Raw genomic sequence first — 72,089 nt, 5'->3', positions numbered from 1 at the left:
CTACTACCAAACATGGCTCAAAAGTCTCATTCTCATCTATGGCGACAGACTGGGCATCTGGCAGAGACTTGTCCACACCCCTAGGCCTAGGAGTGGGCATGGCACCTGGGCATAACTCAGATCGGTGAACTCTTTTGGATGTCGCACCTTCTAGGGGTTCCACAGTGTAAGTCGTGCCAATTATATCAATTACCCGATAAGCGACAGGGCTCCAGGCATCTTGAATCTTATTTCTGCCTGGAGGCCGGTGACACAGATACACCAACTCACCCACACTAACCTGGGGACAGAATGCCCTTTCATTGAGACGAATTCAAATTCAAATTTTATTGGTCACATATGAAACCATACACAGTACGACATGTAGTGAAATGCTTTTTATGACTGTCTTACACAAAAAGAAAGAGTAAAAAAAAGAGAAAAATTTAAAATTTAAAGTGTGGACATTGTGGAAAGTCAGTGTCAGATCAGATATGCATATGCAAATATACTGTATGTCTAGGTATATATATATATATATATATAGATATAGATATATAGATATATATGTATAATATATATATATATATATATATATATGTAGTATCAATAGCAGTGAATATAAATATGAAAAATAAAATAAAAATAATATAATAAAAATATTAACAAAAAAATAGTAGTATAATATATATGTATACAAATATAAAATTGCTTTATAAAAACGAAATATAAAAAACAAATATAAAACAAAAATATAATACACTAATATAATACAGTACAATGGTTAACTTTGAAATGGTGTCGCAAAAGAATACAGTATGTACAGTGTGCATATGTAGATAATATAAAAATATATATGTAGATGTCTATAGGCAAGTATAAATGTCCAATTTAACAGAGAGTAAAGTGACAGTGCAGTGTGCACACAAAGATGTACAGGAAAGATGTACAGTGAAAGTGTATTGTGTGTACAGAATAGTGCAGAGTACAAAGTAGTGCAATTATTGCATGTGCAACAATCAGCTGAGGTAGAATGTCATGTCTTGTGGGAGTATGTCCAGAAAGTCCAGACTCTAGGTGTTCTGGTTGAGGGCCCGAATGGCCTGCGGGAAGATGCTTCTCCTCATTCTCTCTGTGTTTGCCTTCAAGGAACGAAAAACGTTTCCCTGACCGCAACAGAGAGAAGAGTCCATTGTTGGGATGGCTGAGGTCCTTCATTATCTTCCTGGCCCTGGTCCAGCACCGCTTGCTGTATATGGTGTCCAGGTCAGGAAGCTCGGTGCGTATGGTACGCTCGGCTGATCGCACCACCCTCTGGAGAGCTTGCCTGTCCTGTTTGGTGCTGTTCCCAAACCAGGCTGTGATACTTCCCATCAGGAAGCTCTCAATGGTGCAGGTGTAGAATGTCTTTAGCACCTTTGAGGGCAGTTTAAAGTCGTTCAGGCATCTGAGATGATAAAGACGCTGCCGGGCCGTCTTCACCGGGGTGTTAACGTGGCAGGACCATGTCAGGTCCTGTGTGATGTAAACACCTAGGTACCGGAAACTGTCCACTCTCTCCACCAGCGTCCCGTTGATAGTGAGGGGCTGGTAATTCCTCTCCTGCTTTGTGCTGAAGTCCACTATCAGCTCCTTAGTCTTGCTGATGTTCAGGAGGAGATTGTTGACCTGGCACCATGTCTCCAGGTTTTTAATCTCCTCTAGGTAGGCCGTCTCATCGTTATTGGAGATCAGGCCCACTACCACAGTATCGTCCGCAAACTTCACAATGTTGGTGGAGCTGGAAGTGGCCACACAGCCAAAAGTGTACAGTGAGTACAGCAGGGGGCTCAGAACACCACCCTGGAGGGCTCCAGTGCTGAGGGTGAGTGAGGGTGAGACATGGTTGCCCACCCGTACTGCCTGAGGTCTGTCTCGCAGGAAGTTGGAGATCCATCGACACAGGGACGGGCTGAGTCCCAGGATCTCCAACTTAGTGGTGAGTATGGAGGGAATTATGGTGTTAAACGCTGAACTGTAGTCAACAAACAGCATTTTGACATAATTCCCCCTTCTGCTGTCCAGATGGCTCAGGGTTGCATGATGGAGGTGTGCGATGGCGTCCTTAGTAGACCGGTTGGGACGGTACACAAACTGTAGCGGGTCCAAGGTGTCAGGTAGGGAAGAAGTGATGAAGTCTCTAATGAGTCTTTCGAAGCACTTCATCACCACTGAGGTCAGGGCCACTGGACGGTAGTCGTTCAGGCAGGCTGGCTGGGGTTTCTTGGGGACAGGAACAATGGTGGACCGTTTGAAGCACATCGGGATTGTAGACTGTTCCAGGGAGAGGTTGAAGATCTCAGTGAACACAGGAGCAAGCTGGTCAGCACAGGCCTTCAGGACCCGACCCATGGTGCCGTCTGGTCCTGCTGCCTTCCTGGTATTCACTCTCCTGAATGCCTTTCTCACGTCGTGCTCCGAGATGATGAATGCGCTGTCCTCTCCAGCCTGCTCCTCATGTGTGCTGCCTATAGCGCTGTTAGCACCGCTAATGCCGTTAGCGCTCTGAGCTGCAGCATCGAAGCGAGCATAAAAGGTGTTTAGCTCGTCTGCCAGAGAAGCGTCCGCATTCACCAATCTGGAAGATGGTGTTTTGTAGTCCATCATAGTTCTTAGTCCCTGCCACAGACTCCTAGAGCCACTCTGTTGAAATTGTGACTCTAGTTTCTGTCCATAGCGCCGCTTCGCCTCTTTCACCACTCTGCGCACGCTGTAGGATGCAGCTTTATATTCCTCCATGTTACCGCTGGCAAGTCCCGTGTTGTACGCAGCGGAGCAGGATCTCAGAGCATCGTGGACGGATTTATCCACCCACGGCTTCTGATTAGGAAACGTTCTGATGATAGTCTTGTGAACTGTGTCATCCGCTAGTTTCCCGATGAATCCCACAACCGCTTCCGTAAACATGTTGACATCATCAGAGCTGCGCCGGAACATATCCCAGTCTGTGTCCTCCAGAGCGTCCTGTAGAGTGGCCACCGATTGGTCCGTCCAGCGTAAGACCTCCCTCTGAGCCAGAACTTCCTGCTTGAGCTTTTGTTTATATTTTGGCATGAGGAAGATGGCGGCGTGGTCGGATTTCCCAAACGGTGGGCGAGATTGTGCCTTGTAGCTGTCTCTGACTGTAGTGTAGCAGTGGTCCAGTGTCCTTTCACCCCTGGTGGGGCAGCTGATGTGCTGGTAAAAGTTCGGCGCTGTGCGTTTGAGGTTGGCGCTGTCAAAGTCCCCCGCCACAATAAGCACAGCATCCCGGTGTTGAGTCTGTTGTTGTATGAGTGCTTCATGCAGCTCGCATAAAGCAGTGTCCGTGTCCGCCTGAGGCGGAATATAAACGGCGCTGACTATGACCAATGTAAACTCCCAAGGAAGATAAAAAGGACGACATTTGATGGTCAGTAGTTCCAGGTTGGGTGTGCAGGAGCGTGTGAGAGGAACAATGCTCGCGCTGTCGCACCAGCTGCTGTTCACCATTAAACACACGCCGCCTCCTCTCGACTTCCCCGAGTCCAGTGTTCTGTCCATGCGGTGAACCGAGAAGAACTCGGCCAGCTGGATGGCGTGGTCTGGCACCGCTGGGTTCAGCCATGTCTTGGTGAAGCAGAGGAGATTGCAGTCCCGAATGTCTCTCTGGAACTTTACCCTGGCCCTGAGGTCGTCTAGCTTGTTCTCCAGTGACTGGACGTTGGCGAGCAGGATGATAGGCAGAGGTGTGTGGTGTGCATGGGCTCTCAGCCTGTTCCTGAAGCCGGCTCGCGTCCTTTGTTCTCCCTCAGGATCTCACTCGGCCAGCTTGGATCCGGGGTCAAAAACGTCGAATTGTGAATACATTGTACACCAATAGAAATAAGAGTATCTCTATTGTAACAAATGTACTCCATGTTGAAGAATTAGCCAGTATGTCTGTACTGAAACTTAATTTAAAAGACAAAAACAAAGAAAAAGTGGTAGGAGCAGTCGTGACGGCAGCTGACCTCACCAGCACCATCTTGTTAACGAGTTACCCTGTCCAGTGCTTTCTCCTCTGAGAACTCCCTAGCTTTCTCATGAGCGTACCACAGCCTCTCTTGATGTACAGATAACCAATCCTTCCCCTCAGAGATTTCCCTACCCCCCAACAAAGCATCAATGGACAGATGTGGCTGCAATCCAAAAAGGAGGTAATAAGGGGAAAACCCTGTAGTAGCGTGTGGAGTCACATTGTACGCATGAACTAACTCAGGCCAACGCCGTTTCCGTTCTGGCGGTAATGTGCGCAGCAGGGTGTGAAGCATTCGGTTATACCATTCACATTGGGCATTACCTTGCGGCCTATAAGGTGTTGTATGCGTCTTTTTTACCCCATAGAGTCTGCACAACTCGGCTATCACCTCACTCTCGAAATTTCACCCGTGATCGGAGTGCAACCTCTCAGGGACGCCGTACTTCATAAACCACTCCCTCAGCAAGATCTTGGCTGTAGTGTCGGCCTTCTGGTCTTTTGTAGGAAATGCCTGTGTAAACTTTGTAAAAACGTCAGTAACAACAAGAACGTTTTCATGCCCATCAGAAGCAGGCTCTAAGACAGTAAAGTCCACCACGATCACTTCTAAAGGCCTGGAAGCCAAAAATGCTCTCACAGGGGCCCGGATTCTGGGCTGAGGCATCTTCATAAGAATGCACCATTGACACTTTCTCACCCACTCTTCCACATCCTCATGCATGCCAGACCAGAAACATCACTGCTTTAACAACCCCATAGTCCTCTCAGCACCCTGGTGCCCCATATCATTATGCACACTCTGCAGCACTTGTTCCCTCAGACACACAGGTAACAACAACTGCCAGCGGTTCTCACCAGAAGGGAGGGAAGATCTACTACTCGGTACAGCAGTCCATTATGTTCTTTGATAAAGCTCCACTGCTTCAGAAGACACTTTTCCGGCTTGGACACAGACTTCCTTTCTGAGTGGTTCGGTCTCCTTTTCTCATCCCAGAACCTTCTAAATACCTTCACCAGGTCATGTAAAGGTCCAGCTATCTTTCAGAAGCCCATGATAAACTTTCTATAATAGCTACAGAAACCCAAAAACAACCTCAGATCCTTCACTGTTTCTTCCAATCGCTAACCACAGCAACCTTATCCGGGTCAGGAGAAATCCCCTGCGCTGACACCTGATGGCCCAGGAAACACACAGTCTTGGAGGAAATGACAGTTCTCTAGCTTCACCTTCAAGCCAATATCTGCCAACCATTTCAGCACCATTTATAATCTTTCCAGGTGTTCTTCAAATGTTTGTGAAAACAGTAAGATGTCACCCAAATATACTATCAACACCTGGAAGATCAGATCACTCATGACAGCCTGCATGAGTTGCTGAAACGTCGATGGTCCATTGCAGACCCCAAACGGCATCCTCCGGTACTCAAATAAACCAAAAGGTGTTGTGAAGGCTGTCTTGGCTCTGTCCCTGTCACTCACCGCTATCTGATGATACCCAGAGGCCAAGTCCACCGTCGAGAAAAACTTTGCTCCCCTGAGGGCATCGAAGCTCTCATCAATCCTGGGTAGCGGAAATGCATCACGCCTCATCTTAGTATTAAGCTTCCTATAATCTACGCACAGATGTAAAGACCCATCAGTTTTGTGCACCAATACCACAGACAAGGCGTAAGCACTTACACTTGGATGACTCCCTTCTTTAGCAACTTTGTGATGTGCTTTCTTATCTCCTGGTACTGATTTGGTGGAATGCATCTGTAAGGCTGATTCACCGGTACATCGTCGGTCAAATGAATCTCGTGCTGAACTCTTTCCATATAGACCAGATCATCATCACCTGAGGCAAACACAGCTGAATACTTGCCCAACACTGCTTTTAACTGAACTTGCTCTTCCGGCGTGCCTCCCATGACGATGTGATCCAAGACCGATTGGGTGTGAGATTCAGAGCCCTGACCTACACCCACAGTATCGGCAGAGATTTGCTGGAACTTCACTTCACAGGATGAACCCGCACCATTATCATCTACCAGGGAGCACATGCCCACACGGGCCCTGGGCTGCAGCCAAAGGTCTTCCTGAGACAGGTTAAGCACTCTTAAAAACACAGTTAAACACAGGCAACTCAGATGTGACCAAGGTAGGCACAACAACTAAATCGCCTGGTAAGGGGGTGCTTACTGGCTCTACCAACCATGCAGAGTCATCTTTTTTACCATGGTCTATCCCCTTGACCAGAACAGTAGCTGACAACCATGCCAGCACATGAGTAGGAGTCTTACCGGCGACACAGGCGAATGAAACTCGTTCTATCAACTCGACCGACTGGGCAAGCCTCGTGTCAAATTCAGCATGCACGATCTGTTGGCACTTACTGATAATGTTCATTCCAATGAGCGCAGCCAAAGATGATGAACTAGGGGTTTCTTTAACAATCAACAACCCATACTCAGGCAAAGTCATCCCCATAACCTCCACATCCAGCTCAATGTAACCCAAATAGGGAATATCTAAACCATTGGCTGCTGTGATCTTTAACCAACCAGAAGTGGACATCACATCACCGCCATTCCTAAATAAATGCTCTCGGAAGAACCCTTCGGTGATAGTAACCTGACTACCAGTGTCGAGCAAACATGACACAAACACACCTCTAATTTTCAAATCCACCATTGAGCAAGTTCCAACCGGCCATTCCAGAAACCTGTCGCGACTGGTTCCTTCAGGTGGTGGACCAGGAACTACTCCTTGTGCTGCCTGACTCAAGGACAGAAGGACCTTGCCTTTCTCGCCCCTCAGCTGTCCTGGTATCACTCTTTGGCCTACCACCTGTGGGAGATAATTTTGTACTTGAAGTATATATGTATGGAGCGTGTATTTGATGTTGTGTGAAATAACCAGGGGACAGCATGATTGAGTTCTCAGGTAAAATTTATTCATTAGATCGTTTGAGTTTAAGAACAATATAGGGTTTAACGCGACATGTAGCTCAGTCATGGGCCTTGCATGTAGTCTGCAAGGGCTTTAGAGAATGAGCAGCTGTATCGATGATGTCAGTCTGGCAGGCTTTCTCAGCGGTACCAGGCTTCCCAAATTTGGACCAATCAATGTCAGAGATGCACCCTAGATCATCATGGCCCATCTTTGCCCCACTGGTACCTTGAGAGGCAATGATCTCATCATGAAGTAAGCGCAGCGCGTGCTGAACTGCGATGGTGGTACCAGGTGAAATATCTAGATCACATATGTAGAAGAAAACAGATAAACCAGAAAGCGGTGAAGTGTAAAGTATAATGAAAAAAGAGTAGAAGATGGGTGTAGGCCCCTGAAGAACCGAGAACTTACCCATGCTATCTGCTGAGGATGAATGAGGCACCTGAGAGAGTGAGGCTGAAGAAAATCCCACTGGTGGGGGCGGAGACACCCACATTTTTAATATAATAATTCAAGAAAGTTTAATTATAATGGTATTCGAGAAGTTGTAAATTCAAAGATAATGGTGTCAAAAAGAACCTAAAGTTCCAAAAAGAAAAATAGGTGGGATTGTCTCAGCAAAGAACCAGTCACGTGTTACATTTGGAGAGATAAGGAAAATGTATATAAAGGCTGTGATTGGAGTTCCCCATTTAGAGGCTGTTGGGACATTCATGCGTGAGCATCTCAATTCTTGTATCAGCGCTGACTGCAAATAAAATCTCTTATCTGCATTCATCTAGTCTGCTTGATTTGGCTTATTTAGTTAAGAGTCTTAATTAGATAGAGTCTCACTCAGACTGAGCTGTCAGGTCAGTGTGGAACTGGAGTCAGAATTTTGTAGTGAGTAGAACAGAATTTTTATTCCACATACCCCATCTAAAAGTGCAGCACCTGGCGACATGCCCAGCCTCATTGCATCTGAAACAGATAGGTTCTCCCTCTTCTGTAAACCTAGGAGGAGACTTTGATGAGGACTGCTGTGGAACTGATGCTAACCGTTGTGCAGTCAACTCTTTGACAGCCTTAGTAAGCTCTGAAATAGTTTGCTCTTGCTCACTTATTCGCTTGTCCTGCCGGGAAATTACCTGCAAAATATCATTCAACACCGTAGATGTGTGAGTTCCAGAACCAGAATTATCTTTGGTTTCACCCAGTACTTCTGAATGGACAGGTCGACTATTTACTACGCTAGTCGGTCTGCTCTCTTCCACAGACCAAAGAAGGGCTTCATTACGAATCTCAAGAAGGGTCAAATGGGGCTTTTCTCTGATCATCTTACACACCCTCCACAAATTGATCACGCAAAAGCCCCTGCTCGTTTGCCAAGCTGCCTGGGGACTGTTTTGTGATAAAGCTTAATAGACGAGAAAGAGCATGAGAGTAATTTCGAAGATCTTCCCCCTCCAATTGTTTGCGATTATAAAACATCTGCAACAACTGAGTCCCACTACGCCGTTCACTAAATGCTTCACACAAAAAAGTAAACAAATCACTGGCCTGTCTGGACTGGTTTCCCACACATAAACGTACCTCTTCTAGTGCAGATCCCCTCAAAAGTGAAATAATAAAGTTCACTTCCTCTTCTTGTGTCTGGTCTCTGGCCCGTAGAACCCTTTCTATCTCCTCAATAAACTCCTCTATAGACCTCCCATCTTTGTTAAACTCCCCCGGTGAACGTCAGGCTGAACCTGATGTTCATGAGGGACATAAATGTAAGAGCGAGTTGAACTACCTCCACCTATGGCCCTATTTGCCAGTGTCATTCCTCCAATCCCTTAACTCTTCAATTTGATTCCTCATTTGCTCTAAGCCATCATTACCCACAGCTTCAGCAACAGGGGTGTGTGCCCCCACTGCAGGCAGTTCATCAGAGTTTGACATTTCTCACACAAGTAGATCAAAATAAAAATAACTCAGAATAAACAACTCATTCCACGACAATTGTCCTTGGTGCAAACTCGTCCAACCTTTCCAGTCTTTTCAGTACCCGATCAGTCCCACGCTGGCCACGTCCTCCGTACCCGCAATCCTTCACACCAGCTCTGCTTGGGACATCCTCCGCCTCTGCAAAACATTCACCACTGCCGTATTGCCTAACCAAACCAAACTGCTCGTCCCAACCGTATCAGCCTGAATAAACTACCCCACTCCCGGTACCAAAATGTGTGACCGGGCGGAAGGAGCGGTTTCACTTATTTTGTAGTTTATTCAATTATTATGTTCAAAAGAATTTGTCCTGGCACCATTCTCTCAAAAAGGTACAAGAAACAGTGCAGGCTCACAGATTTCACTTAGGTACAGGTAAAAGAGCAGAAAAATAACTAAATACAGCAAACTTTGGATTTCAGATATAGAAAGTAACTGTGTGCAGAGCTGCTACAGCTAAACTTTTCCCAGCTCTATATTGTATGATTTACAACAAAATTACTATGCAAAACAATGTGGTATTACACTATACAATATGGCAGTGGGAACAATAACCATGAACTCCTAGCAGTACATGCTGGATGGTCTCAAATATAACACGATTCCACAGAGAGCGCACAACTCCTCTCCATTGCTCACTGCATGTCACGCAACATGTCTGAAAACTAGAGCGCATGCGTGTCTCTCCCAGGTATTCCAAAATACAGGTATACACCGTTTATTATTTCATAAATTTTAAACAACAAATAACTGAAGTAGGGAATTTCACCATGCAGAAGAAGCAATAAACTCCTCCTATGTACCACCTGGTTACATATACTTTCGCCATTTATTTTATTTTCATTTCTTTTTCAGTTTTGGTTTGGTTTTTATTGATTCATCTTTTTACCTTTGATTGGTCTTGTTTGAAGTGTACAACTTGCTGATTTTTAATCATTGAACTTTCTCCACCAAGGCTAATTTTACCTAATTACCTAATTTTGCACCAAATGTATGCATGTTGCATATTATAGCAGCGGCTCAATGTAACACTGTCCTTAGGTGTGCATGTTTCTTCTGCAGGTTTAGTGGCCGCAAAAAGATGCACAATTCTTTTGTGAATTTACTCTTCACTGTAGATCTGATTTGGTTTAGTACTGTATTTAGTTTGACTTAGTAGTTCAAATTCAACTTCTTTTAAACATTTGAAACAACCTTTTGTTGTCAGATTGCAATCAGATTGTCCTCATTATCAAGTTAGGCTTGTATTTGTGTGTATATGAGGGATGTCCAGTGAAACCCAGATTGTCCTCATAATCAAGGGTTAGTTGGCTATGTGTGTGTGTGTGTGTGTATGTGTGTGTGTATGAGTGATGTCCAGTGAAACCCAGATTGTCCTCATAATCAAGGGTTAGTTGGCTATGTGTGTGTGTGTGTGTGTATGTGTGTGTATGAGTGATGTCCAGTGAAACCCAGATTGTCCTCATAATCAAGGGTTAGTTGGCTGTGTGTGTGTGTGTGTGTGTGTGTGTGTGTGTGTGTGTGTATGAGTGATGTCCATTGAAACCCAGATTGTCCTCATAATCAAGGGTTAGTTGGCTATGTGTGTGTGTGTGTGTGTATGTGTGTGTATGAGTGATGTCCAGTGAAACCCAGATTGTCCTCATAATCAAGGGTTAGTTGGCTGTGTGTGTGTGTGTGTATGAGTGATGTCCAGTGAAACCCAGATTGTCCTCATAATCAAGGGTTAGTTGGCTGTGTGTGTGTGTGTGTATGAGTTATGTCCAGTGAAACCCAGATTGTCCTCATAATCAAGAGTTAGTTGGCTGTGTGTGTATGTGTGTGTATATGAGGGATGTCCAGTGAAACCCAGATTGTCCTCATAATCAAGAGTTAGTTGGCTATGTGTGTGTATGTATGAGTTATGTCCAGTGAAACCCAGATTGTCCTCATAATCAAGGGTTAGTTGGCTGTGTGTGTATGTGTGTGTATATGAGGGATGTCCAGTGAAACCCAGATTGTCCTCATAATCAAGGGTTAGTTTGCTGTGTGTGTGTGTGTGTGTGTGTGTATGAGTGATGTCCATGTAAACCCAGATTGTCCTCATAATTAAGGGTTAGTTGGCTGTGTGTGTATAAGATTAAATGTCCAAATTAGAACCCGCCTGCTCCCGCCTACTCCCGCCCACTCCCGCCCTGTCCTTACAGTCCTGTAGAATGTCAGGTCGTCATATTTCTAGACTGTTTCACTAGAATTGAATTCTGAACAGTCAGACTTTTACCCCATGCCATAAGGAGCAGTTTAATATTACCTACTAATCTCTATGACAAAGGATAATGTGTGTCCCCATAACTCAGTGTGGTACTTGTTACGGAAAAAAGTTTGTGTGTGTGTGTGTGTGTACACATGCATTTAGTAAGAATCTATGTATTTAGTGAGAATGTCATTTCAGGGGATATGGTAGCTTAGTGGTTATGTTGTTGGGCCCCTGTGCAAGGACCTTAATCCTCAATTACTCAGTTGTTAAAAATGAGATTAGATGTAGGTTGCTTTGTGTAAGGGTGTCTGCCAAATGACAGAAATGTAAATGTAGAATCAAAAAAGGACAGAATGTGTCTTTGCATTTGCCTGGTCTTTAGGAAAATCAATAAAAACATGCACATGATTTGGAAATAAAAGTGCCAAAATATGTGCTTGTGGATAGTGTTAGCTGTGGGCAACTCACACACACAAACACAAACATTTTTCTGACTGAATTATCACTGTGTGTTATATATACGGGAGATTCAGTAGAAATGTCAGAAAAACGAGTGTGTGTATGCTTTTCCTACGGAGTCATCATCATGATACAACCAAATACAGCAGAATTCAATTTGCATATCTGCACAGATCACTATACTAATATGTTGGTAATGTCATGCAAACAATATTGAAATAATCATTACATTACATGTCCAAGAAAAATGTTATTTATTTAGTTTAGCTTTTAATTTCAGCCCTTTTCGTGTCAGAAGGTTTTACCTTTTTATTTATTTATTTTATTTATTTTTGTATATATATATATATATATATATATATAAATATATATTTATTTATATATATAAATAAATATATATTTATTTATATATATAAATAAATATATATTTATTTATGTATTTATTTATTTACTTTATCTTACATAAAATGTATCTTATTATTGTTAATGTTGTGTTGAAAAAAACCCGTAGATCCCTCAGTTAGATGTGGTTTTGATAAATGGAGGTTATGAATGCAACCAGTGCACTGGTTATCTCACAGCTTCATCCTGAGCTTGCGTTAGTGCTTGTATTGAACATTTTTGACAGTATGTGTTACTGGCAGGTTTAATGGTTTCCTCCCATCTCTCACCTTTTCATCACCAAAATCATCATGTACTTCAGGTCAATAAAAAGTAATGGCATTCATTGTGTACTTATCAAGACAATAGATCTCTTCCATCATGTTCCAGTTTTATTATATCAAGGCAAAACATCATGAACCTAAACACACAGAAACTTAGTACAAAAGCAATAATACATAAATCTTAGTGACATTGTCAGCAGACACAGCAGTGATTCAATATAATGTTTAAGTTCAAATATGAAATACAAACCATCAGATGAAGATTAAAAGGAAGAACCTTTAACCAGGAATCTGCAAATCAGCGCGAGGTAGCCAGCTGTAAATGAACACAGCTTCTTCATGATCTGTTTCCATCAACAGATCAAAACTTTACAAAACATTTGGCCATATTTTATGTCATTTACAATAACTCAGTATTCATTTCCTGTTTATAGAACTGAAGATATCTGGAGAAATCTAAGAATGTTTTACAATCAAGACTAAATGAAAACCATTAAAAAAACCTTGCAGGAATGCTTTGCTGAACATCACACAGTAACATGCTGTTGCCAGATTTGATAGAGGAAGCCCAACAAGATAAAAGGTGAGTGATATGAAGAAAAACAAAGCTCTTATGTTTAAGAGGTCTTACGTCCTGCTTATCTACGTCGTGCTTTAAGGGTTGGGTCGAATCTCAGCGTAGTTCTTCTCCACCTGTGAGAAACGCACCACTTTCATGAAGCTGGGTTTCCCTTTTCTATCATCCCACAGGTATTCAGGTGAGAGCACCTTGGTGGGTTTGTTGTACAGGAAGTACTTGTTCAGGTGAGACTCTTCCTGCCAAACTGCTTCGATCTTATTGGCTCGGTCCACATCCAGATTCATGCGGCACGTCTTCACCAGCTTGAGCACTTTGTCGGGGCGTCCTCCGATCACGGCCCCTCCGTAGTAGTAGTCTCCTTCGTTAAAAGGTATATAGGCTTGAGATTCGGGGCGACGCTCGTACGTGAACTGGTCCCGAGATGTTCCAAAAAACCAGGCATGTAGAGTGCCGACAAGGTCACCAAGAGACTCCGCCCCCCAATGAGCATAGAATTTGGAGTCGACGTCGAGGCAGAAAATATAGTCTGCCTTGTTGATGACTTCGTCTTCGATGAGTTTCTCGATCATCTCCATCCTGCGTAGAGAGATTTCCTGCCAGCGGTTCGAGCTTGAGGTTTTTATCACGGTCAGCTGACGCCCCTCCCCCAGCGTTACCGTGGGAACCTCATCTGGGAGATCTGTAAACACATAATAGTGCACTCGGTAGCCCACCATGAAGTGCTGCTCCGCGGATTCTAGGACGTCCTTCAGGAAACGTACATACCTGCAGGAGATGATTCAGATTGTTCATCAAAAAACATGAGAACTGAGCCATGAAGGAAATCAGGCAATGAACTGAGGGCCTCGGACCATCGGATTATGATTTATAATAGAAACATAGATTTAACTTATTTTATTTTCGTCTCAGGGTGATAATTACAGCTATTTTAGCACAAAGGTGTGCTGGTGAATGTGGCAGGAAATCTAATAAGCCTGGTTTTGCATTTAATTGAATTTCGAGCGTTATCATTAACATTATTAACACAGCTACAGATTTACCCTCGGTCAACACTCACAGTGTGTGACCCACAATGCCTTGTACTTCACAGACATGACGTAATACTGTGGAATGACTTACTTGCCCAGAGCGAAGACAGTGGTTGCCACGGTGATGTTCTGTTGTTTGTAGATGGCATCAATCACTGTCAGGTCAAATGTACCCTCCCATACAATTGGAGCTAACCACCGGCTCATGGTGGCAATGTCTGGTCGACTGACCACACGTGCACACACAAACACACAAGCTTTTACATAGTCTACTATTATCTAGATAGGTGACATATTAAAGGAAAAACCTGTTATCTAGTAGGTATGTATAGATGACATATTAAAGGAAAAATCTCTCTCTCTCTCTCTCTCTCTCTCTCTCTCTCTCTTTTCCTGTAGTTTTGTGCACACATTTACTCACCTACTACTCACACTGGGCTGGTTGCATGTCATTCTAATGAAAAGGAAAAAAGAACAAAAAATGTTTATGAACTATTCAATATGTAAAATGTAATCATTTATTTTATTTCAAAGAGACAAATATTTAATGTATTTATTAAGGATAAGATGTATTAAGTATTAATAGTGAAGAGGTCAGGAGTTAGTTGTGTTGATATTTAGTTATATAATTAGTTTAAGCAGTAGTTTATTTATTTATTTATTTATTTATTTAATGATATATTATTATTATGATTATTATTATTATGCATTGTGATGCAGAATCAGGAGGTGAGTTTATTGACATTTTCATGGTGTTTTTTTTGTTTTGTCATAGTGCCAAGACTCAGTCAGTTCTGCAGAACATTCCCTTCCATGTCGACACTCATTTCCATGTTATTTGAGCTATAGAGTGGCTTTAGGGTCATCTGTTCCTTTAACACAATGTCAGGATAGAACATCAACATAAATACATAGTGGTCCATCAAGTCAAGAACAGATCTCTAGTGTGTTTATCAGTCCTGGGGTCACTAATGAGCCATGAGCCTAGGGTTAGCCTAACCCTAACCCTAACCCGAGCCATGAGCCATAATGAGCCACTAATGATCCATGTGCAGAACAAAACCACTTAAATAATCCAAACAGAAGTATCCAAATCATCAGACAAAGGTAGAGTGGATAAACAGGCAGGAAAATCAGGTAACCAGAAAAGACAGTCAGCGGTGCAAACAAATCAAAAGGACAAATTCAGACCAGCAAAAATCCAATAAGCAAAAACAGGTCATACACATAGGCAAAATAGAATCAGAAATACAATGCTGGGTATGTAGACAAACTAATGATACTTTGCCAAGCTGTGATGGAGTGAGTGTGTTCAAATGTCTATAAAACCGGTAATGAACTCTATAACCCAGAAGTCTAGAATCTTATCTCCTCTTCTGTGAGTTGATAATGTAACTGATAAAATATGTGGGGGACCTATCAACCTCAAAGGGTGGTGTTGGTGGTGTGGAATTTTCAGCCGTGGAGTTGTGGGTGTGGGCTGGTTTGAGATGATGAGATGTGGTAGCTGTGGGGTAGTTCTAAGTAGTAGGTTACTGGATTGATTTGCTGAAGGATTTTGAATGAACTGATGTACCTGGGGCAATCCTCCGTCCTTTTTTCGACAAAGAAGAACCCGGAAGCAGCAGGAGAGGTGGCGGGACGAATAAAATCGGCCGTATATACTCCTCCATTGCTTGGGCTTTTGGAGCAGATAATGGGCTCTTCAGGAAAGTGATGTTAGGAAGTAAGTCAATGGCACAATCCCATGGCAGATGAGGAGGGAGAGTGGAAGCACGTTCCTTACTTCAAACCTCCCAGAGGTCTTGATATTCCTTAGGAATGTACGTAGCTGATGAAATGTGGGGACTTTCTATAGAAGTAGTGTGGCAGGGTAGAATGAGATGTTGTTTCAAATAGTGGAGTTGACAGTGAGGGTCACTATTGGATGAGTTCTTTCTTAGTCCATGATATTTGTGGATCATGATCCTGAAGCCATGGGAAACCCAGGATGATTTGGTTCGCAGGTGATGATGTGATCTGAAGTACTATTTCTTCCGTGTGAACCAGGCCGGTTTGGAGGTTTGCTGAGTAATGAGGCCGTCTGCAATAGGCTGGTTTTCCACTGCTGTGATTTTCAGTGGGCTGGCATGCTGAGTTAGGGGAAGTTGGAGTTCTTCTGTGAGTTGGCAGTGGATGATGTTAAGAGCTATGCCAGAGTCAACTAGGGCTGAAACACAATGAGAGGTATCACCATAATGCACCAGGATGGGGAGGTGAAAACTTAGAGAGCAAGTATGAGGGCTCAGGTTAGTCATGCGAGATACAGGTTTCTCTGGACAAGACATGCAGCACTGTCCAGCTTGTCCACAGTAGAATCATATCTGAAGACATTGTCTTCGTAGCCACTCCTCAGGTGACAGATTAAATTATCCAAGCGGATGGCTTTGGTGATGTACTGGTCTAGAGAAGAATCCTCATCTCTGCACGCCAGTTCAGCCTGCGCTCAGCCCTTCTTTGAAAATGGCCCTGAGTACTGGTTCATTCCATCTTCTTTGCATCGTGAAAGTGCAGAATTTGACTGCATAATCTGCAGTGGAATCAGTGCCATGGTGCAGGTGCATGAGTTGTACAGAAACATTGCAGCTCGTACCGCGTCGCTCCTAGCTCCAGTGGGGTTCGCCAAAGCTCAGAGAAGCTGCGTGTTGGTGTTTTGGAGAATGGTGAGTTGTTCTTAATAAGCCGCAATAGCCTGGCTTTGTTGCGCTACTATAGCTTGCAGCTGAGTTGGGCCTGCTGGATCCATTATTGGCAAAGTATCCTGTAACAGGATTTGAGACGGATCCATATGCGGAACAAAACCACTTTAATAATCCAAACAGAGGTATCCAAGTCGTCAGACAAAGGCAATGTGGATAAACAGGCAGGAAAATCAGGTAACAAGAAAAAACATCCAGCGAGGCAAAGAAATCAAAAGGGCAAATACAAAACAGTGAAAATCCAGTAAGCAAAAACAGATCATATACAGTGAAATAGAATCAGAAATACAAGGCTTGGTACGTAGATAAACTAACAACACTTTGCAAGTGAGAAGGTGCTAAAGGGGCAGCAAGCAGTCATGCTGGGATTTTATATACGATCATAAACCAGAAAGAGACTTTAGAGCTAAGTTCTTAATGTGTCTGTACGTGTACACAAAGGTGTTTAATATTTTCTGACATGGGGAAAGTCTTCAGGACAGAAGAGTGTCTCTGTTACTAAAAGCTGCATTGTTTGTATTACTAACTTCAACAGAGAGACAAAATCAAAGCTGGTGATCCACCAATCAGGGACAGGAGCTGACTTGCATTTACAATTACATTTCTGGCATCGGGCAGACGATCTTATCCAGAGTGACGTACAACAGTGCTTTGAAGTCTCCATCAATGAATACATTAACACTGGTTCAATAGGTCACAGACTTAGAATACCATCAGCCTAAAAACTGTATTTTTAAATCAACATACAACAAAGAGGTAGGAAATGTCAGTGACCATTGTCATCTAGGGAAAGTTCATCTACGGTGTTTGGTCATCTAGGGGAAGTTCATTCTACCACCTCGGTGTCAGAGCAGAGAAGAGTCTAGATGTATACCTACCTCTTACCCTGAGAGATGGTGGGAGCAGTTGAGCAGTGCTAGTAGATCAGAGGGAGCGAGGTGCAGTGTGAGGAGTAATAGATCTTTGAGGTCAGAGGGAGCTGCTCCATTCCTGGCTTTGCAGGCCAGCGTCAGTGTTTTGAATCTGATACAGCTACCGGAAGCCAGTGGTGGAGTGTAGCAGTGGGGTGGTGTGGGAGAACTTAGGCAGGTTGAAAACAAGTCTGCAGCTGCATTTTGGATTGCATTCAGAGGTAGACCTGCCAGTTGCAGTAGTCCAGTCTCGAAATGACCAGACTGAACAAGTTATTTGGTAGATGTTGCAAATACTTGTATAATAAGTAATTATTGTGTTTGAATGAAAGGAAAGATGCACATGTTCTACATGTTCTGTGTGTGTGTGTGTGTGTGTGTGAGACCTCACCCTGCAGGAAAGATTAAGTCCATATCATGTTTTTCTTCCCTGCAAGAAAAACAGGTACAGACTTTGTGCATATACAGTACAGATAAATGAGTAACAATAACACACTGGTGCATGTACTCACACAGTCGGTCTGCACTCCAACACATCACTGAAAACACAAAACACACAACATCTGGGTTCAGCACACACTTACTAGAACATAGGTTTGTTCATCCTGAGCAAGCGCTTTCATCCATGTGCTATAACCAGGAACATTGGGTGAGGTGGGAATACCTGCCCCTCGCAGGGTAAAGTACACACACTCATTCACACCTGAGAGGTCGGGGTAGGGGGCAGTTTAGAGCAGCCAGGCCACCAATTCATGTTTTTAGGTGAAGTGAGTAGAAATAAGTAACTGATGTAAATTGATATGGAAAGAACTCTCTCTCTCTTCCTCTCTCTCTCTCTCACACACACACATTCTCTCTCTCTCTCTCTCTCTCTCTCTCTCTCTCTTTCTCTCTCTCTCTCTCTCTGTCACATACACACACACACACTCGCTCTCTTTCTCACTCTCTCTCTGTCACATACACACACACACACACACACACACACTCGCTCTCTTTCTCACTCTCTCTCTGTCACACACACACTCGCTCTCTCTCTCTTTCTCACTCTCTCTCTGTCACACACACACACACACACTCACACACACACATGATGAGTGTGTACTGCTTACCTGAACCAGGAAGAGGTATATTTGAAGTAACTATACCTGAGGAATAACACACACACACACACACACATTTTGAACCTAAATATTTGTTTAGTTGTGCAGTTGATCTTTATTTATACAACAAAATCTTTATTTATTTGGCAACAATCCAGAAATATCGAAAAATGAAACTAAAATAAAATCACAAACGAATGAACTAGAGTTTAGTGTTAAATTACAACAAAAAACATGTTCATTATTAATCTGTCTTTTAAAACACCGCCGTCGCTCTAGACATTTCCACTCAGGAAATTTCTGGAGATTAGACACAAAAGCTACCTGACCAACTGAGAGCCAGCTCACTGTTATCTTTTTCTGTATTTGCAGCGTGTTGACCCTGTCGGTCAGTGAGGACAACATCAGGCAAATGCAGAAGGAAGTCAGGGGAGCTTGTAGAGAAGTAAATATATTAAAAAAGGAGTTCGAATCATCATCTCTCAGGGTACGCATCAAGACTGTTATCTGTTCTGGCACCTAGGTGGTGGAATGAACTTTGTCTAGATGTCAGAACAGCTGATTCTCTGACTGACCTCGAACTTCAGGTATTAAGATATACATTTTTCTGAAATACTAGCTCTTTGTTTTATTTAAAAAAAGAAAACTGTTTGTCTGTTTTTCTCTTCATTTAGATATACATCTGTTCAGAAGTAACTGTCTGAGTGTGATAATATTACCACCTCTACCACAACAAATAATAATAATAATAATAATAATAATGATGATAATAATAATAATAATAATAATAATAATAATAATAATAATAATAATAATAATAATAATAATAATAATAATAATAATAATGATAATAATGATAATGATAATAATGATAATGATAATGATAATAATGATAATGAGATACCCTAGGAATGAAGCGATGAAAAGAGTAAACAACAGAAATAACTTTAGTCCTATGCGCATTGTGATGTTCTTCCTGTAAGTCCTGTAAAATTTAGTTCAGTCTGTATTTTGATCTGTCTGTGTGTGTGTGTGTCTGTGTGCACATATGGAGGCAGGGGATTGGGGCTTGAATTTAACTGTAGTAATACAGGTGTGTGTGTAAGAGAGAGAGGGACAGAAAAAGAGAGAAGAAAATTAACCAGAAATAAAAAACCCTCTTGTGATTGGCTGCAGTTCAGTTTTTAGCCCCGCCCATTCTCAGGTGGCGTTCTATTCCTTTCGTCACAGATAGGCACACACAAGCAGGCGTTCGAGGTTCGCCTGCCAGCGCCCTCTCCGGGCCTAGCAGGGAACGGTCCAGCTGTTCCTGACACTACTAGATGAAACAACAGTAGTATCGATCACCATGCCACATTCATCCGTGGCTGAGAGTCTGAGAAAGAGTCTGAGAATCTAGAACCGCTAACAGATCAGACGAGAAAAAAAAGTGGCAAATAAACAAATTCCATACAGTGAAATCAGAGAACGCTGATCCTCTAAAATCCAAACATAGAGGTCTGGTAAGCTGAGTCACATGCGGGAAGGACAATATTTTTTTGACTCCTGGTTGAAAGTGAAACTAAAAACTACTAAAAACAGCTATTACTGCAGCCTTCTATCCATCAGCGACCCATACGACTCGGGTCCAGGTGAGTCCTGTGAGATTCCCAGAGATCCGAGTGTTCAGGGAATACCACTGCACGACTGTCGTATCCTGGCTGTAACTTATTTGAGCAGTTACTCTCTGGTAAACACTTAAAACTTATCTCACATTCATTCAGAACATTTCTCACATTTCACACAGGCCGTTAATAACTCAGCATTTGTCCACTCTGTTACTCTACAAACTTTCAGGAAATTCTTGTCTGGGAAACAGAATTATGGAAAATTTTCTGCACCTCCTGAATCTTCAATAACATTCAGTTATTCATCCATTCTTCACGAAGAAGAAACAGATTCTCTGATTAATACATATATAGATACAACTTTGTCATTGCAAAATACAGGTACATAGCAACGAAATGCCGTTTATCATCTACCTAAATGCAAATAGTAGAAATTATTCAAATGAACAAGTGCAGATAAATATGTAAATATGTACATCAATAAATAAGGCTATGTCAGTATGTGTATAGAGAAGTATGTTCAAGTTGTATTTACAGCATATAAAGTGTTAAAAGAAAGAGTAACTATATATTGTGCAAAATGTGTGCAATAAGAATTAACAATATGTACATTATAAGATTATATAATGTAGCAGAATGAACAGGGTGAAGCAGAACTGCAAGGTGGTGAAGTGTAGTGAGACATGAGTGTAGAGTACTTCTCTTATCTGGAAGGCATCATGTGGCAGAAAAAAGAAAAAGCTGACTGGTGCCGATGTTTGTGAAACAACTGGATTTTAAAATGAATTAATTAAGAATTAGATTTTGAGAAATCTAAAGGCTATTAGTCTATACTATTAGTCTGGGACACTTTTATCTAAAATAAATTAGCCTATTTTAGGAATATAATCCATCTAGATTTAAGTCTCATTATTTAAACATGTTCTATAATACTTTTATTTACTGAAATGTTTTATTTGTATTTCAGTTGAAATGATTTATAAACTGATAGAAATATCCAGTCATGTTCAATGATATCTCTAAACAATAATAAATACAATAGTTTTGTTCATGTTCTGCTCCCAGATCTCCGGCTACGGACCCTGGAATTTTCTGGACTCTGCTTTGAGATATTATCATGAGTGAGTACAAACAAAAATAATAACTCTGGAAGAAGAATTAACCGCAAGAGTCAGGGTTATGGTCTGAATTTCTGTGGAAATGGGTGGGATTGGTCAGAATTGCTCCAGGAGCAGGGAATTAGTGAGAAGTCCTGTGGAAGTGCCTGGGATTGGTCAGAATTCTTCAGAGAGTGGGTGGGATTGGTCAGAATTCTTCTGTGTCTGGGTGGGATTGGTCAGAATTCTTCTGCAAAAAGTTGTGATTGGTCAGAATTCCTGTGCTAGGGGATGTGATTGGTCAGAATTCCTGTGTGTGCAGGTGAGATTGGTCAGAATTCCTCTTGGAGCGAGTGGGATTAGTCAGGATTCCTGTGCGAGCGGGTGGGATTTGTCACAATTCTTCTTGGAGTGGGTGGGATTGGTCAGAATTCCTCTTGGTGCAGGTGTGATTAGTCAGAATTCTTCTAAAAGTTGGTGGGATTGGTCTGAATTCCTGTGCAAGCGGGTGGGATTGGTCAGAATTTCCTCTTTGAGTGTATGGGATTTGTCACAATTCTTCTTGGAGTGGGTGGGATTGGTCAGAATTCCTCTTGGAGTGGGTGGGATTGGTCAGAATTCCTCTTGGAGTGGGTGGGATTGGTCAGAATTCCTGTGCAAGCAGGTGGGATTGGTCAGAATTCCTCTTGGCGCAGGTGTGATTAGTTAGAATTCTTTTTGGAGCTGGTGTGATTGGTCAGAATTCCTCTGTGAGCGGGTGGGATTGGTCAAAATTCCTGTGCGAGTGGGTGGGATTGGTCAGAATTCTTTTTGGACCAGGTGTGATTGGTCAGAATTCTTCTGCAAGTGGCTGGGATTGGTCAGAATTCCTATGCGACTGGGTGGGATTTGTCAGAATTCCTGGTGGAGTGGAGGACTCGTTGGAATCCCTTCGAAAGCCAGTGAAAATGACTCAAGACACTTTATTGTCATTTCAACCACATATAGCTGACACAGTACATAGTGAAATGAAACAACATTTCTCAAGGACCTGGTGCTACATAAACATACAACATATAGTTCAAACACAAAAAAACAACACAGAGCTAGGACAGAAATGGTCATAATTCCTGCAGGAGCAGGTGGGAGTGGGATAATGAAAAAACAATCCCCACCCACCTCTCTATACCACATCATTTTCTATTAATTTCATGGATTCACCCAATCCATGCCTGATTTGCTTTTTCCTGACAAATCTGCTGATGCCACTTTTTTCAGGATCCTGAACTGAGCTACAGCATAAATATTAAAAACAGTTGACTATCACGACTGACGAATACTGAAATCTGCCTGAGACGATTCAGAAGAGGTTGCAGGCAGTTATCAAGTTAGTGCAATATTTTTATTTCCCTTCAGAAATATCAGCCCACTTCATGAAAATGAGCAAAATAAGACCATCAACCCAAATCTAAATCTTTCAATATGTATTTATGTATTTATACAAATATTTTACATTTTCATGGCATAAATTTGTGAGACTGAAAGAACATCTATGAACGCATATACACACTAAATTTTCCTTTATGTATTTTGCTCCCGTCAGCAAACTTCTGCTCGTTGGCTTCTCCGTGCAGCCTTCACAAGTTTAAATATAGTAATGTCCAGTTAAAGTATATAGCATGTCTCATTCTGAGTGACCAAACACTAATATTAAATGTAATTGTACGAGACATGACATCATAAAAACTTTACATCATTTAATATACCAAAATATCAAGGATTATGAACATGTCTTGGTAGAATTGTGCCTATGAGAAGGTTAAATGTCCTCAAGGGGGTGACACACGACAAGTTACATTCTCTCTCTCTCCCTCCCTCCCTCTCTCTCTCTCTCTCTCTCTCTCTCATTCTCTTAGCCTGCTCGCTTATTATCACTGTTTTTAATCCTCAAACATAGTGAAAGACTGTACACAGAGGCAGGCTATGAAATTTCCAGTTAATTTGTGAAGTTATCATAACATCGCTAACACTGAACATTTCTGAATTAGAAGTCCTTTTTGCTTAGCTTAGTTTAGCAGCATTACGATTATTTGTAATACAACATTGTTAGCAGACACAGCAGTTATTCAATATAACTTTTAAAATATGAAAATATGAAATACAAACCATCAGATGAAGAATAAAAGGAAGAATCTTTAACCAGGTACATGCAAATCAGTGCGAAGTAGCCAGCTATAAATTAATGCAGCTTCTTCAGGATCTGTTTTCATCAACAGATCAAAACTTTACAAATCATTTGGCCATATTTTATGTCATTTCCTAGATGTTAGACAAAAGTGAGCAAGACTGAGGCGACTGTGGCAAGGAAAAACTCCCTTAGATGGTATGAGGAAGAAACCTTGAGAGGAACCAGACTCGAAAGGGAACCGATCCTCATGTGGGTGACACCAGAGAGTGTGATTATAAATTATTCTGAACACCAGAGAGTGTGATTATAAATTATTCTGAACACCAGAGAGTGTGATATAAACCAGTGGTTCCCAAAGTGGGTGCCGCGGCACCCTGGGATGCCTTGACAACTGGCTAAGGGTGCCACAGAATCTCAGCTTTTTCCAATTTAAACAGCCTAAAATATTTATAATATTATTTTGAGTTGTTTATAATTATTAAAAGAGTTAAGTATCAATCTTTAAATGTGTTTTGTTCCAATGATTCCCACATACAGTAAATGGTCCAAATCAGTCTGTTGACATGCATCATCCAGTTGTAAAAGACAGACGGTTCATTTGAATGGGTCGTTTCACCTCATATTATGTCTGTTGTTATGCTTTTATAATACATTCATGTTGCTGTTTATACTTCATTTGTTGTTTGGATTTTGTCTGGATTTAATTTTATGTTTGTATGTACCCATGTACATTGAGTTTAATTCGGTTGGGGTGCCGAGCAAAAAAAAACACTACAAAGGGGTGCCATTCTTTCAAAAAGTTTGGGAACCACTGACATAAACAATGTCCTTTCTGCAGTTATGTACAGTCAGATGTGTGATGCAGATACATCATATGTAGAATGTTAGTGTGTGTATTAATTAGGAGGTTGTTGTCGTCCTCAAAGTCCACATAGGGCTGGCAGCGTTGCTTTGATATTCCCAAATCCTCATGAACCAGAATCCAGCTGGAGCTGGTCATCTCTGGATGCCTCAGGATCCTCGCAGGGTTGGCCTCTGTCTACTGGAGCTGGCACAACCTCCAGGATGGGTAGAAAAAGGAACATGTGGAAAGAAATTAGTGTAGCTGCCATTCCTGATATTAGCAGAACTAGATGATAATGTGCATTTAATCAGATATACTGGAGTATGAGGTTATGGGATGTATTATGTGTATGCCAGGCTAAAGAGATAAGTCTTTAGTCTACGTTTAAACCGGGAGACTGTGTCTGAGCCCCGAACACTGTCAGGAAGACTATTCCAAAGTTTAGGAGCTAAATACGAAAACACTCTACCCCCTTTTGTGGACTTTGATATTCTAAGAACTACCAGAAGTCTGGAGTTTTGTGCTCTTAAGGAGCATGGTGGATTGTAACGTGTCCGAAGACTGGCTATATACATGGGAGCTAAACCATTTAGAGCCTTGTATGTAAGTAGTGCTAGTTTGTAATCAATTCTAAACTTAACAGGTAGCCAGTGCAGGGATGATAATATTGGGGTTATATGATCAAATTTTCTTGATCTGGTAAGAACTCTGGCGGCTGCATTCTGGACTAACTGTAGCTTGTTTATTGAAGATGCAGGACAACCACCTAGTAATGCATTAAAATAGTCCAGTCTGGAGGTCATTAATGCATGAACTAGCTTTTCTGCATCAGCTACAGATAAAATGTTCCTAAGCTTGGCAATATTTCTGAGGTGGAAGAAGGCTGCTTTTGTAATATCTCTGTCTTATCTGGATTTAGTAATTAAAAATTATCAGTCATCCAATCTTTTATATCTTTAACAAACTCCATTAATCTAGACAATTTAGATATTTCATCTGGTTTTGATGAGATATATAACTGGGTATCATCAGCATAACAATGGAAACTAAATGTCTTCTAATGATGTTACCCAAGGGAAGCATGTATATTGAGGACAGCAGAGGTCCTAAAACTGATCCTTGTGGGACCCCATATTTCACTGGCACTACATTGGACAGTTCTCCATTTAGATCTACAAAATGGTATCGATCAGACAGGTAGGGTCTAAACCATTTTAATGCTTGTCCCTGTATACCTATGTGATTTTGTAAGCGATCTACGAGAATATTATGATCTATAGTGTCGAATGCAGCACTAAGATCAAGCAGGACTAAAATCGAGATGCAGCCTTGGTCCAAAGCTAATAACAAGTCATTTGTGATTTTAACTAGTGCAGTTTCTGTACTATGATGGGGCCTGAAACCTGACTGAAATTCTTCAAGGATATTGTTTTCCTGTAAGAAGGAACATACTTGAGCTGATACCACCTTTTCTGATATTTTAGACATAAACAGAAGGTTTGAAATCGGTCTGTAATTTGTTATTTCATTAGGGTCTAGTTTAGGTTTTTTAAGAAGAGGCTTAATAACTGCCAACTTAAGAGGTTTAGGGATGTGACCTAAATATAGCAAGGAATTAATAATGTTGAGAAGCGGCTCTCCAGCTGTATGTATCACTTATTTTAATCTAGTTTGAATTGGATCCTGTGGTGATATGTTAATACAGCTCTTCCTGTCTTATACCTGTAAATCATTGTAGCTCTAGATGTGGAGCTTTAGGCTGGACTGGATCACGGGATGCTGTAAGAGGTTGAACATCCATTATTTTGTTCCTCATTCTATTAATTTTTTCAGTGAAGAAATTCATAAAGTCCTCACTACTAAACTGTGATGGAGCACTCTCTGCAGATATGTGATGTTTTGTTAGTTTAGCCACTGTGATAAATAAGAATCTGGGATTGTTTTGGTTTATTGCTATCAGTTTGCTCAGATGCTCGGCCCTAGCAGCTTTTAGAGCCTGTCCATAACTGGACATACTGTCTTTATACGCAATTCTTAAAACTTCTAATTTAGTTTTTCTCCACTTATACTCGAGGTTATGGGTTGCTCTCTTGAGGGCATGGTGGGCCGTCAGGGCCAGCAAGGCCTTCTTTGCTGGCCTAAACAGCAGTGATCTGAATCACTGACTTGCATTTTAATATATTTAATATATTTTTCCATGAATGTGTATTAAATTATTCCCAATAGTCTTTTCTCTACATTTCATAGCTTTTCTCTCGGTTGCGCTGCTTCCAGTAGTGTATATTTATGATAAGAGTATTTATCCAATCATATTTTAGCCAGCGGCTGACATCATGTGTTGCCAGGGTGAAAGAAATCTGCCTTAAGGCCTTCAGAATCAGTAGTGCAGGCGCCATAGCTTAAAATAAGTGGCAATGAAATTGTTACACTAGCCAATCAGATTTCAAGTTGGCGTCACTGAGGCTATCTAGCAGGCATTTGATTACATCAGCAATTTCCTGTCCTTTGATTAGATAATTGGAGTACTCAGAGGCAGCGAGCCGCACAAACTAAATAAAGTATATATATTTTAACTCACAATGGCTGACAGAGGAGAAGAAATCGATTTGGTCGCAGACATCCTTACAAATGCATTTTCAAGATGGACTGTAATAAAATTGACTATTCCTTGTGAGATGTGAAATACTGTAGCCTAATTTCTTTTTTCTTTCTTTGCTATTTAACTGTTGTTTAGTATCTATTGCCGTGGCGTCATAATGATGGTATAGAGGTGGATTAATTCAGGAAGGACACCAGTGCAGGCCTAGGTGTGAAATGCATGGCCTGCCACTGCTATTATACCATGGTGCAGGTGTCTAGTGTGCAGGTGAAAATAGTGCCTATGCTGTTAGTCACTTCATCTAGATCACTTCATCTAGATCATCTGCATTTAGGAATCTTACAACAAGGTTGCTCTCACCTGAATACCTGTGGGATGACAAAACGGGAAACCAAACTTAATGAAAGTGGTGCGTTCAGGTGAGACTCTTCCTGCCAATCTGATTCGATCTTAAGTGACACCCCTCCCCCAGCGTTACCGTTGGAACCTCATCCAGGAGATCTGTTAACATATAATAATTCATTTGGTAGCTTACTAAGAAGTGTTGCTCCACAGATTCTAGGAGGTCCTTCAGGAAACATATATACCAGCAAGAATGCTGACTCATGACTGTGCAGCAATGCACAGCTTGAACCACACCATCAAGTTTGCCGATGACACGACTGTGGTGGGTCTCATTAGCAAGAACAACGAGTCAGCATACAGAGAGGAGGTGTAACAGCCTGATGTACAACCAACAACCTGTCTCTGAACGTTGACAAAACTAAAGAGATGGTTGTTGACTTTAGGAGAGCACAGAGTAGCCACTCTTCACTGTTCATTGAAGGATCCTGTCTGGAAAACATCAAGAGCACCAAATTCCTTGGTGTTCATCTGGTGGAGAACTTTACCTGGTCACTTAACACCAGCTCCATCAGTAAGAAAGCCCAGCAGCACCTCAGCATCTGAGGAAAGCCCATCTCCCTCACTCCATCCTGATCGTGTTCTACAGAGGGACCATCGAGAGCATCCTGAACAGCTGCATCACTGCCTGGTTTGGGAATTGCACTGTCTACAGTGGATAGTGAGAAGCTGAAAAGATCAGAGTCTCTCTTCCCTCTATCACAGACATTTACACCATACGCTGCATCCACAAAACCAACAGCTTTATGGATGACCCCACACACCCCTCACAGGTCCAAGATGTTGGCCCAGCAATAGCACACAGCCCCCACTCCGGATCCAACATGGTGCTGTTCATGTGTTTATCCCAACTTCATAAAGTACATGGACACCAAAGACAACGCTGTTCATATATACAGCTGCCAGATGCTATTACAGTTTGGAAATCATGTAATAACCAACCTGCATGATGATGTGCTTGAAAAACTTTGCAACCTCAATTCCAAGATGGTGCCGGTGAGGTCGGTTGCGATCATAACTGCTCCTACCACAATTTGTTTTGTTTTTTTGTTTATTTTTCAGATCTATAGTCATTTCTACTGATTTCTTTTCACAAGATGGTCATCATTACATATGACAGGGATACTCTTATATCTATTGGTCTACAATCCACTCCCGTTTCACCGCTTTTAAACCCGGACACATCCTAGCTGAGCGAGATACTGAGGAATAACAAAGAAAGTGACCCGTGCTGGCACCCATGAGGGAAACGAACCAGTATCAGGAACAGGCTGAGGGCACGCGCACACTGTGCTTCCTTACCTAGTATTCTTTTAGCCAACGTCCAGTCTCTGGAAAACAGGCTTGACCATTTCAGGTCAAGGGTTAAGTTCCAGAGGGACATTCAGGACTGCAACCTCCTCTGCTTGACCAAGACATGGCTGAACCCAGCTGTCCAGGACCATGTCATTCAGTCGGCAGAGTTTTTCTTGGTTCACTGCAAAGACAGAACAGTGGAGTTGAGGAAGTCAAGGAGAGGTGGAGTGTGTCTGATGGTCGACAAGACTAAAGAGATGAATGTTGACTTTAGGATCCATTGACAGATCCTCTGTGGAGTTCGTCAAGAGAACCAAATTCCTTGGTGTTCATCTGGCAGAGAACTTCACCTGGTCACTCAACACCAGCTCCATCAACAAGAAAGCCCAGCATCGCCTCTACTTCCTGAGGAGGCTGAGGAAAGCCATCTCTCTCCCCCCACCCTGACTGTGTTCTACAGAGGGACCATCGAGAGCATCCTGAGCAGCTACATCACTGACTGGTTTATGAATTGCACCGTCTCGGATCGCAAGACCCTTCAGCGGATAGTGAGGACAGCTGAAAAGATCACTGGAGTATCTCTCCCCTCAATCACAGACATTTACACTACACGCTGCATCTGCAAAGCCAACAGCATTGTGGATGACCCCACACACCCCTCACACACACTCTTCACATGCCTGCCATCTGGAGGTACCAAAGAATTCAGGTCCTCACAGCCAGACTTTGTAACAGTTTCTTCCTTCAAGCCATCAGGCTCCACAACAACCAGAAATGAACTGTACCGAACACACACACACACTCAACTCTGTGAACTGATCTGTTCCAAACTCAACACATACATGTCTATAACTCCACTTATATTATAACTGTTTACGTGCTGTATTTGAACATTTATCCAATTGATGCTGATGCTGTTTTTGCACGAATTACAAGCAGCCACCAACTGCTGCTATAAAAAAGTGTATTATATTTACAAGAATCCTCTTGTTTACAGTTCTCCTATTTTGCACGTTGCACTGCTTATACATTGAAGAGTGTATACTGGTGGGCGTTATTCTGTCTTTATTTTGTATGTTATGTATGTGTCCTGTACTGGTTTGTTTTGTATTATCTGTTTGCACTGTCTTCTGTCTTGCACTGTTTGCACTAGGTTGCACACGTTGCACTTTATGTAGCTAGGACAACTTACTTTCTGTCCTTAGTTCTGTGTTGTTTTGTAGCTATATGTTATGTTATTTTATGTATCAGCTATATATGGTTAAAATTACAATAAAAGATTTTTCTAGGGCTGGGCAAGTTAACGTGTTATTATCGTGTTAACTCATTAATTAATTAACGCCGACAATTATTTTATATTTATTTTATATTATTTTATAACGCAGTTTTTATTATTATTTTTATTATTATTTTATTACTCAGCGGCTCTGAATAGACACACAGACTAACCATGGGTGACGGGAGGGGTGGGATGTTGAGAGAGCGTTAACGTGCGTTAACTCATGACAATTATGCGATTAATCGCGATTAAAAATTTTAATCGTTGCCCAGCCCTAGTTTTTACATAGTCTGCTGTAATCTGGTAGGTATAGATAGGTGACATATAAAAGGAAAAACATGCTTTCTCTCTCTCTCTCTCTCTCTCTTTCATGGTGTTTTTTTGCTTGTTTGTTTGTTTTGTCATAGTGGCAAGAGTCAGTTCTGCAGAACATTTCCTTCTGTGCCCAGACTCCATTCCAAGTTGTTTGAGCTATGTAAATAATAAATAAACACAGACCAACAACAGAAAAACTTCAGGTATAGACTACACCCTCTCACACATTACTCAAATCCAAACACAAAACCGAATATTTGGAGGACTTATCTGATACAAATAAAGATCCTGGAATTGCACTATCCTCCTAAGACCTGGCGTCCTCATATGAGGACATCACATTTTTGGTTGTGTGCACCATAATATTTAATTCTTTGTAACTGGAACCTGTTGTACACAAAAATAAGGGGTTTCATGTTCAAAGATAATATCTGGTTTTTATATTTATTGGTTCCTCCTAACCATAAATAGGTAGAAGAAATCTAAAATGTAAGCTCAGGTCTTAGGAGGCTATGTGTGTGTGTGTGTGTGTGTGTGTGTGTGTGTGTGGGTTGGTGTGGCCGGATTATGAGGACAAAAAGCCTGAATACATACCGACACTATAAGGACACACCGTAACTATAAGGACATGGCTGATGTCCTCATAAGTCGAGCAACGTAGAAAGGCTTATTTAGATGCGCTGAACTACCTCTTGCTTTTTGGGAAAAAGTCTCAATAATTCCGCTCCACCCGTTTTTCGTGTGTATCAGTGTATGTTCAGAGTGTATAATCTGCCTCTATCGGCAATTCGCGCTACTTCAGCTTCATTTGCATATCAGCCGGTCAGTGCGCACATTTCATTGGTCGAGCTGCGGAATCCTCGTCAGTGATTGGCTGCTTTTGATGTCCGTCAAAGTCAGCGACCTTATGAACCTGCGGAGGTCACTGGTCAAGCTGCAGAATCCTCGTCAGCGATTGGCTGCTTTTGATGTCCGTCAAAGAACGTGCGGACTTGATGTGTGGTGGAGAGATTAATAATAATTAAGCTAAATTAGCTTAATTGCAGCGAAGTTTTTACCTGTAATAACGACAGAAGAGTGTCATCTGCTCATGCTGAAGGTAAGAACATTTTTTTATTTATCTTTATGGTGGTGTGAGTCAGACAGATTTTTAGGCTGGATAGCTTTAAACTGTGTGTATGCCGGCTAATAAGGCTAATATCTATTAGGAACTCCATTAGCATCATCCACAACTCCATTAGTGTCTCCAACACATTTATTTTATGTGCCACGTGCGAGTCAATTAGAATAATTTGTATTAATTTATTTTTTGGTACAGACGAAATTTTCAAGTAGTTCATAGGCATGTTTAATGACATATTTGTGAACCATAATATAGTGATGAATGCTTGAGTAAATTAATTTAGTCATAAATAGTTTGTATGAACAATTCATACACTTTTATAAATGCTTTTGATATCATCATGATGGCATGTCAAAGGGTTGAGTGGGATGTTTATATAGTTTATATGGTTTATATATATATATATATATATATATATATATGACATATCTTTCCAGATGACGAGGTTACATACATGTCAGGAACAGCTGGACAGTTCCCTGCCAGGCCCAGAGAGGGTGCTGACAGGTGAACCTTGGAAGCCTGCTTTTTTGTGTCTTTTGTGTTACGCCCTTCCCATTGTTCCCATTCCTGGTTTGTCACCTGTATCCCATTAGCCCTAATGTCTCTCCCTATAAATAGGGATCCTTGTGTTCATGTCTTTGTCTGTGATTGTTAACTGTGCCATGGTGTTATGTCAGGTTTAGTTTTGCCATGTTTAGGTTTTGTTTCTCCATGTTCAGGTTTTGTCTTTTGTTTAGTTTTACACCATGCAATGTCTAGTGTTAAGTTTGCTGCCCTCTGTCTTGTCTTTATGTAATAAAAGCAGCGCTTCACTGAATCCTGCGTATGGATCTCTATCTCCACGGCATGCAGGCACGTGCACGCAACACCATGGCAGGCTGGGTTCGAACCCCGCACAGGGTGGGGGTCCCGGATGTAACAGAATCACAGACCATCTCTGAGACCCAGCGGGATTCCCAGCTAGTTCCTGTCTTTGGTAAGGATTTGCAGTCTGCTGGCTAGAGCCCTGGACATCCGGCGGATTCCCTCCCTGTTTCCCCAGGGAGGTGCCTCCATCTTTGTCTAGGTCGAGGACGCCGCTCGATCCCATGTCTTGGGGGGCACCCCCCTATTTATCAGACCCTATGGAGGCGTGGTTCCACCACCTTGCCAGCCGGGTACGCCGCTCTGCGATGGAGTTTCTGTGGAGGACGTCGCTTGACACCACGGGTGGAAGACGCTTCCCTCCCGTCTCTTGCCAGGGCCGGATGTCAACTTACCCCTGGGACCTGGGGCATCACCGTAGACTCCATTCATGAACTACATCAGGACTTGCATCTCCCCTCTATTATGAACTACGTCTTCCGCCTACTCCTGGGGCGTCCTCTAGTTTTAATGTGGGCGCTTCGGGAGCTGCGCCTTGGGGGGGGGGTGTTATGTCAGGAACAGCTGGACAGTTCCCTGCCAGGCCCAGAGAGGGTGCTGACAGGTGAACCTTGGAAGCCTGCTTTTTTGTGTCTTTTGTGTTACGCCCTTCCCATTGTTCCCATTCCTGGTTTGTCACCTGTATCCCATTAGCCCTAATGTCTCTCCCTATAAATAGGGATCCTTGTGTTCATGTCTTTGTCTGTGATTGTTAACTGTGCCATGGTGTTATGTCAGGTTTAGTTTTGCCATGTTTAGGTTTTGTTTCTCCATGTTCAGGTTTTGTCTTTTGTTTAGTTTTACACCATGCAATGTCTAGTGTTAAGTTAGCTGCCCTCTGTCTTGTCTTTATGTAATAAAAGCAGCACATCACTGAATCCTGTGTATGGGTCTCTATCTCCACGGCGTGCAGGCACGTGCACGCAACACCATGGCAGTCCGGGTTCGAACCCCGCACAGGGTTGGGGTGCTGGACATGACAATACAACTATGGAGATTTCTCTTGGCCATGGCATTCAAGGGTATGTAATGTCTTAAATTTTTTTATTTTCTTTATTATTGAAAGTCAACCATGTTGTATTTTGTTACGCATTTGTGTATTTAGTTTTTGATTATGCAAATTACGATGAAAAATAAACTTAAAATATTCGTGCATGTTTGTTTGTTTAATTTCTGCTGTGTACACAACAGAGCTGAAAAAGTGACTAACTGCTGTAGCCACTTGGCAGGCATTATTTCCACATTATTTCCAGTTTCTCCCTATGAGGACCGTCATAGTTTTATTTTCATTCTTTTAATTACCCTTTTATTCTCTTAATTACCACTTGCTTGTAAGTCATGTATCATGAGTTTGTTCATTTATTTGTATTTGTGCATCACACTGAGCACTAGAATTACTTGCCAATTGGCAAGCATTATTTCCACATTGTGATACCTTTTCTTATTACATTTACAGTTGTTGTGTGAAGAGACATCGCTGAGAGAGACCGAATGCAGTATTAATACTTCCACATCAGGGAAAGAGAAGGTAAGTGAGCATATTTTCCTTCTTGACACACTGTTAGATGTAGAGGGTTGAGCATCACACTAGACTGTTTTACTTGGACTGGTGTCTTAAAGACGTTGTTGTGACGTCTCAAACTCTGAGTAAAATGTAGCCCTCTCTGTTCATTCAACTTCATCACTTGTGTATCGGGGGATGGGCATGATGCTAACATGAACTGTAAGTACAGTTTCTCCCTATGAGGACCGTCATATTTTTACACATTTGATGGAAAAGTGGTGGTTTGGTCATGTCTCTGCTTTTTAGCCTCCGTTTACACTCAGTATTTAGCTACGTTTTTGTTAATCCCATCAGAAGTGGATGACATTAAATACATGTGTAAATGGGTTATAAATGTTTTGAGCTTGTCCATTTTCCACCAGTTCCAGAAGTAATCAAACATACGTTAGATCAGACTGCTTTCGTAGTGTAAACGCTTCTGTGTTTGAATGCATTCAAGTAGCCAAGTATAACACGCATATGTGTGTGGTCTGTGTTTATAATTTTTATTTGTATTTATTGTATTTATATTATTTATTTATTTATTTTGCAGAGGCCAAATCACGGAGAACTGTGAAAAGACCATGGAGCCCAAATGAAGTGAATGCTGTCATGAAACTTAAATGTCATGTCATTAAAATGTTGTTTTTTTAACAAAAATTTACAAATGAATGTATTTTATTGGAGAATACAGAAATTTGGCTTCATTTCCACTGATACCATGTTTCTGATGTAGTTTTAGGGCACACTCCCTGATGCAACTTATTCCCATCTCATTGTTAAGGATTTTTTAATTTATATGTGACCGGGGATTTTGATTTACCACCAGGAACACATGGAGCGGTTTCACTTATTTTGTAGTTTATACAATTACGTTCAAAAGAATTTGTCCTGGCACCGTTCTCTCAAAAAGGTACAAGAAACAGTGCAGGCTCACAGATTTCACTTAGGTACCAACCAAAATATACAGCAAACTTTGGATTTCAGATAAAGAAAGTAACTGTGTGCAGAGCTGCTACAGCTAAACTTTTCCCAGCTCTATATTGTATGGTTTACAACAAAATTACTATGCAAAACAATGTGGTATTACACTATACAATATGGCAGTGGGAACAATAACCATGAACTCCTACATTACATCCCGCGTTCACTTTACAAAAGCTGAATTTCCACAGCATCAAGCAGTACATGCTGGATGGTCTCAAATATAACACGATTCCACAGAGAGCGCACAACTCCTCTCCATTGTTCACTGCATGTCACGCAACATGTCTGAAAACTAGAGCGCATGCGTGTCTCTCCCAGGTATTCCAAAATACAGGTATACACCGTTTATTATTTCATAAATTTTAAACAACAAATAACTGAAGTAGGGAATTTCACCATGCAGAAGAAGCAATAAACTCCTCCTATGTACCACCCAGTTACATTCTCCCCTGCAACAAGTCAACGCCCTAGATGACCTACTCAGTTACAAAATCAGTATTCATGATACCCTGTAGGGCTTTCTCAAACAATGCAGTACCAATACTGGTTAACACTTGAGACATCATATCAGTGCTTACTGAAAGACATGCGGCCCTGGGGGCATGGAAGGGGTTCATGTGAACACCCGCAGTTGCTCGCTTGCTCCTGCGCACAGCTGGAACTGGTACTTCTCTTTGAACCCTAGGACACGTTTCACAAGACCCCTGAGGCTGAGAACACTCATCTGCAACCTTAGTGTTAAGACCCTCACCACCAGATTCTGCAGTGTCTCTACCAGTGTCCCCTGTACCCAGCACCAGGTTACCCTCAGTGCTGTCACCTCCCAGCTCCAAAGTACCTGGACACTCTGCATTAATTGGAGTGTCTGTAACACCTCTCACCATCGGTTATACCACCTCCTCCACTACTACCAAACATGGCTCAAAAGTCTCATTCTCATCTATGGCGACAGACTGGGCATCTGGCAGAGACTTGTCCACACCCCTAGGCCTAGGAGTGGGCATGGCACCTGGGCATAAATCAGATCGGTGAACTCTTTTGGATGTCGCACCTTCTAGGGGTTCCACAGCGTAAGTCGTGCCAATTATATCAATTACCCGATAAGCGACAGGGCTCCAGGCATCTTGAATCTTATTTCTACCTGGAGGCCGGTGACGCAGATACACCAACTCACCCACACTAACCTGGGGACAGAATGCCCTTTCATTGAGACGAATTCAAATTCAAATTTTATTGGTCACATATGAAACCATACACAGTACGACATGTAGTGAAATGCTTTTTATGACTGTCTTACACAAAAAGAAAGAGTAAAAAAAAGAGAAAAATTTAAAATTTAAAGTGTGGACATTGTGGAAAGTCAGTGTCAGATCAGATATGCATATGCAAATATACTGTATGTCTAGGTATATATATATATATATATATATATATATAGATATAGATATATAGATATATATGTATAATATATATATATATATATATATATATATATATATATATATATATATATATATATATATATATGTAGTATCAATAGCAGTGAATATAAATATGAAAAATAAAATAAAAATAATATAATAAAAATATTAACAAAAAAATAGTAGTATAATATATAATATAAAATTGCTTTATAAAAACGAAATATAAAAAACAAATATAAAACAAAAATATAATACACTAATATAATACAGTACAATGGTTAACTTTGAAATGGTGTCGCAAAAGAATACAGTATGTACAGTGTGCATATGTAGATAATATAAAAATATATATGTAGATGTCTATAGGCAAGTATAAATGTCCAATTTAACAGAGAGTAAAGTGACAGTGCAGTGTGCACACAAAGATGTACAGGAAAGATGTACAGTGAAAGTGTATTGTGTGTACAGAATAGTGCAGAGTACAAAGTAGTGCAATTATTGCATGTGCAACAATCAGCTGAGGTAGAATGTCATGTCTTGTGGGAGTATGTCCAGAAAGTCCAGACTCTAGGTGTTCTGGTTGAGGGCCCGAATGGCCTGCGGGAAGATGCTTCTCCTCATTCTCTCTGTGTTTGCCTTCAAGGAACGAAAGACGTTTCCCTGACCGCAACAGAGAGAAGAGTCCATTGTTGGGATGGCTGAGGTCCTTCATTATCTTCCTGGCCCTGGTCCAGCACCGCTTGCTGTATATGGTGTCCAGGTCAGGAAGCTCGGTGCGTATGGTACGCTCGGCTGATCGCACCACCCTCTGGAGAGCTTGCCTGTCCTGTTTGGTGCTGTTCCCAAACCAGGCTGTGATACTTCCCATCAGGATGCTCTCAGTGGTGCAGGTGTAGAATGTCTTTAGCACCTTTGAGGGCAGTTTAAAGTCGTTCAGGCATCTGAGATGATAAAGACGCTGCCGGGCCTTCTTCACCAGGGTGTTAACGTGGCAGGACCATGTCAGGTCCTGTGTGATGTAAACACCTAGGTACCGGAAACTGTCCACTCTCTCCACCAGCGTCCCGTTGATAGTGAGGGGCTGGTAATTCCTCTCCTGCTTTGTGCTGAAGTCCACTATCAGCTCCTTAGTCTTGCTGATGTTCAGGAGGAGATTGTTGACCTGGCACCATGTCTCCAGGTTTTTAATCTCCTCTAGGTAGGCCGTCTCATCGTTATTGGAGATCAGGCCCACTACCACAGTATCGTCCGCAAACTTCACAATGTTGGTGGAGCTGGAAGTGGCCACACAGCCAAAAGTGTACAGTGAGTACAGCAGGGGGCTCAGAACACCACCCTGGAGGGCTCCAGTGCTGAGGGTGAGTGAGGGTGAGACATGGTTGCCCACCCGTACTGCCTGAGGTCTGTCTCGCAGGAAGTTGGAGATCCATCGACACAGGGACGGGCTGAGTCCCAGGATCTCCAACTTAGTGGTGAGTATGGAGGGAATTATGGTGTTAAACGCTGAACTGTAGTCAACAAACAGCATTTTGACATAATTCCCCCTTCTGCTGTCCAGATGGCTCAGGGTTGCATGATGGAGGTGTGCGATGGCGTCCTTAGTAGACCGGTTGGGACGGTACACGAACTGTAGCGGGTCCAAGGTGTCAGGTAGGGAAGAAGTGATGAAGTCTCTGATGAGTCTTTCGAAGCACTTCATCACCACTGAGGTCAGGGCCACTGGACGGTAGTCGTTCAGGCAGGCTGGCTGGGGTTTCTTGGGGACAGGAACAATGGTGGACCGTTTGAAGCACGTCGGGATTGTAGACTGTTCCAGGGAGAGGTTGAAGATCTCAGTGAACACAGGAGCAAGCTGGTCAGCACAGGCCTTCAGGACCCGACCCATGGTGCCATCTGGTCCTGCTGCCTTCCTGGTATTCACTCTCCTGAATGCCTTTCTCACATCGTGCTCCGAGATGATGAATGCGCTGTCCTCTCCAGCCTGCTCCTCATGTGTGCTGCCTATAGCGCTGTTAGCACCGCTAATGCCGTTAGCGCTCTGAGCTGCAGCATCGAAGCGAGCATAAAAGGTGTTTAGCTCGTCTGCCAGAGAAGCGTCCGCATTCACCAATCTGGAAGATGGTGTTTTGTAGTCCATCATAGTTCTTAGTCCCTGCCACAGACTCCTAGAGCCACTCTGTTGAAATTGTGACTCTAGTTTCTGTCCATAGCGCCGCTTCGCCTCTTTCACCACTCTGCGCACGCTGTAGGATGCAGCTTTATATTCCTCCATGTTACCGCTGGCGAGTCCCGTGTTGTACGCAGCGGAGCAGGATCTCAGAGCATTGTGGATGGATTTATCCACCCACGGCTTCTGATTAGGAAACGTTCTGATGATAGTCTTGTGAACTGTGTCATCCGCTAGTTTCCCGATGAATCCCACAACCGCTTCTGTAAACATGTTCACATCATCAGAGCTGCGCCGGAACATATCCCAGTCTGTGTCCTCCAGAGCGTCCTGTAGAGTGGCCACCGATTGGTCCGTCCAGCGTAAGACCTCCCTCTGAGCCAGAACTTCCTGCTTGAGCTTTTGTTTATATTTTGGCATGAGGAAGATGGCGGCGTGGTCGGATTTCCCAAACGGTGGGCGAGATTGTGCCTTGTAGCTGTCTCTGACTGTAGTGTAGCAGTGGTCCAGTGTCCTTTCACCCCTGGTGGGGCAGCTGATGTGCTGGTAAAAGTTCGGCGCTGTGCGTTTGAGGTTGGCGCTGTCAAAGTCCCCCGCCACAATAAGCACAGCATCCCGGTGTTGAGTCTGTTGTTGTATGAGTGCTTCATGCAGCTCGCATAAAGCAGTGTCCGTGTCCGCCTGAGGCGGAATATAAACGGCGCTGACTATGACCAATGTAAACTCCCAAGGAAGATAAAAAGGACGACATTTGATGGTCAGTAGTTCCAGGTTGGGTGTGCAGGAGCGTGTGAGAGGAACAATGCTCGCGCTGTCGCACCAGCTGCTGTTCACCATTAAACACACGCCGCCTCCTCTCGACTTCCCCGAGTCCAGTGTTCTGTCCATGCGGTGAACCGAGAAGAACTCGGCCAGCTGGATGGCGTGGTCTGGCACCGCTGGGTTCAGCCATGTCTTGGTGAAGCAGAGGAGATTGCAGTCCCGAATGTCTCTCTGGAACTTTACCCTGGCCCTGAGGTCGTCTAGCTTGTTCTCCAGTGACTGGACGTTGGCGAGCAGGATGCTAGGCAGAGGTGTGTGGTGTGCATGGGCTCTCAGCCTGTTCCTGAAGCCGGCTCGCGTCCTTTGTTCTCCCTCAGGATCTCACTCGGCCAGCTTGGATCCGGGGTCAAAAACGTCGAATTGTGAATACATTGTACACCAATAGAAATAAGAGTATCTCTATTGTAACAAATGTACTCCATGTTGAAGAATTAGCCAGTATGTCTGTACTGAAACTTAATTTAAAAGACAAAAACAAAGAAAAAGTGGTAGGAGCAGTCGTGACGGCAGCTGACCTCACCAGCGCCATCTTGTTAACGAGTTACCCTGTCCAGTGCTTTCTCCTCTGAGAACTCCCTAGCTTTCTCATGAGCGTACCACAGCCTCTCTTGATGTACAGATAACCAATCCTTCCCCTCAGAGATTTCCCTACCCCCCAACAAAGCATCAATGGGCAGATGTGGCTGCAATCCAAAAAGGAGGTAATAAGGGGAAAACCCTGTAGTAGCGTGTGGAGTCACATTGTACGCATGAACTAACTCAGGCCAACGCCGTTTCCGTTCTGGCGGTAATGTGCGCAGCAGGGTGTGAAGCATTTGGTTATACCATTCACATTGGGCATTACCTTGCGGCCTATAAGGTGTTGTATGCGTCTTTTTTACCCCATAGAGTCTGCACAACTCGGCTATCACCTCACTCTCGAAATTTCACCCGTGATCGGAGTGCAACCTCTCAGGGACGCCGTACTTCATAAACCACTCCCTCAGCAAGATCTTGGCTGTAGTGTCGGCCTTCTGGTCTTTTGTAGGAAATGCCTGTGTAAACTTTGTAAAAACGTCAGTAACAACAAGAATGTTTTCATGCCCATCAGAAGCAGGCTCTAAGACAGTAAAGTCCACCACGATCACTTCTAAAGGCCTGGGAGCCAAAAATGCTCTCACAGGGGCCCGGATTCTGGGCTGAGGCATCTTCATAAGAATGCACCATTGACACTTTCTCGCCCACTCTTCCACATCCTCATGCATGCCAGACCAGAAACATCACTGCTTTAACAACCCCATAGTCCTCTCAGCACCCTGGTGCCCCATATCATTATGCACACTCTGCAGCACTTGTTCCCTCAGACACACAGGTAACAACAACTGCCAGCGGTTCTCACCAGAAGGGAGGGAAGATCTACTACTCGGTACAGCAGTCCATTATGTTCTTTGATAAAGCTCCACTGCTTCAGAAGACACTTTTCCGGCTTGGACACAGACTTCCTTTCTGAGTGGTTCGGTCTCCTTTTCTCATCCCAGAACCTTCCAAATACCTTCACCAGGTCATGTAAAGGTCCAGCTATCTTTCAGAAGCCCATGATAAACTTTCTATAATAGCTACAGAAACCCAAAAACAACCTCAGATCCTTCACTGTTTCTTCCAATCGCTAACCACAGCAACCTTATCCGGGTCAGGAGAAATCCCCTGCGCTGACACCTGATGGCCCAGGAAACACACAGTCTTGGAGGAAATGACAGTTCTCTAGCTTCACCTTCAAGCCAATATCTGCCAACCATTTCAGCACCATTTATAATCTTTCCAGGTGTTCTTCAAATGTTTGTGAAAACAGTAAGATGTCACCCAAATATACTATCAACACCTGGAAGATCAGATCACTCATGACAGCCTGCATGAGTTGCTGAAACGTCGATGGTCCATTGCAGACCCCAAACGGCATCCTCCGGTACTCAAATAAACCAAAAGGTGTTGTGAAGGCTGTCTTGGCTCTGTCCCTGTCACTCACCGCTATCTGATGATACCCAGAGGCCAAGTCCACCGTCGAGAAAAACTTTGCTCCCCTGAGGGCATCGAAGCTCTCATCAATCCTGGGTAGCGGAAATGCATCACGCCTCATCTTAGTATTAAGCTTCCTATAATCTACGCACAGATGTAAAGACCCATCAGTTTTGTGCACCAATACCACAGACAAGGCGTAAGCACTTACACTTGGATGACTCCCTTCTTTAGCAACTTTGTGATGTGCTTTCTTATCTCCTGGTACTGATTTGGTGGAATGCATCTGTAAGGCTGATTCACCGGTACATCGTCGGTCAAATGAATCTCGTGCTGAACTCTTTCCATATAGACCAGATCATCATCACCTGAGGCAAACACAGCTGAATACTTGCCCAACACTGCTTTTAACTGAACTTGCTCTTCCGGCGTGCCTCCCATGACGATGTGATCCAAGACCGATTGGGTGTGAGATTCAGAGCCCTGACCTACACCCACAGTATCGGCAGAGATTTGCTGGAACTTCACTTCACAGGATGAACCCGCACCATTATCATCTACCAGGGAGCACATGCCCACACGGGCCCTGGGCTGCAGCCAAAGGTCTTCCTGAGACAGGTTAAGCACTCTTAAAAACACAGTTAAACACAGGCAACTCAGATGTGACCAAGGTAGGCACAACAACTAAATCGCCTGGTAAGGGGGTGCTTACTGGCTCTACCAACCATGCAGAGTCATCTTTTTTACCATGGTCTATCCCCTTGACCAGAACAGTAGCTGACAACCATGCCAGCACATGAGTAGGAGTCTTACCGGCGACACGGGCGAATGAAACTCGTTCTATCAACTCGACCGACTGGGCAAGCCTCGTGTCAAATTCAGCATGCACGATCTGTTGGCACTTACTGATAATGTTCATTCCAATGAGCGCAGCCAAAGATGATGAACTAGGGGTTTCTTTAACAATCAACAACCCATACTCAGGCAAAGTCATCCCCATAACCTCCACATCCAGCTCAATGTAACCCAAATAGGGAATATCTAAACCATTGGCTGCTGTGATCTTTAACCAACCAGAAGTGGACATCACATCACCGCCATTCCTAAATAAATGCTCTCGGAAGAACCCTTCGGTGATAGTAACCTGACTACCAGTGTCGAGCAAACATGACACAAACACACCTCTAATTTTCAAATCCACCATTGAGCAAGTTCCAACCGGCCATTCCAGAAACCTGTCGCGACTGGTTCCTTCAGGTGGTGGACCAGGAACTACTCCTTGTGCTGCCTGACTCAAGGACAGAAGGACCTTGCCTTTCTCGCCCCTCAGCTGTCCTGGTATCACTCTTTGGCCTACCACCTGTGGGAGATAATTTTGTAGTTGAAGTATATATGTATGGAGCGTGTATTTGATGTTGTGTGAAATAACCAGGGGACAGCATGATTGAGTTCTCAGGTAAAATTTATTCATTAGATCGTTTGAGTTTAAGAACAATATAGGGTTTAACGCGACATGTAGCTCAGTCATGGGCCTTGCATGTAGTCTGCAAGGGCTTTAGAGAATGAGCAGCTGTATCGATGATGTCAGTCTGGCAGGCTTTCTCAGCGGTACCAGGCTTCCCAAATTTGGACCAATCAATGTCAGAGATGCACCCTAGATCATCATGGCCCATCTTTGCCCCACTGGTACCTTGAGAGGCAATGATCTCATCATGAAGTAAGCGCAGCGCGTGCTGAACTGCGATGGTGGTACCAGGTGAAATATCTAGATCACATATGTAGAAGAAAACAGATAAACCAGAAAGCGGTGAAGTGTAAAGTATAATGAAAAAAGAGTAGAAGATGGGTGTAGGCCCCTGAAGAACCGAGAACTTACCCATGCTATCTGCTGAGGATGAATGAGGCACCTGAGAGAGTGAGGCTGAAGAAAATCCCACTGGTGGGGGCGGAGACACCCACATTTTTAATATAATAATTCAAGAAAGTTTAATTATAATGGTATTCGAGAAGTTGTAAATTCAAAGATAATGGTGTCAAAAAGAACCTAAAGTTCCAAAAAGAAAAATAGGTGGGATTGTCTCAGCAAAGAACCAGTCACGTGTTACATTTGGAGAGATAAGGAAAATGTATATAAAGGCTGTGATTGGAGTTCCCCATTTAGAGGCTGTTGGGACATTCATGCGTGAGCATCTCAATTCTTGTATCAGCGCTGACTGCAAATAAAATCTCTTATCTGCATTCATCTAGTCTGCTTGATTTGGCTTATTTAGTTAAGAGTCTTAATTAGATAGAGTCTCACTCAGACTGAGCTGTCAGGTCAGTGTGGAACTGGAGTCAGAATTTTGTAGTGAGTAGAACAGAATTTTTATTCCACATACCCCATCTAAAAGTGCAGCACCTGGCGACATGCCCAGCCTCATTGCATCTGAAACGGATAGGTTCTCCCTCTTCTGTAAACCTAGGAGGAGACTTTGATGAGGACTGCTGTGGAACTGATGCTAACCGTTGTGCAGTCAACTCTTTGACAGCCTTAGTAAGCTCTGAAATAGTTTGCTCTTGCTCACTTATTCGCTTGTCCTGCCGGGAAATTACCTGCAAAATATCATTCAACACCGTAGATGTGTGAGTTCCAGAACCAGAATTATCTTTGGTTTCACCCAGTACTTCTGAATGGACAGGTCGACTATTTACTACGCTAGTCGGTCTGCTCTCTTCCACAGACCAAAGAAGGGCTTCATTACGAATCTCAAGAAGGGTCAAATGGGGCTTTTCTCTGATCATCTTACACACCCTCCACAAATTGATCACGCAAAAGCCCCTGCTCGTTTGCCAAGCTGCCTGGGGACTGTTTTGTGATAAAGCTTAATAGACGAGAAAGAGCATGAGAGTAATTTCGAAGATCTTCCCCCTCCAATTGTTTGCGATTATAAAACATCTGCAACAACTGAGTCCCACTACGCCGTTCACTAAATGCTTCACACAAAAAAGTAAACAAATCACTGGCCTGTCTGGACTGGTTTCCCACACATAAACGTACCTCTTCTAGTGCAGATCCCCTCAAAAGTGAAATAATAAAGTTCACTTCCTCTTCTTGTGTCTGGTCTCTGGCCCGTAGAACCCTTTCTGTCTCCTCAATAAACTCCTCTATAGACCTCCCATCTTTGTTAAACTCCCCCGGTGAACGTCAGGCTGAACCTGATGTTCATGAGGGACATAAATGTAAGAGCGAGTTGAACTACCTCCACCTACGGCCCTATTTGCCAGTGTCATTCCTCCAATCCCTTAACTCTTCAATTTGATTCCTCATTTGCTCTATGCCATCATTACCCACAGCTTCAGCAACAGGGGTGTGTGCCCCCACTGCAGGCAGTTCATCAGAGTTTGACATTTCTCACACAAGTAGATCAAAATAAAAATAACTCAGAATAAACAACTCATTCCACGACAATTGTCCTTGGTGCAAACTCGTCCAACCTTTCCAGTCTTTTCAGTACCCGATCAGTCCCACGCTGGCCACGTCCTCCGTACCCGCAATCCTTCACACCAGCTCTGCTTGGGACATCCTCCGCCTCTGCAAAACATTCACCACTGCCGTATTGCCTAACCAAACCAAACTGCTCGTCCCAACCGTATCAGCCTGAATAAACTACCCCACTCCCGGTACCAAAATGTGTGACCGGGCGGAAGGAGCGGTTTCACTTATTTTGTAGTTTATTCAATTATTATGTTCAAAAGAATTTGTCCTGGCACCATTCTCTCAAAAAGGTACAAGAAACAGTGCAGGCTCACAGATTTCACTTAGGTACAGGTAAAAGAGCAGAAAAATAACTAAATACAGCAAACTTTGGATTTCAGATAAAGAAAGTAACTGTGTGCAGAGCTGCTACAGCTAAACTTTTCCCAGCTCTATATTGTATGATTTACAACAAAATTACTATGCAAAACAATGTGGTATTACACTATACAATATGGCAGTGGGAACAATAACCATGAACTCCTAGCAGTACATGCTGGATGGTCTCAAATATAACACGATTCCACAGAGAGCGCACAACTCCTCTCCATTGCTCACTGCATGTCACGCAACATGTCTGAAAACTAGAGCGCATGCGTGTCTCTCCCAGGTATTCCAAAATACAGGTATACACCGTTTATTATTTCATAAATTTTAAACAACAAATAACTGAAGTAGGGAATTTCACCATGCAGAAGAAGCAATAAACTCCTCCTATGTACCACCTGGTTACATATACTTTCGCCATTTATTTTATTTTCATTTCTTTTTCAGTTTTGGTTTGGTTTTTATTGATTCATCTTTTTACCTTTGATTGGTCTTGTTTGAAGTGTACAACTTGCTGATTTTTAATCATTGAACTTTCTCCACCAAGGCTAATTTTACCTAATTACCTAATTTTGCACCAAATGTATGCATGTTGCATATTATAGCAGCGGCTCAATGTAGCACTGTCCTTAGGTGTGCATGTTTCTTCTGCAGGTTTAGTGGCCGCAAAAAGATGCACAATTCTTTTGTGAATTTACTCTTCACTGTAGATCTGATTTGGTTTAGTACTGTATTTAGTTTGACTTAGTAGTTCAAATTCAACTTCTTTTAAACATTTGAAACAACCTTTTGTTGTCAGATTGCAATCAGATTGTCCTCATTATCAAGTTAGTTAGGCTTGTATTTGTGTGTATATGAGGGATGTCCAGTGAAACCCAGATTGTCCTCATAATCAAGGGTTAGTTGGCTATGTGTGTGTGTGTGTGTGTATGTGTGTGTGTATGAGTGATGTCCAGTGAAACCCAGATTGTCCTCATAATCAAGGGTTAGTTGGCTATGTGTGTGTGTGTGTGTGTATGAGTTATGTCCAGTGAAACCCAGATTGTCCTCATAATCAAGGGTTAGTTGGCTATGTGTGTGTGTGTGTATATGAGGGATGTCCAGTGAAACCCAGATTGTCCTCATAATCAAGGGTTAGTTGGCTATGTGTGTGTGTGTATGTGTGTGTATATGAGGGATGTCCAGTGAAACCCAGATTGTCCTCATAATCAAGGGTTAGTTGGCTATGTGTGTGTGTATGTGTGTGTATATGAGTTATGTCCAGTGAAACCCAGATTGTCCTCATAATCAAGGGTTAGTTGGCTATGTGTGTGTGTGTGTGTATGAGTTATGTCCAGTGAAACCCAGATTGTCCTCATAATCAAGAGTTAGTTGGCTGTGTGTGTGTGTGTGTGTGTATGAGTTATGTCCAGTGAAACCCAGATTGTCCTCATAATCAAGGGTTAGTTGGCTGTGTGTGTGTGTGTGTGTGTATGAGTTATGTCCAGTGAAACCCAGATTGTCCTCATAATCAAGAGTTAGTTGGCTATGTGTGTGTGTGTGTGTATGAGTTATGTCCAGTGAAACCCAGATTGTCCTCATAATCAAGGGTTAGTTGGCTATGTGTGTGTGTGTGTGTATGAGTTATGTCCAGTGAAACCCAGATTGTCCTCATAATCAAGGGTTAGTTGGCTATGTGTGTGTGTGTGTGTATGAGTTATGTCCAGTGAAACCCAGATTGTCCTCATAATCAAGGGTTAGTTGGCTGTGTGTGTGTGTGTGTGTGTATGAGTTATGTCCAGTGAAACCCAGATTGTCCTCATAATCAAGAGTTAGTTGGCTGTGTGTGTGTGTGTGTGTGTATGAGTTATGTCCAGTGAAACCCAGATTGTCCTCATAATCAAGGGTTAGTTGGCTGTGTGTGTGTGTGTGTGTATGAGTTATGTCCAGTGAAACCCATATTGTCCTCATAATCAAGAGTTAGTTGGCTATGTGTGTGTGTGTGTGTGTATGAGTTATGTCCAGTGAAACCCAGATTGTCCTCATAATCAAGGGTTAGTTGGCTGTGTGTGTGTGTGTGTATATGAGGGATGTCCAGTGAAACCCAGATTGTCCTCATAATCAAGGGTTAGTTGGCTATGTGTGTGTGTGTATGAGTTATGTCCAGTGAAACCCAGATTGTCCTCATAATCAAGGGTTAGTTGGCTATGTGTGTGTGTGTGTGTGTGTGTGTGTGTATGAGTTATGTCCAGTGAAACCCAGATTGTCCTCATAATCAAGGGTTAGTTGGCTATGTGTGTGTGTGTGTGTGTATGAGTGATGTCCATGTAAACCCAGATTGTCCTCATAATCAAGGGTTAGTTGGCTGTGTGTGTGTGTGTGTGTGTGTGTATGAGTGATGTCCATGTAAACCCAGATTGTCCTCATAATCAAGGGTTAGTTGGCTGTGTGTGTGTGTGTGTGTGTATGAGTGATGTCCATGTAAACCCAGATTGTCCTCATAATCAAGGGTTAGTTGGCTGTGTGTGTGTGTGTGTGTGTATGAGTGATGTCCATGTAAACCCAGATTGTCCTCATAATTAAGGGTTAGTTGGCTGTGTGTGTATAAGATTAAATGTCCAAATTAGAACCCGCCTGCTCCCGCCTACTCCCGCCCACTCCCGCCCTGTCCTTACAGTCCTGTAGAATGTCAGGTCGTCATATTTCTAGACTGTTTCACTAGAATTGAATTCTGAACAGTCAGACTTTTACCCCATGCCATAAGGAGCAGTTTAATATTACCTACTAATCTCTATGACAAAGGATAATGTGTGTCCCCATAACTCAGTGTGGTACTTGTTACGGAAAAAAGTTTGTGTGTGTGTGTGTGTGTACACATGCATTTAGTAAGAATCTATGTATTTAGTGAGAATGTCATTTCAGGGGATATGGTAGCTTAGTGGTTATGTTGTTGGGCCCCTGTGCAAGGACCTTAATCCTCAATTACTCAGTTGTTAAAAATGAGATTAGATGTAGGTTGCTTTGTGTAAGGGTGTCTGCCAAATGACAGAAATGTAAATGTAGAATCAAAAAAGGACAGAATGTGTCTTTGCATTTGCCTGGTCTTTAGGAAAATCAATAAAAACATGCACATGATTTGGAAATAAAAGTGCCAAAATATGTGCTTGTGGATAGTGTTAGCTGTGGGCAACTCACACACACAAACACAAACATTTTTCTGACTGAATTATCACTGTGTGTTATATATACGGGAGATTCAGTAGAAATGTCAGAAAAACGAGTGTGTGTATGCTTTTCCTACGGAGTCATCATCATGATACCACCAAATACAGCAGAATTCAATTTGCATATCTGCACAGATCACTATACTAATATGTTGGTAATGTCATGCAAACAATATTGAAATAATCATTACATTACATGTCCAAGAAAAATGTTATTTATTTAGTTTAGCTTTTAATTTCAGCCCTTTCCGTGTCAGAAGGTTTTACCTTTTTATTTATTTATTTTTGTATATATATAACTAAATATATATATATATATGTATATATATATATATATATATATATATATATATATATATATATATATATATATATATATATATTTAAATATATATTTATTTATATATATATTTATTTATATATATAAATAAATATATATTTATTTATGTATTTATTTATTTACTTTATCTTACATAAAATGTATCTTATTATTGTTAATGTTGTGTTGAAAAAAACCCGTAGATCCCTCAGTTAGATGTGGTTTTGATAAATGGAGGTTATGAATGCAACCAGTGCACTGGTTATCTCACAGCTTCATCCTGAGCTTGCGTTAGTGCTTGTATTGAACATTTTTGACAGTATGTGTTACTGGCAGGTTTAATGGTTTCCTCCCATCTCTCACCTTTTCATCACCAAAATCATCATGTACTTCAGGTCAATAAAAAGTAATGGCATTCATTGTGTACTTATCAAGACAATAGATCTCTTCCATCATGTTCCAGTTTTATTATATCAAGGCAAAACATTATGAACCTAAACACACAGAAACTTAGTACAAAAGCAATAATACATAAATCTTAGTGACATTGTCAGCAGACACAGCAGTGATTCAATATAATGTTTAAGTTCAAATATGAAATACAAACCATCAGATGAAGATTAAAAGGAAGAACCTTTAACCAGGAATCTGCAAATCAGCGCGAGGTAGCCAGCTGTAAATGAACACAGCTTCTTCATGATCTGTTTCCATCAACAGATCAAAACTTTACAAAACATTTGGCCATATTTTATGTCATTTACAATAACTCAGTATTCATTTCCTGTTTATAGAACTGAAGATATCTGGAGAAATCTAAGAATGTTTTACAATCAAGACTAAATGAAAACCATTAAAAAAACCTTGCAGGAATGCTTTGCTGAACATCACACAGTAACATGCTGTTGCCAGATTTGATAGAGGAAGCCCAACAAGATAAAAGGTGAGTGATATGAAGAAAAACAAAGCTCTTATGTTTAAGAGGTCTTACGTCCTGCTTATCTACGTCGTGCTTTAAGGGTTGGGTCGAATCTCAGCGTAGTTCTTCTCCACCTGTGAGAAACGCACCACTTTCATGAAGCTGGGTTTCCCTTTTCTATCATCCCACAGGTATTCAGGTGAGAGCACCTTGGTGGGTTTGTTGTACAGGAAGTACTTGTTCAGGTGAGACTCTTCCTGCCAAACTGCTTCGATCTTATTGGCTCGGTCCACATCCAGATTCATGCGGCACGTCTTCACCAGCTTGAGCACTTTGTCGGGGCGTCCTCCGATCACGGCCCCTCCGTAGTAGTAGTCTCCTTCGTTAAAAGGTATATAGGCTTGAGATTCGGGGCGACGCTCGTACGTGAACTGGTCCCGTTCATCTCCATCCTGTGTAGTGATATTTTCTGCCAGCGGTTGAAGCTTGCATTTTTTTTGCGATGAGGTGACGCCCCCCCTCTAGCCTTACCATGGTAACCTCATCCAGGAGATCTGTAAACACGTAATAATTCATTTGGTTGCTCACTATGAAGTGTTGCTCCACAGATTCTAGGAGGTCCTTCAAGAAATGCATATACCAGCAGGGATGCTGACTCATCCCTGATGGTATATGCGTTTCTTGAAGGACCTCCTAGATATGTGAGCTCGAACCACACCATCAAGTTTGCAGATGACTCGACCATGGTGGGTCTCATTAGCAAGAACAACGAGTCAGCATACAGAGAGAAGGTGCAACATCCTGATGTAGAGCCAGCAACCTGTCTCTGAACATTGACAAAACTAAAGAGATGGTTGTTGACTTTAGGAGAGTACAGAGAGCTCCATCGATGGATCCTCTGTGGAGATCGTCAAGAGCACCAAATTCCTGGTGTTCATCTGGCAGAGAACTTCACCTGGTCACTAAACACCAGCTCCATCACCAAGAAAGCCCAGCAGCGCCTCTACTTCCCGCGGAGGCTGAGGAAAGCCCATCTTCCTCCCCCCTATGGTTGTTTTGACTATGTTTTACAGAGGGACCATCGAGAGCGTCCTGAGCAGCTGCATCACTGGCTTGCTTGCAAATTGCTCCATCTTGTATTGCAAGACCTTTCAGCGGATAGTGAGGACAGCTGAAAAGATCATTCGAGTCTCTCTCCCCTCAATCACAGACATTTACACTACACGCTGCATCCACAAAGCCAACAGCATTGTGGATGACCCCACACACCCCTCACACACACTCTTCACACTCCTGCCATCTGGAAAGAGGTATCAACAGTTTCTTCCTTCAAGCCATCAGGCTCAGGCACACACACACACACCCTCACTCAACTCTGTGAACTGATCTGTTCTGAACTCAACACATACATGTCTATAACTCCACTTATATTATAACTGTTTACATGCTGTATTTGCACATTCATCCAATTGATGCAGCCACCAACTGCTGCTATAAAAAAGTGTATTATATTTACAAGAATCCTCTTGTTTACAGTTCTCCTATTTTGCACGTTGCACTGCTTATACATTGAAGAGTGTATACTGGTGGGCGTTATTCTGTCTTTATTGTGTATGTTATGTATGTGTCCTGTACTGGTTTGTTTTGTATTATCTGTTTGCACTGTCTTCTGTCTTGCACTGTTTGCACTAGGTTGCACACGTTGCACTTTATGTAGCTAGGACAACTTACTTTCTGTCCTTAGTTCTGTGTTGTTTTGTAGCTATATGTTATGTTGTTTTATGTAGCATCAGGGTCCTGGGGAAACGTTGTCTCATTTCACTGTGAACTGCGTGATCAGCTATATATGGTTAAAATTACAATAAAAGCTTCTTCACACAAGCTTTTACATAGTCTACTGTAATCTGGTAGGTATGAACAGGTGACATATAAAAGGAAAAACATGCTTTCTCTCTCTCTCTCTCTCTCTCTCTCTCTTTCATGGTGTTCTTTTTGTTTGTTTGTTTTTTTGTCATAGTGCCAATAGTCACTTCTGCAGAACACTTCCCTCAGTGTCTACACTCCATTCCAAGTTGTTTGAGCGATGCAAATAATAAATAAACACAGACCAACAACAGAAAAACTTCAGGTATAGACTACACCCTCTCACACATTATTCAAATCCAAACACAAAACCGAATATTTGATAAATAAAGATCATGGAATTGCACTATACCCTTTGTGTGTGTGTGTGTGTGTGTACACATGCATTTAGTAAGAATCTATGTATTTAGTGAGAATGTCATTTCAGGGGATATGGTAGCTTAGTGGTTATGTTGTTGGGCCCCTGTGCAAGGACCTTAATCCTCAATTACTCAGTTGTTAAAAATGAGATTAGATGTAGGTTGCTTTGTGTAAGGGTGTCTGCCAAATGACAGAAATGTAAATGTAGAATCAAAAAAGGACAGAATGTGTCTTTGCATTTGCCTGGTCTTTAGGAAAATCAATAAAAACATGCACATGATTTGGAAATAAAAGTGCCAAAATATGTGCTTGTGGATAGTGTTAGCTGTGGGCAACTCACACACACAAACACAAACATTTTTCTGACTGAATTATCACTGTGTGTTATATATACGGGAGATTCAGTAGAAATGTCAGAAAAACGAGTGTGTGTATGCTTTTCCTACGGAGTCATCATCATGATACCACCAAATACAGCAGAATTCAATTTGCATATCTGCACAGATCACTATACTAATATGTTGGTAATGTCATGCAAACAATATTGAAATAATCATTACATTACATGTCCAAGAAAAATGTTATTTATTTAGTTTAGCTTTTAATTTCAGCCCTTTCCGTGTCAGAAGGTTTTACCTTTTTATTTATTTATTTTATTTATTTTTGTATATATATAACTATATATATATATATATATATATATATATATATATATATATATATATTTAAATATATATTTATTTATATATATAAATAAATATATATTTATTTATATATATAAATAAATATATATTTAAATATATATATAAATAAATTTATTTATGTATTTATTTATTTACTTTATCTTACATAAAATGTATCTTATTATTGTTAATGTTGTGTTGAAAAAAACCCGTAGATCCCTCAGTTAGATGTGGTTTTGATAAATGGAGGTTATGAATGCAACCAGTGCACTGGTTATCTCACAGCTTCATCCTGAGCTTGCGTTAGTGCTTGTATTGAACATTTTTGACAGTATGTGTTACTGGCAGGTTTAATGGTTTCCTCCCATCTCTCACCTTTTCATCACCAAAATCATCATGTACTTCAGGTCAATAAAAAGTAATGGCATTCATTGTGTACTTATCAAGACAATAGATCTCTTCCATCATGTTCCAGTTTTATTATATCAAGGCAAAACATTATGAACCTAAACACACAGAAACTTAGTACAAAAGCAATAATACATAAATCTTAGTGACATTGTCAGCAGACACAGCAGTGATTCAATATAATGTTTAAGTTCAAATATGAAATACAAACCATCAGATGAAGATTAAAAGGAAGAACCTTTAACCAGGAATCTGCAAATCAGCGCGAGGTAGCCAGCTGTAAATGAACACAGCTTCTTCATGATCTGTTTCCATCAACAGATCAAAACTTTACAAAACATTTGGCCATATTTTATGTCATTTACAATAACTCAGTATTCATTTCCTGTTTATAGAACTGAAGATATCTGGAGAAATCTAAGAATGTTTTACAATCAAGACTAAATGAAAACCATTAAAAAAACCTTGCAGGAATGCTTTGCTGAACATCACACAGTAACATGCTGTTGCCAGATTTGATAGAGGAAGCCCAACAAGATAAAAGGTGAGTGATATGAAGAAAAACAAAGCTCTTATGTTTAAGAGGTCTTACGTCCTGCTTATCTACGTCGTGCTTTAAGGGTTGGGTCGAATCTCAGCGTAGTTCTTCTCCACCTGTGAGAAACGCACCACTTTCATGAAGCTGGGTTTCCCTTTTCTATCATCCCACAGGTATTCAGGTGAGAGTAACTTGGTGGGTTTGTTGTACAGGAAGTACTTGTTCAGGTGAGACTCTTCCTGCCAAACTGCTTCGATCTTATTGGCTCGGTCCACATCCAGATTCATGCGGCACGTCTTCACCAGCTTGAGCACTTTGTCGGGGCGTCCTCCGATCACGGCCCCTCCGTAGTAGTAGTCTCCTTCGTTAAAAGGTATATAGGCTTGAGATTCGGGGCGACGCTCGTACGTGAACTGGTCCCGTTCATCTCCATCCTGTGTAGTGATATTTTCTGCCAGCGGTTGAAGCTTGCATTTTTTTTGCGATGAGGTGACGCCCCCCCTCTAGCCTTACCATGGTAACCTCATCCAGGAGATCTGTAAACACGTAATAATTCATTTGGTTGCTCACTATGAAGTGTTGCTCCACAGATTCTAGGAGGTCCTTCAAGAAATGCATATACCAGCAGGGATGCTGACTCATCCCTGATGGTATATGCGTTTCTTGAAGGACCTCCTAGATATGTGAGCTCGAACCACACCATCAAGTTTGCAGATGACTCGACCATGGTGGGTCTCATTAGCAAGAACAACGAGTCAGCATACAGAGAGAAGGTGCAACATCCTGATGTAGAGCCAGCAACCTGTCTCTGAACATTGACAAAACTAAAGAGATGGTTGTTGACTTTAGGAGAGTACAGAGAGCTCCATCGATGGATCCTCTGTGGAGATCGTCAAGAGCACCAAATTCCTGGTGTTCATCTGGCAGAGAACTTCACCTGGTCACTAAACACCAGCTCCATCACCAAGAAAGCCCAGCAGCGCCTCTACTTCCCGCGGAGGCTGAGGAAAGCCCATCTTCCTCCCCCCTATGGTTGTTTTGACTATGTTTTACAGAGGGACCATCGAGAGCGTCCTGAGCAGCTGCATCACTGGCTTGCTTGCAAATTGCTCCATCTTGTATTGCAAGACCTTTCAGCGGATAGTGAGGACAGCTGAAAAGATCATTCGAGTCTCTCTCCCCTCAATCACAGACATTTACACTACACGCTGCATCCACAAAGCCAACAGCATTGTGGATGACCCCACACACCCCTCACACACACTCTTCACACTCCTGCCATCTGGAAAGAGGTATCAACAGTTTCTTCCTTCAAGCCATCAGGCTCAGGCACACACACACACACCCCTCACTCAACTCTGTGAACTGATCTGTTCTGAACTCAACACATACATGTCTATAACTCCACTTATATTATAACTGTTTACATGCTGTATTTGCACATTCATCCAATTGATGCAGCCACCAACTGCTGCTATAAAAAAGTGTATTATATTTACAAGAATCCCTCTTGTTTACAGTTCTCCTATTTTGCACGTTGCACTGCTTATACATTGAAGAGTGTATACTGGTGGGCGTTATTCTGTCTTTATTGTGTATGTTATGTATGTGTCCTGTACTGGTTTGTTTTGTATTATCTGTTTGCACTGTCTTCTGTCTTGCACTGTTTGCACTAGGTTGCACACGTTGCACTTTATGTAGCTAGGACAACTTACTTTCTGTCCTTAGTTCTGTGTTGTTTTGTAGCTATATGTTATGTTGTTTTATGTAGCATCAGGGTCCTGGGGAAACGTTGTCTCATTTCACTGTGAACTGCGTGATCAGCTATATATGGTTAAAATTACAATAAAAGCTTCTTCACACAAGCTTTTACATAGTCTACTGTAATCTGGTAGGTATGAACAGGTGACATATAAAAGGAAAAACATGCTTTCTCTCTCTCTCTCTCTCTCTCTCTCTCTCTCTTTCATGGTGTTCTTTTTGTTTGTTTGTTTTTTTGTCATAGTGCCAATAGTCACTTCTGCAGAACACTTCCCTCAGTGTCTACACTCCATTCCAAGTTGTTTGAGCGATGCAAATAATAAATAAACACAGACCAACAACAGAAAAACTTCAGGTATAGACTACACCCTCTCACACATTATTCAAATCCAAACACAAAACCGAATATTTGATAAATAAAGATCATGGAATTGCACTATACCCTTTGTGTGTGTGTGTGTGTGTGTACACATGCATTTAGTAAGAATCTATGTATTTAGTGAGAATGTCATTTCAGGGGATATGGTAGCTTAGTGGTTATGTTGTTGGGCCCCTGTGCAAGGACCTTAATCCTCAATTACTCAGTTGTTAAAAATGAGATTAGATGTAGGTTGCTTTGTGTAAGGGTGTCTGCCAAATGACAGAAATGTAAATGTAGAATCAAAAAAGGACAGAATGTGTCTTTGCATTTGCCTGGTCTTTAGGAAAATCAATAAAACATGCACATGATTTGGAAATAAAAGTGCCAAAATATGTGCTTGTGGATAGTGTTAGCTGTGGGCAACTCACACACACAAACACAAACATTTTTCTGACTGAATTATCACTGTGTGTTATATATACGGGAGATTCAGTAGAAATGTCAGAAAAACGAGTGTGTGTATGCTTTTCCTACGGAGTCATCATCATGATACCACCAAATACAGCCAGAATTCAATTTGCATATCTGCACAGATCACTATACTAATATGTTGGTAATGTCATGCAAACAATATTGAAATAATCATTACATTACATGTCCAAGAAAAATGTTATTTATTTAGTTTAGCTTTTAATTTCAGCCCTTTCCGTGTCAGAAGGTTTTACCTTTTTATTTATTTATTTTAATTTATTTTTGTATATATATAACTATATATATATATATATATATATATATATATATATATATATATATATATTTAAATATATATTTATTTATATATATAAATAAATATATATTTATTTATATATATAAATAAATATATATTTAAATATATATATAAATAAATTTATTTATGTATTTATTTATTTACTTTATCTTACATAAAATGTATCTTATTATTGTTAATGTTGTGTTGAAAAAAAACCCGTAGATCCCTCAGTTAGATGTGGTTTTGATAAATGGAGGTTATGAATGCAACCAGTGCACTGGTTATCTCACAGCTTCATCCTGAGCTTGCGTTAGTGCTTGTATTGAACATTTTTGACAGTATGTGTTACTGGCAGGTTTAATGGTTTCCTCCCATCTCTCACCTTTTCATCACCAAAATCATCATGTACTTCAGGTCAATAAAAAGTAATGGCATTCATTGTGTACTTATCAAGACAATAGATCTCTTCCATCATGTTCCAGTTTTATTATATCAAGGCAAAACATTATGAACCTAAACACACAGAAACTTAGTACAAAAGCAATAATACATAAATCTTAGTGACATTGTCAGCAGACACAGCAGTGATTCAATATAATGTTTAAGTTCAAATATGAAATACAAACCATCAGATGAAGATTAAAAGGAAGAACCTTTAACCAGGAATCTGCAAATCAGCAGCGAGGTAGCCAGCTGTAAATGAACACAGCTTCTTCATGATCTGTTTCCATCAACAGATCAAAACTTTACAAAACATTTGGCCATATTTTTATGTCATTTACAATAACTCAGTATTCATTTCCTGTTTATAGAACTGAAGATATCTGGAGAAATCTAAGAATGTTTTACAATCAAGACTAAATGAAAACCATTAAAAAAACCTTGCAGGAATGCTTTTGCTGAACATCACACAGTAACATGCTGTTGCCAGATTTGATAGAGGAAGCCCAACAAGATAAAAGGTGAGTGATATGAAGAAAAACAAAGCTCTTATGTTTAAGAGGTCTTACGTCCTGCTTATCTACGTCGTGCTTTAAGGGTTGGGTCGAATCTCAGCGTAGTTCTTCTCCACCTGTGAGAAACGCACCACTTTCATGAAGCTGGGTTTCCCTTTTCTATCATCCCACAGGTATTCAGGTGAGAGTAACTTGGTGGGTTTGTTGTACAGGAAGTACTTGTTCAGGTGAGACTCTTCCTGCCAAACTGCTTCGATCTTATTGGCTCGGTCCACATCCAGATTCATGCGGCACGTCTTCACCAGCTTGAGCACTTTGTCGGGGCGTCCTCCGATCCACGGCCCCTCCGTAGTAGTAGTCTCCTTCGTTAAAAGGTATATAGGCTTGAGATTCGGGGGCGACGCTCGTACGTGAACTGGTCCCGAGTTGTTGCAAAAAACCAGGCATGTAGAGTGCGGACAAGGTCACCAAGAGACTCCGCCCCCCAATGAGCATAGAATTTGGAGTCGACGTCGAGGCAGAAAATATAGTCTGCCTTGTTGATGACTTCGTCTTCGATGAGTTTCTCGATCATCTCCATCCTGCGTAGAGAGATTTCCTGCCAGCGGTTCGAGCTTGAGGTTTTTATCACGGTCAGCTGACGCCCCCTCCCCCAGCGTTACCGTGGGAACCTCATCTGGGAGATCTGTAAACACATAATAGTGCACTCGGTAGCCCACCATGAAGTGCTGCTCCGCTGGATTCTAGGACGTCCTTCAGGAAACGTACATACCTGCAGGAGATGATTCAGATTGTTCATCAAAAAAACATGAGAACTGAGCCATGAAGGAAATCAGGCAATGAACTGAGGGCCTCGGACCATCGGATTATGATTTATAATAGAAACATAGATTTAACTTATTTTATTTTCGTCTCAGGGTGATAATTACAGCTATTTTAGCACAAAGGGTGTGCTGGTGAATGTGGCAGGAAATCTAATAAGCCTGGTTTTTGCATTTAATTGAATTTCGAGCGTTATCATTAACATTATTAACACAGCTACAGATTTACCCTCGGTCAACACTCACAGTGTGTGACCCCACAATGCCTTGTACTTCACAGACATGACGTAATACTGTGGAATGACTTACTTGCCCAGAGCGAAGACAGTGGTTGCCACGGTGATGTTTCTGTTGTTTGTAGATGGCATCAATCACTGTCAGGTCAAATGTACCCTCCCATACAATTGGAGCTAACCACCGGCTCATGGTGGCAATGTCTGGTCGACTGACCACACGTGCACACACAAACACACAAGCTTTTACATAGTCTACTATTATCTAGATAGGTGACATATTAAAGGAAAAACCTGTTATCTAGTAGGTATGTATAGATGACATATTAAAGGAAAAACCTGTTATCTAGTAGGTATGTATAGATGACATATTAAAGGAAAAATCTCTCTCTCTCTCTCTTTTCCTGTAGTTTTGTGCACACATTTACTCACCTACTACTCACACTGGGCTGGTTGCATGTCATTCTAATGAAAAGGAAAAAAGAACAAAAAATGTTTATGAACTATTCAATATGTAAAATGTAATCATTTATTTTATTTCAAAGAGACAAATATTTAATGTATTTATTAAGGATAAGATGTATTAAGTATTAATAGTGAAGAGGTCAGGAGTTAGTTGTGTTGATATTTAGTTATATAATTAGTTTAAGCAGTAGTTTATTTATTTATTTATTTATTTATTTAATGATATATTATTATTATGATTATTATTATTATGCATTGTGATGCAGAATCAGGAGGTGAGTTTATTGACATTTTCATGGTGTTTTTTTTTGTTTTGTCATAGTGCCAAGACTCAGTCAGTTCTGCAGAACATTCCCTTCCATGTCGACACTCATTTCCATGTTATTTGAGCTATAGAGTGGCTTTAGGGTCATCTGTTCCTTTAACACAATGTCAGGATAGAACATCAACATAAATACATAGTGGTCCATCAAGTCAAGAACAGATCTCTAGTGTGTTTATCAGTCCTGGGGTCACTAATGAGCCATGAGCCTAGGGTTAGCCTAACCCTAACCCTAACCCGAGCCATGAGCCATAATGAGCCACTAATGATCCATGTGCAGAACAAAACCACTTAAATAATCCAAACAGAAGTATCCAAATCATCAGACAAAGGTAGAGTGGATAAACAGGCAAGGAAAAATCAGGTAACCAGAAAAGACAGTCAGCGGTGCAAACAAATCAAAAGGACAAATTCAGACCAGCAAAAATCCAATAAGCAAAAACAGGTCATACACATAGGCAAAATAGAATCAGAAATACAATGCTGGGTATGTAGACAAACTAATGAATACTTTGCCAAGCTGTGATGGAGTGAGTGTGTTCAAATGTCTATAAAACCGGTAATGAACTCTATAACCCAGAAGTCTAGAATCTTATCTCCTCTTCTGTGAGTTGATAATGTAAACTGATAAAATATGTGGGGGACCTATCAACCTCAAAGGGTGGTGTTGGTGGTGTGGAATTTTCAGCCGTGGAGTTGTGGGTGTGGGCTGGTTTGAGATGATGAGATGTGGTAGCTGTGGGGGTAGTTCTAAGTAGTAGGTTACTGGATTGATTTGCTGAAGGATTTTGAATGAACTGATGTACCTGGGGCAATCCTCCGTCCTTTTTTCGACAAAGAAGAACCCGGAAGCAGCAGGAGGGGTGGCGGGATCGAATAAAATCGGCCGTATATACTCCTCCATTGCTTGGGCTTTTGGAGCAGATAATGGGCTCTTCAGGAAAGTGATGTTAGGAAGTAAGTCAATGGCACAATCCCATGGCAGATGAGGAGGGAGAGTGGAAGCACGTTCCTTACTTCAAACCTCCCAGAGGTCTTGATATTCCTTAGGAATGTACGTAGCTGATGAAATGTGGGGACTTTCTATAGAAGTAGTGTGGCAGGGTAGAATGAGATGTTGTTTCAAATAGTGGAGTTGACAGTGAGGGTCACTATTGGATGAGTTCTTTCTTAGTCCATGATATTTGTGGATCATGATCCTGAAGCCATGGGAAACCCAGGATGATTTGGTTCGCAGGTGATGATGTGATCTGAAGTACTATTTCTTCCGTGTGAACCAGGCCGGTTTGGAGGTTTGCTGAGTAATGAGGCCGTCTGCAATAGGCTGGTTTTCCACTGCTGTGATTTTCAGTGGGCTGGCATGCTGAGTTAGGGGAAGTTGGAGTTCTTCTGTGAGTTGGCAGTGGATGATGTTAAGAGCTATGCCAGAGTCAACTAGGGCTGAAACACAATGAGAGGTATCACCATAATGCACCAGGATGGGGAGGTGAAAACTTAGAGAGCAAGTATGAGGGCTCAGGTTAGTCATGCGAGATACAGGTTTCTCTGGGACAAGACATGCAGCACTGTCCAGCTTGTCCACAGTAGAATCATATCTGAAGACATTGTCTTCGTGAGCCACTCCTGAGGTGACAGATTAAATTATCCAAGCGGATGGCTTTGGTGATGTACTGGTCTAGAGAAGAATCCTCATCTCTGCACGCCAGTTCAGCCTGCGCTCAGCCCTTCTTTGAAAATGGCCCTGAGTACTGGTTCATTCCATCTTCTTTGCATCGTGAAAGTGCAGGAATTTGACTGCATAATCTGCAGTGGAATCAGTGCCATGGTGCAGGTGCATGAGTTGTACAGAAACATTGCAGCTCGTACCGCGTCGCTCCTAGCTCCAGTGGGGTTCGCCAAAGCTCAGAGAAGCTGCGTGTTGGTGTTTTGGAGAATGGTGAGTTGTTCTTAATAAGCCGCAATAGCCTGGCTTTGTTGCGCTACTATAGCTTGCAGCTGAGTTGGGCCTGCTGGATCCATTATTGGCAAAGTATCCTGTAACAGGATTTGAGACGGATCCATATGCGGAACAAAACCACTTTAATAATCCAAACAGAGGTATCCAAGTCGTCAGACAAAGGCAATGTGGATAAACAGGCAGGAAAATCAGGTAACAAGAAAAAACATCCAGCGAGGCAAAGAAATCAAAAGGGCAAATACAAAACAGTGAAAATCCAGTAAGCAAAAAACAGATCATATACAGTGAAATAGAATCAGAAATACAAGGCTTGGTACGTAGATAAACTAACAAACACTTTGCAAGTGAGAAGGTGCTAAAGGGGCAGCAAGCAGTCATGCTGGGATTTTATATACGATCATAAACCAGAAAGAGACTTTAGAGCTAAGTTCTTAATGTGTCTGTACGTGTACACAAAGGTGTTTAATATTTTCTGACATGGGGAAAGTCTTCAGGACAGAAGAGTGTCTCTGTTACTAAAAGCTGCATTGTTTGTATTACTAACTTCAACAGAGAGACAAAATCAAAGCTGGTGATCCACCAATCAGGGACAGGAGCTGACTTGCATTTACAATTACATTTCTGGCATCGGGCAGACGATCTTATCCAGAGTGACGTACAACAGTGCTTTGAAGTCTCCATCAATGAATACATTAACACTGGTTCAATAGGTCACAGACTTAGAATACCATCAGCCTAAAAACTGTATTTTTAAATCAACATACAACAAAGAGGTAGGAAATGTCAGTGACCATTGTCATCTAGGAAAGTTTCATCTACGGTGTTTGGTCATCTAGGGGAAGTTCATTCTACCACCTCGGTGTCAGAGCAGAGAAGAGTCTAGATGTATACCTACCTCTTACCCTGAGAGATGGTGGGAGCAGTTGAGCAGTGCTAGTAGATCAGAGGGAGCGAGGGTGCAGTGTGAGGAGTAATAGATCTTTGAGGTCAGAGGGAGCTGCTCCATTCCTGGCTTTGCAGGCCAGCGTCAGTGTTTTGAATCTGATACAGCTACCGGAAGCCAGTGGGTGGAGTGTAGCAGTGGGGTGGTGTGGGAGAACTTAGGCAGGTTGAAAACAAGTCTGCAGCTGCATTTTTGGATTGCATTCAGAGGTAGACCTGCCAGTTGCAGTAGTCCAGTCTCGAAATGACCAGACTGAACAAGTTATTTGGTAGATGTTGCAAAATACTTGTATAATAAGTAATTATTGTGTTTGAATGAAAGGAAAGATGCACATGTTCTACATGTTCTGTGTGTGTGTGTGTGTGTGTGTGTGAGACCTCACCCTGCAGGAAAGATTAAGTCCATATCATGTTTTCTTCCCTGCAAGAAAAACAGGTACAGACTTTGTGCATATACAGTACAGATAAATGAGTAACAATAACACACTGGTGCATGTACTCACACAGTCGGTCTGCACTCCAACACATCACTGAAAACACAAAACACACAACATCTGGGTTCAGCACACACTTACTAGAACATAGGTTTGTTCATCCTGAGCAAGCGCTTTCATCCATGTGCTATAACCAGGAACATTGGGTGAGGTGGGAATACCTGCCCCTCGCAGGGTAAAGTACACACACTCATTCACACCTGAGAGGTCGGGGTAGGGGGCAGTTTAGAGCAGCCAGGCCACCAATTCATGTTTTTAGGTGAAGTGAGTAGAAATAAGTAACTGATGTAAATTGATATGGAAAGAACTCTCTCTCTCTTCCTCTCTCTCTCTCACACACACACACACACATTCTCTCTCTCTCTTTCTCTCTCTCTCTCTCTCTTTCTCTCTCTCTCTCTGTCACATACACACACACACACACACTCGCTCTCTTTCTCACTCTCTCTCTGTCACACACACACACACTCGCTCTCTCTCTCTTTCTCTCTCTCTCTCTGTCACATACACACACACACACTCGCTCTCTTTCTCACTCTCTCTCTGTCACATACACACACACACACACACACACACACTCGCTCTCTTTCTCACTCTCTCTCTGTCACACACACACTCGCTCTCTCTCTCTTTCTCACTCTCTCTCTGTCACACACACACACACACACACACTCACACACACACATGATGAGTGTGTACTGCTTACCTGAACCAGGAAGAGGTATATTTGAAGTAACTATACCTGAGGAATAACACACACACACACACACACACACACATTTTGAACCTAAATATTTGTTTAGTTGTGCAGTTGATCTTTATTTATACAACAAAATCTTTATTTATTTGGCAACAATCCAGAAATATCGAAAAATGAAACTAAAATAAAATCACAAACGAATGAACTAGAGTTTAGTGTTAAATTACAACAAAAAACATGTTCATTATTAATCTGTCTTTTAAAACACCGCCGTCGCTCTAGACATTTCCACTCAGGAAATTTCTGGAGATTAGACACAAAAGCTACCTGACCAACTGAGAGCCAGCTCACTGTTATCTTTTTCTGTATTTGCAGCGTGTTGACCCTGTCGGTCAGTGAGGACAACATCAGGCAAATGCAGAAGGAAGTCAGGGAGCTTGTAGAGAAGTAAATATATTAAAAAGGAGTTCGAATCATCATCTCTCAGGGCACGCATCAAGACTGTTATCTGTTCTGGCACCTAGGTGGTGGAATGAACTTTGTCTAGATGTCAGAACAGCTGATTCTCTGACTGACCTCGAACTTCAGGTATTAAGATATACATTTTTCTGAAATACTAGCTCTTTGTTTTATTTAAAAAAAGAAAACTGTTTGTCTGTTTTTCTCTTCATTTAGATATACATCTGTTCAGAAGTAACTGTCTGAGTGTGATAATATTACCACCTCTACCACAACAAATAATAATAATAATAATAATAATAATAATAATAATAATAATAATAATAATAATGATAATGATAATAATGATAATGATAATGATAATAATAATAATAATAATAATAATAATAATAATAATAATGATAATGATAATGATAATGATAATGATAATGATAATGATAATAATGATAATGAGATACCCTAGGAATGAAGCGATGAAAAGAGTAAACAACAGAAATAACTTTAGTCCTATGCGCATTGTGATGTTCTTCCTGTAAGTCCTGTAAAATTTAGTTCAGTCTGTATTTTGATCTGTCTGTGTGTGTGTGTGTCTGTGTGCACATATGGAGGCAGGGGATTGGGGCTTGAATTTAACTGTAGTAATACAGGTGTGTGTGTAAGAGAGAGAGGGACAGAAAAAGAGAGAAGAAAATTAACCAGAAATAAAAACCCTCTTGTGATTGGCTGCAGTTCAGTTTTTAGCCCCGCCCATTCTCAGGTGGCGTTCTATTCCTTTCGTCACAGATAGGCACACACAAGCAGGCGTTCGAGGTTCGCCTGCCAGCGCCCTCTCCGGGCCTAGCAGGAACAGTCCAGCTGTTCCTGACACTACTAGATGAAACAACAGTAGTATCGATCACCATGCCACATTCATCCGTGGCTGAGAGTCTGAGAAAGAGTCTGAGAATCTAGAACCGCTTAACAGATCAGACGAGAAAAAAAGTGGCAAATAAACAAATTCCATACAGTGAAATCAGAGAACGCTGATCCTCTAAAAATCCAAACATAGAGGTCTGGTAAGCTGAGTCACATGCGGGAAGGACAATATTTTTGACTCCTGGTTGAAAGTGAAACTAAAAACTACTAAAAACAGCTATTACTGCAGCCTTCTATCCATCAGCGACCCATACGACTCGGGTCCAGGTGAGTCCTGTGAGATTCCCAGAGATCCGAGTGTTCAGGGAATACCACTGCCACGACTGTCGTGATCCTGGCTGTAACTTATTTGAGCAGTTACTCTCTGGTAAACACTTAAAACTTATCTCACATTCATTCAGAACATTTCTCACATTTCACACAGGCCGTTAATAACTCAGCATTTGTCCACTCTGTTACTCTACAAACTTTCAGGAAATTCTTGTCTGGGAAACAGAATTATGGAAAATTTTCTGCACCTCCTGAATCTTCAATAACATTCAGTTATTCATCCATTCTTCACGAAGAAGAAACAGATTCTCTGATTAATACATATATAGATACAACTTTGTCATTGCAAAAATACAGGTACATAGCAACGAAATGCCGTTTATCATCTACCTAAATGCAAATAGTAGAAATTATTCAAATGAACAAGTGCAGATAAATATGTAAATATGTACATCAATAAATAAGGCTATGTCAGTATGTGTATAGAGAAGTATGTTCAAGTTGTATTTACAGCATATAAAGTGTTAAAAGAAAGAGTAACTATATATTGTGCAAAATGTGTGCAATAAGAATTAACAATATGTACATTATAAGATTATATAATGTAGCAGAATGAACAGGGTGAAGCAGAACTGCAAGGTGGTGAAGTGTAGTGAGACATGAGTGTAGAGTACTTCTCTTATCTGGAAGGCATCATGTGGCAGAAAAAAGAAAAAGCTGACTGGTGCCGATGTTTGTGAAACAACTGGATTTTAAAATGAATTAATTAAGAATTAGATTTTGAGAAATCTAAAGGCTATTAGTCTATACTATTAGTCTGGGACACTTTTTATCTAAAAATAAATTAGCCTATTTTAGGAATATAATCCCATCTAGATTTAAGTCTCATTATTTAAACATGTTCTATAATACTTTTATTTACTGAAATGTTTTATTTGTATTTCAGTTGAAATGATTTATAAACTGATAGAAATATCCAGTCATGTTCAATGATATCTCTAAACAATAATAAATACAATAGTTTTGTTCATGTTCTGCTCCCAGATCTCCGGCTATGGACCCTGGAAGTTTCCGGACTCTGCTTTGAGATATTATCATGAGTGAGTACAAACAAAAATAATAACTCTGGAAGAGTCAGGGGTATGGTCTGAATTTCTGTGGAAATGGGTGGGATTGGCCAGAATTGCTCCAGGAGCAAGGGAATTAGTGAGAATTCCTGTGGAAGTGCCTGGGATTGGTCAGAATTCTTCAGAGAGTGGGTGGGATTGGTCAGAATTCTTCTGTGTCTGGGTGGGATTGGTCAGAATTCTTCTGCAAAAGTTGTGATTGGTCAGAATTCCTGTGCTAGGGATGTGATTGGTCAGAATTCCTGTGTGTGCAGGTGAGATTGGTCAGAATTCCTCTTGGAGCGAGTGGGATTAGTCAGGATTCCTGTGCAGCGGGTGGGATTTGTCACAATTCTTCTTGGAGTGGGTGGGATTGGTCAGAATTCCTCTTGGTGCAGAGTGTGATTAGTCAGAATTCTTCTAAAAGTTGGTGGGATTGGTCTGAATTCCTGTGCAAGCGGGTGGGATTGGTCAGAATTTCCTCTTTGAGTGTATGGGATTTGTCACAATTCTTCTTGGAGTGGGTGGGATTGGTCAGAATTCCTCTTGGAGTGGGTGGGATTGGTCAGAATTCCTCTTGGAGTGGGTGGGATTGGTCAGAATTCCTGTGCAAGCAGGTGGGATTGGTCAGAATTCCTCTTGGCGCAGGTGTGATTAGTTAGAATTCTTTTTGGAGCTGGTGTGATTGGTCAGAATTCCTCTGTGAGCGGGTGGGATTGGTCAAAATTCCTGTGCAGTGGGTGGGATTGGTCAGAATTCTTTTTGGACCAGGTGTGATTGGTCAGAATTCTTCTGCAAGTGGCTGGGATTGGTCAGAATTCCTATGCGACTGGGTGGGATTTGTCAGAATTCCTGGTGGAGTGGAGGACTCGTTGGAATCCCTTCGAAAGCCAGTGAAAATGACTCAAGACACTTTATTGTCATTTCAACCACATATAGCTGACACAGTACATAGTGAAATGAAACAACATTTCTCAAGGACCTGGTGCTACATAAACATACAACATATAGTTCAAACACAAAAACAACACAGAGCTAGGACAGAAATGGTCATAATTCCTGCAGGAGCAGGTGGGAGTGGGATAATGAAAACAATCCCCACCCACCTCTCTATACCACATCATTTTCTATTAATTTCATGGATTCACCCAATCCATGCCTGATTTGCTTTTTTCCTGACAAATCTGCTGATGCCACTTTTTTTCAGGATCCTGAACTGGAGCTACAGCATAAATATTAAAAACAGTTGACTATCACGACTGACACTAATACTGAAATCTGCCTGAGACGATTCAGAAGAGGTTGCAGGCAGTTATCAAGTTAGTGCAATATTTTTATTTCCCTTCAGAAATATCAGCCCACTTCATGAAAATGAGCAAAATAAGACCATCAACCCAAATCTAAATCTTTCAATATGTATTTATGTATTTATACAAATATTTTACATTTTCATGGCATAAATTTGTGAGACTGAAAGAACATCTATGAACGCATATACACACTAAATTTTCCTTTATGGATTTTGCTCCGTCCAGCAAACTTCTGCTCGTTGGCTTCTCCGTGCAGCCTTCACAAGTTTAAATATAGTAATGTCCAGTTAAAGTATATAGCATGTCTCATTCTGAGTGACCAAACACTAATATTAAATGTAATTGTACGAGACATGACATCATAAAAACTTTACATCATTTAATATACCAAAATATCAAGGATTATGAACATGTCTTGGTAGAATTGTGCCTATGAGAAGGTTAAATGTCCTCAAGGGGGTGACACACGACAAGTTACATTCTCTCTCTCTCCCTCCCTCCCTCTCTCTCTCTCTCTCTCTCTCTCTCTCTCTCTCATTCTCTTAGCCTGCTCGCTTATTATCACTGTTTTTAATCCTCAAACATAGTGAAAGACTGTACACAGAGGCAGGCTATGAAATTTCCAGTTAATTTGTGAAGTTATCATAACATCGGTAACACTGAACATTTCTGAATTAGAAGTCCTTTTTGCTTAGCTTAGTTTAGCAGCATTACGATTATTTGTAATACAACATTGTTAGCAGACACAGCAGTTATTCAATATAACTTTTAAAATATGAAAATATGAAATACAAACCATCAGATGAAGAATAAAAGGAAGAATCTTTAACCAGGTACATGCAAATCAGTGCAAGTAGCCAGCTATAAATTAATGCAGCTTCTCCAGGATCTGTTTTCATCAACAGATCAAAACTTTACAAATCATTTGGCCATATTTTATGTCATTTCCTAGATGTTAGACAAAAGTGAGCAAGACTGAGGCGACTGTGGCAAGGAAAACTCCCTTAGATGGTATGAGGAAGAAACCTTGAGAGGAACCAGACTCGAAAGGGAACCGATCCTCATGTGGGTGACACCAGAGAGTGTGATTATAAATTATTCTGAACACCAGAGAGTGTGATTATAAATTATTCTGAACACCAGAGAGTGTGATATAAACCAGTGGTTCCCAAAGTGGGTGCCGCGGCACCCTGGGATGCCTTGACAACTGGCTAAGGGTGCCACAGAATCTCAGCTTTTTCCAATTTAAACAGCCTAAAATATTTATAATATTATTTTGAGTTGTTTATAATTATTAAAAGAGTTAAGTATCAATCTTTAAATGTGTTTTGTTCCAATGATTCCCACATACAGTAAATGGTCCAAATCAGTCTGTTGACATGCATCATCCAGTTGTAAAAGACAGACGGTTCATTTGAATGGGTCGTTTCACCTCATATTATGTCTGTTGTTATGCTTTTATAATACATTCATGTTGCTGTTTATACTTCATTTGTTGTTTGGATTTTGTCTGGATTTAATTTTATGTTTGTATGTACCCATGTACATTGAGTTTAATTCGGTTGGGGTGCTGAGCAAAAAAAAAACACTACAAAGGGGTGCCATTCTTTCAAAAAGTTTGGGAACCACTGACATAAACAATGTCCTTTCTGCAGTTATGTACAGTCAGATGTGTGATGCAGATACATCATATGTAGAATGTTAGTGTGTGTATTAATTAGGAGGTTGTTGTCGTCCTCAAAGTCCACATAGGGCTGGCAGCGTTGCTTTGATATTCCCAAATCCTCATGAACCAGAATCCAGCTGGAGCTGGTCATCTCCTGGATGCCTCAGGATCCCTCGCAGGGTTGGCCTTCTGTCTACTGGAGCTGGCACAACCTCCAGGATGGGTAGAAAAAGGAACATGTGGAAAGAAATTAGTGTAGCTGCCATTCCTGATATTAGCAGAACTAGATGATAATGTGCATTTAATCAGATATACTGGAGTATGAGGTTATGGGATGTATTATGTGTATGCCAGGCTAAAGAGATAAGTCTTTAGTCTACGTTTAAACCAGGGAGACTGTGTCTGAGCCGAACACTGTCAGGAAGCACTATTCCAAAGTTTAGGAGCTAAATCAAAACACTCTACCCCCTTTTGTGGACTTTGATATTCTAAGAACTACCAGAAGTCTGGAGTTTTGTGCTCTTAAGGAGCATGGTGGATTGTAACGTGTCCGAAGACTGGCTATATACATGGGCGCTAAACCATTTAGAGCCTTGTATGTAAGTAGTGCTAGTTTGTAATCAATTCTAAACTTAACAGGTAGCCAGTGCAGGGATGATAATATTGGGGGTTATATGATCAAATTCTTCTTGATCTGGTAAGAACTCTGGCGGCTGCATTCTGGACTAACTGTAGCTTGTTTATTGAAGATGCAGGACAAACACCTAGTAATGCATTAAAATAGTCCAGTCTGGAGGTCATTAATGCATGAACTAGCTTTTCTGCATCAGCTACAGATAAAATGTTCCTAAGCTTGGCAATATTTCTGAGGTGGAAGAAGGCTGCTTTTGTAATATCTCTGTCTTATCTGGATTTAGTAATTAAAAATTATCAGTCATCCAATCTTTATATCTTTAACAAACTCCATTAATCTAGACAATTTAGATATTTCATCTGGTTTTGATGAGATATATAACTGGAGTATCATCAGCATAACAATGGAAACTAAATGTCTTCTAATGATGTTACCCAAGGGAAGCATGTATATTGAGGACAGCAGAGGTCCTAAAACTGATCCTTGTGGGACCCCATATTTCACTGGCACTACATTGGACAAGTTCTCCATTTAGATCTACAAAATGGTATCGATCAGACAGGTAGGGTCTAAACCATTTTAATGCTTGTCCCTGTATACCTATGTGATTTTGTAAGCGATCTACGAGAATATTATGATCTATAGTGTCGAATGCAGCACTAAGATCAAGCAGGACTAAAATCGAGATGCAGCCTTGGTCCAAAGCTAATAACAAGTCATTTGTGATTTTAACTAGTGCAGTTTCTGTACTATGATGGGGCCTGAAACCTGACTGAAATTCTTCAAGGATATTGTTTTCCTGTAAGAAGGAACATACTTGAGCTGATACCACCTTTTTCTGATATTTTAGACATAAACAGAAGGTTTGAAATCGGTCTGTAATTTGTTATTTCATTAGGGTCTAGTTTAGGTTTTTTAAGAAGAGGCTTAATAACTGCCAACTTAAGAGGTTTAGGGATGTGACCTAAATATAGCAAGGAATTAATAATGTTGAGAAGCGGCTCTCCAGCTGTATGTATCACTTATTTTAATCTAGTTTGAATTGGATCCTGTGGTGATATGTTAATACAGCTCTTCCTGTCTTATACCTGTAAATCATTGTAGCTCTAGATGTGGAGCTTTAGGCTGGACTGGATCACGGGATGCTGTAAGAGGTTGAACATCCATTATTTTGTTCCTCATTCTATTAATTTTTTCAGTGAAGAAATTCATAAAGTCCTCACTACTAAACTGTGATGGAGCACTCTCTGCAGATATGTGATGTTTTGTTAGTTTAGCCACTGTGATAAATAAGAATCTGGGATTGTTTTGGTTTATTGCTATCAGTTTGCTCAGATGCTCGGCCCTAGCAGCTTTTAGAGCCTGTCCATAACTGGACATACTGTCTTTATACGCAATTCTTAAAACTTCTAATTTAGTTTTTCTCCACTTATACTCGAGGTTATGGGTTGCTCTCTTGAGGGCATGGTGGGCCGTCAGGGCCAGCAAGGCCTTCTTTGCTGGCCTAAACAGCAGTGATCTGAATCACTGACTTGCATTTTAATATATTTAATATATTTTTCCATGAATGTGTATTAAATTATTCCCAGTAGTCTTTTCTCTACATTTCATAGCTTTTCTCTCGGTTGCGCTGCTTCCAGTAGTGTATATTTATGATAAGAGTATTTATCCAATCATATTTTAGCCAGCGGCTGACATCATGTGTTGCCAGGGGTGAAAGAAATCTGCCTTAAGGCCTTCAGAATCAGTAGTGCAGGCGCCATAGCTTAAAATAAGTGGCAATGAAATTGTTACACTAGCCAATCAGATTTCAAGTTGGCGTCACTGAGGCTATCTAGCAGGCATTTGATTACATCAGCAATTTCCTGTCCTTTGATTAGATAATTGAGTACTCAGAGGCAGCGAGCCGCACAAACTAAATAAAGTATATATATTTTAACTCACAATGGCTGACAGAGGAGAAGAAATCGATTTGGTTGAGACATCCTTACAAATGCATTTTCAAGATGGACTGTAATAAAATTGACTATTCCTTGTGAGATGTGAAATACTGTAGCCTAATTTCTTTTTTTCTTTCTTTGCTATTTAACTGTTGTTTAGTATCTATTGCCGTAAGGCCATAATGATGGTATAGAGGTGGATTAATTCAGGAAGGACACCAGTGCAGGCCTAGGTGTGAAATGCATGGCCTGCCACTGCTATTATACCATGGTGCAGGTGTCTAGTGTGCAGGTGAAAATAGTGCCTATGCTGTTAGTCACTTCATCTAGATCACTTCATCTAGATCATCTGCATTTAGGAATCTTACAACAAGGTTGCTCTCACCTGAATACCTGTGGGATGACAAACGGGAAACCAAACTTAATGAAAGTGGTGCGTTCAGGTGAGACTCTTCCTGCCAATCTGATTCGATCTTAAGTGACACCTCCCCAGCGTTACCGTTGGAACCTCATCCAGGAGATCTGTTAACATATAATAATTCATTTGGTAGCTTACTAAGAAGTGTTGCTCCACAGATTCTAGGAGGTCCTTCCAGGAAACATATATACCAGCAAGAATGCTGACTCATGACTGTGCAGCAATGCACAGCTTGAACCACACCATCAAGTTTGCCGATGACACGACTGTGGT

General features: G+C 41.5%; 1 protein-coding gene and 1 pseudogene across 1 annotated transcript; both read right to left on the bottom strand.

Moving 5' to 3' along the window:
• Positions 1–12,422: 12,422 nt before the first annotated feature.
• Positions 12,423–18,112, bottom strand: LOC131348581 (histo-blood group ABO system transferase-like). Its single transcript, XM_058383669.1, has 5 exons — positions 18,029–18,112; positions 17,908–17,946; positions 14,289–14,321; positions 13,959–14,093; positions 12,423–13,604 (listed from the first exon to the last, which is right to left on the bottom strand). Exons 2-5 carry the CDS (start codon positions 17,928–17,930, stop codon positions 12,914–12,916), a joined length of 882 nt encoding a protein of 293 aa, XP_058239652.1. The 5' UTR covers positions 17,931–17,946; positions 18,029–18,112; the 3' UTR covers positions 12,423–12,913.
• Positions 18,113–49,069: 30,957 nt separating this feature from the next.
• LOC131348659 (uncharacterized) lies at positions 49,070–60,533 on the bottom strand (annotated as a pseudogene).
• Positions 60,534–72,089: the final 11,556 nt, after the last annotated feature.

The sequence above is a fragment of the Hemibagrus wyckioides genome, linkage group LG28, assembly GCF_019097595.1.
Source record: "Hemibagrus wyckioides isolate EC202008001 linkage group LG28, SWU_Hwy_1.0, whole genome shotgun sequence".
In the NCBI taxonomy this organism is placed as follows: Eukaryota; Metazoa; Chordata; class Actinopteri; order Siluriformes; family Bagridae; genus Hemibagrus; species Hemibagrus wyckioides.
The sequence above is the reverse complement of the archived record's forward strand: the minus strand, read 5'-3'. Positions and strand labels throughout refer to the sequence as shown.

Excerpts from the sequence above, each read along its gene's own strand:
- LOC131348581 (XM_058383669.1), bottom strand. The coding sequence starts at position 17,930 with ATGGACTTAATCTTTCCTGCAGG. Across the intron at positions 14,322-17,907 it reads GACTTAATCTTTCCTGCAGG|AATGACATGCAACCAGCCCA; the intron begins GTGAGGTCTCAC and ends CCTTTTCATTAG. Across the intron at positions 13,605-13,958 it reads ACTGTCTTCGCTCTGGGCAA|GTATGTACGTTTCCTGAAGG; the intron begins GTAAGTCATTCC and ends CATCTCCTGCAG.